Below are 60,948 nucleotides of genomic sequence, written 5' to 3'. Positions count from 1 at the left end.
GTTCTTATCTGGTCGTCGTTATAAGTCCTGACAAGCCCTTGGCTCATCCATTAGTCAGTGCCTCAGAGGTCTACCTATATCAGCGTACCGTGTTGTAGGGTATATAACCTTTTCCATATTGTATAGAATTTCATTTGAATTAAATATTTTTCTTTTATGCTGTATGATTTTTCATTTGTATTAAATTTTTACCATTATATTATATAATTTTTCAATTAAGCGGTCGCGGTAGTTCAGTGGTAGAGCGTTTGCTTTGTAACCGGGAGGTCCTGAGTTCGAGCGTCGCTCGTGCCAAGGCCGCGTTAAACATATGACGTTAAAATAGGTAGTGATTGCTCCTTCACCAAACGCTCGGCATTTAGAAGTCTCGGATATGACCTTAAAAACGGAGGTCCCGTGTCGCGGCAGGCTTTGGCACGATAAAGCATCCTCACTGTCACGGCCCTGAGCCTAGGTCTAAATTTGTGGAACTTCACCTGGTGACGTCTCAATATGGGTGAAAAATTCTTGATCAGTCAATCAATCAATCATTTGTATTTTGTTTTGCATAATGATTTTCTTTCAGATGTGTGGTTGAAGAGAAGAAGACTTAACACTATGATGAAATATTTGCAGGTCTTAAAATATCTGTTTAAAAAGCACAATTTTATTTCAACCTAGACTATTCAGTTATTGCTAGAAACACATGCCTATGCTTCACATATTACAGTCCTATTTTAAAGAACAGCAACTTGTTTGTTTCTCTAAAAATAACGAATTTATTGTAGAATTAAATATTTTCTGTATTTATTATGTTATATTAAATGAAATAACAGAAAACATGATCAGGATATCTACATTGATATACACATACATAACTGTAATGTAATGAGAGAGAGAGAGAGAGAGAGAGAGAGAGAGAGAGAGTCAGTAAAACGTGTAAAGTGAGGACAAATTTTAACCAATGGACAGAAGTCGTGAGAATAGAATTGCACTACAAAAAAATTGTCCTCACAATTGCGTCCTCATAAATGTGATCTACAGCATGTGAAAGATGTAGATACAAAATATTAGGTTAGTAGGGACAAGTGGTGTGAGGACATGTCCTTACTAATATTCTCTCTCAAATACCTTTTTTCATAATTCGAAAGAGAGAATTAGATAAACTTTTGTAGGTGTCCCTATAGCTATACCTACCATAGTACTTGTTTGCCTTTAGAATAATATATGTATTCTCTTCTACACATTGTGAGGACGTCCTCAGTAGGTTTGGTTGGCGAGAGAGAGAGAGAGAGAGGGAGATTCTAACAACATCCCTTTGGTACAACAAAATACTTTTCAATTCATATGGAAAACATGCCGGTATCATCACAGACAAATAACTGTACATGTTTTGACTATATCACATTTGAGATCACTATAATGAGGACATTAAAATTCTCCAAATATTGATAATATTTTAAAAATATTTATTGCAAACTTCACTCACAATATATCGAGCTGATTTTTAAAAATCCATTACATTTCGTACCCGCGTGCACCTTTCACAAGATGTGAGAAGTTCCACAAAATTTTACGGACGATATTCAAAACTACTGAAAAGGTCAAATACGAGTATTGTCGTTATTGACTTCCATTGTACAAAAGCCTACCAGGGAGTAACAATGACATTCAAAATTGACGGATATTAGACTTTCTGAAAAGAGTAAATACTACTGATTTTAAATTAAGTAGTTAATGAATTGATAAACAACAAAGAGAATTATCCACTATTAAAGTCCGTCAGAATATATTTCCAACAACATCACAAACCAAAATAATATACACATAGTTTTATAATGAAAAGAATGTGCACAATTCATATTGTATTCAGAAACCAACTTGGCATCCCATCTTCATCATAGTCTTGTTCCAAATACCGTTTGTTCTTGTAATTAAACATGGATGCACTAAATTTGGTCTGCGTTGGTTGCTCGACTTCTTCAATAACTTCTGAACTTGTTGTTGGGGCTAATAGTGGTCTAGTTTCATCAGTTGTGGCCCATGTCTGAGTTTCACCGCTCGCAAAAATTCCATAAAAGACCACTCCCGCCATATGAATGGAAGCAGCAATAGTGAACAATAACTGCCATGACTCAAGGTTCTGTTGAAAAGAAATGTCTTCTCTGAAATTATACTCTGTCACAAATAAGCTCCTTGATTTGTAATAAACGTATGTACTGTATATTTGTAAGCTTAACAACACCCATGGCATCGTCGAAGCGCTTGCTTGTGAAACACGTACTAGTATACTGACAGTACCTGTATGAAAGGTGGGAAAAGTCTGAAGATATTTAAAGGAAGATTACGAATAAATATGATAATTCATTAAAAGAAATTTGCTTTGGTACTGTCGATAAATGTTTCAACAGTGATGCACTGCCCTGCAGTAAATAATTCAATGGGGATTCAGTGTGAGTAATAAACGTTACACTTCAGAAATTTAATTTGCATTCGTGACCTTACCTCTCGTCTTAACTTTCCTGCGACGAAAGTACTAAGAATGGCGCCTAGTGAGCCGAGTCTCGACAGGCCCGTTAGAATGCTGACATACTGTGGAGCGAGATCTAGTGGGTTCACCTGGTAACCAGAAATAGCTAACCCACTGAAACCCACACCTACACAGAGTGTCACCAGGGCAATTTCGCTCATATCCACAAATCGCAATGCAAGCAAGCAGACAGCCTCTATTCCGAACCCTGCAACGAATGAAAAATGTTATTTGCGTATATATATCCTATAGTATCCTGTTTGAATAGTAGTGTCTGAAAACGGTGTCTGACATTTCATGTGACACTATGGACAGAAGATGATGCTTCCTTCAGGACTATAAATTGAATCGATACAGGCGTACTCTCACAGAGGCCTAAATGAACAAGAGGCCCATGGGTCACATCGCTCACCTGAGTCACCTTAACTCACATTTAAAGATTTTTCCTGTATATTCGCATGTAAAACTTTTATCCCTATTGTGGCCCCAACCTACTCCCGGGAGCCGTGGTTTTTCCCCCCAAATTGAATCTGGAATATGTCAGGAAACTTTCATGTAAATCTCAGCTTTTCTGGCTTAGTGGTTCTTGAGAAGAAGATTTTAAATGATTTTCCCTATATATTTGTATGTACAACTTTGATCCCCTATTGTGGCCCCATCCAACCCCCGGAGGCCATGATGTTAACAAACTTGAATTTTCACTATGTCAGGAAGTTTTCGGGTAAATTTCAGCTCTTCTGACCCAGTGGTTCTTGAGAAGAAGATTTTTAAATGAACCCACGATATTTTTGCATTTTTGTGATTATCTCCCCTTTGAAGGGGGCATGGCCATTCATTTGAACAAACTTGAAAGCCGTTCACCCAAGAATGCTTTTGGCCAAGTTTGGTTTTGGAGAAGAAGTCGAAAATGTAAAAAGTTTACAGACAGACGGACAACAGGCGATCAGAAAAGCTCACTTCAGCTGATAAAAATATATGAATTGGTTTTTTCCCTTTGCGACATACATTTGGCCTTGTGGTAGTTAAAGAAGGAGATCTAGGGATAACCACACCGGAGAAAATCGTAATGTGTGAAAGTATAAGATATATAAAATAATCTTAAGGTAATGAATAATTTGAAAACTTATTCTGGAGAAAATTACAAACTTATTGTAAAATCATAAACTTTCTGCAAAATTCGAATTCATACAGATGGGCAGTGTACTGCTTTGAATCAGATTAGAAAATATAACCGATGGTTATCTACGTATTTGTAATGTACTTCCTTTTTAATTGTTGTGAAGAAAAAATTCTTTCGACCCAAAATATATATGGTGACGTGCAATGAGCAAATTGCTGTTCCCGAGTTTCAATGCACAATACACAATAATTCTGTATAAGTATTTTGAAAAATATTTTCAGGAGGGAAATGATATTCCAATAAAATTTTAGTTAGGACATTTATAGGGGTCAGTCACTTTGGGAGAAATGAACGATTAAAAGGTATCTAGATTTTGATCCACAACCTGATTAAAACATTTGGGAGGTCATTATGTAAGGTAGGGTTTCGCTGTACTTGGTACTTTCTTCTTAGAACCCTTTCTAACCACCTCATGCTAACGGTATATTCATAGCACTAAACGTAGTAGTACAAAATATTTCAAGAGCATTTGGAGACTACAAAAACTATCTAAATCCGCTCCTCGAAATATACTTCCCAGATTCTCAGAACATCTATCAGTCTTTAGTAGGTCAAAATGAGCTATCTTCTCATAAATGTTTCGTCAAGATGGAGCTTTTTCTGGTGGAATGATTCATAAAACACACACATGTATATATAATTTCTATGATTTTTCTACATTCTAGTAGCCCTGGTACCAACAAATACAAAACAACAGATCAAACCAAAAACAAGACAACAGATCAAACCAAACACAAGACAACAGATCAAACCAAATACAAAACAACAGATCAAACCAAACACAAGACAACAGATCAAACCAAACACAAGACAACAGATCAAACCAAACACAAGACAACAGATCACACCAAATACAAGACAACAGATCAAACAAAACAGAAGACAACAGATCAAACCAAACACAAGACAACAGATCACACCAAATACAAGACAACAGATCAAACCAAATACAAAACAACAGATCAAACCCAATACAAAACAACAGATCAAACCCAATACAAGCCAACAGATCAAACCAAATACAAAACAACAGATCAAACCCAATACAAGACAACAGATCAAACCAAATACAAAACAACAGATTAAACCAAACACAAGACAACAGATCAAACTAAATACAAAACAACAGATCAAACCCAATACAAAACAACATATCAAACCAAATACAAAACAACAAATCAAACCAAATACAAGACAACAGATTAAACCAAATACAAAACAACAGATTAAACCAAATACAAGACAACAGATCAAACCAAATACAAAACAACAGATTAAACCAAATACAAGACAACAGATCAAACCAAATACAAGACAACAGATTAAACCAAATACAAAACAACAGATCAAACCAAACACAAGACAACAGATCAAACCAAATACAAAACAACAGATCAAACCCAATACAAAACAACAGATCAAACCAAATACAAGACAACAGATCAAACCAAACACAAGACAACAGATCAAACCAAATACAAAACAACAGATCAAACCAAATACAAGACAACAGATTAAACCAAACACAAGACAACATATCAAACCCAATACAAGACAACAGATCAAACCAAACACAAGACAACAGATCAAACCAAATACAAAACAAAAGATCAAACCAAACACAAGACAACAGATCAAACCCAATACAAGACAACAGAGTCTGTTCTGCATATGACCAGTTTTTATATCGAGGCAGGCTACTGACAAACAGGTTGATGTTACATGGGTTTCAACAGTCTGATTTGTTTAATACTGATTGTTAGGCCACTCCTGGCACACTTATTTTGACTACGGATAACTCCGTTTACCTGTTAAAGATTTAGGGCTCATGGCGGATGTGACCGGTCGACAGGGGATGCTAACATCTCCTAGACACCTGATCCCACCTCTGGTATATCCAGGGGTCAGTGTTTGCCCCCCCCCCCCCAACTTCCTTTTTTTGTATTGCTTATAGGAGTTATGAGATTGATCACTGTTCGTTATCGTCACCTTTCATGATTTAACTGCAGTTAGAGCAAATAAGTATTGAATATCTTACCCATGCACTGTGCCAGTTTTCTTCCATGAGTGGTTGAAAGTACCTGATGCTTTATTAACTTATCGACAAGAATGCCTCCTGATATTGTTACTATGGTCATGAAAACCTCTGGCAGGGCTGATGTGAATCCAATCTGTCAAATCATAAAAGAAAGTATATATATATATATATATATATATATATATATATATCTGCGGAACTGCAGCTCTCTGAGAAGAAGAAAGGGATAAATCAAAGAGCCATAGATCCACTCTTTAAAAAAACCTTCAACTTACAGTGCAAGATTAGGCCATATATCGCTGTATCCTTGGAACATCACCTCAAAATTTTAATACAAAAATATATCTTCCCACTGCACTTCCGTGAAGATAACCTTTCAAACATTCATTAAAGCCTCACGTGAACCTAAAACTATTAGCTTTAAAGTAATTCCACCCACCTGTAATGTCATCAGATTTTGCAAAATGAATGATTTATTTAGATTTATTCTCGCATTTTAAAAAGTGTGATGACCTAGATATCTTATTTGATAATTTGTTAGTTTTAAGTCTAATAAATGGAAATAAATACACTTTTAAAACTTGAATCAGATAAGACAGTCCTGTTGATTATTGTATAATATATCGTTTTCAATTCTACCAGAATTTTTATAATGTTATTTTGACAGTTCATGTAGATGCACTTCCTTTCTTAGAATAAATGTAAAGCAAGAGTAAGTATTAAACTATTTGAATTGATATTCTATTCGTCCATTGGGTTGATCCATAAAGCGCGAAGAGATAGTGCTGACATAGTTATCCTCACACGAGGACGAGAGGATGATCATCGGTGCACAAAACTCGTCTTGCACTCAGTAAGATGCCTTAATTAGCACTGCAGAAAAAAGCAGGAAGTCAAAAGGACAAAGGAAAGTAAACAAAGTAGACCAATTCATGAAACAAAGCATTAACAGCCTAGAAAGTCAAATGATCATCAGGACTACCTGCATTGATCATGTCTTGGAGAGGAGAATAAAGAATCACAAAAGTTTAACTGAACAAAGAATTCAGATTACTGTCGTGTCATGTCCAAGTGAAGTGATGGATTATTCTGCCATGAAGGGTGCGTACAAAAGGTAGAAAAATACGATTGACACACAGTCCCGTAAAACAGAAATATTATAAAAGTATATTAGCACGTAAAACTAGTAAACAGGTTTAAAAGTTAGAAATAAAATATGGTTATGATGTTGTGGACATGATCAAACAGGTAGTTGGAGCTCAAAATTTGTTAAAGGTTTAGCCCATATTCACTCTTGTTTATACCTTGCGAATCAAATGACGTCAGTCTGTGCATCCTGAATAGTTTCATTTGATTTCTCTGGACATCTGACCAATACAGGTCATGACCAATAACCACTATTGTCATGACCTCGCATTGGTGTTTGCTGTCATTGAAATGTGTAGCTACTGGTAAATCCTTCTTGGTTTTGACAGTGGACCGTTGGTTGTTGTCCCGTTTGCGGAGGTCTGTTATTTCTCCTACATAGTGTGACTGGTCGACATGGAATGCTTACTCCTCCTAAGCACCTGATCCCACCTCTGGAGTGTCCAGGGGTCCATGTTTGCCCAACTATCTATTTTGTATTGCTTATAGGAGTTATGAGATTGATCAATGTTCGTTATCTTCACCTTTCATATTGTTTCTGGTAGACATCGCAGCTGATAAGATAAGTGCAGTTATTAGTTTTACAGGAAAAATGTTCCCAATATTTTGTAACCGTGACCAGTAACAGTACTGCTAAAGTTCAGTGTCTGAGCTATATTTGCATAATTGACATCTGACGTCTGAGCATGTTTTGAACTCTCCATTGGGTAAAGGGTTACCCAGTCTTGTCCTCACTAACATGCCCTTAAAGTTTCTGGGAGCGTCTAAATGATACCATAGAGGGTTTCTTGAAGACATCAGCCATTCATTTGTTGGAATACATAATGGACAATTGTTTTCTCAGAACACTGTTGGGGTAATCAAGGGCGGGATGGAAAGTTATGACTAGTGGAATCGTTACATTTTGAGGTTTTTCTTTGTATTAAAGGAGGGACTATTGGTCATACCTGGACATCTAATCAGTTGCAGATTGTACCTTGCAAGCATCATATCCCCTCTTCGTCAGATGAGTTTTAAGGATTTGTCCTAGCTTTTGGAATGTAGTAAGAGTAGAGCATATACAGTAGATTCGTGTGGCTAAACCCAAACCGGATGGGGAAGAAATTGCCAAATCCTTTCAGAACCAAATTTGACCCGAGATAACCTCAACAAAGAAGAAAAATCAGCACTGCAAACATTAAAAGACCGAGAAAATATTGTCATTAAAAAGACAAAGGTTCGACTGTTGTTTTGGACAAAGATAAGTTCTTAATTACAGAGGGCTCATCGACAGCTACATGTATGAGACGAACGCTTTTCATCAGAGAAATATTCCGAACATTGCCTACCGTGAATCGTACTTTCACTTAGCTACTGTCTAAATCACTCAGTGCTAAAAGCATAATGCATATCCATGTTCCGAATTTCCTTTAGGATCATCTTCCTCGCTCACATCCCGTGGGGATCCGGGTTGGAATAGGTCCTCAGTACCCCCTTGCTTGTCGTAAGAGGCGACTAAATGGGGCGGTCCTTCGGATGAGATCGCAAAAAGCGAGGTCCCGTGTCACAGCTGGTGTGGCACGATAAAGATCCCTCCCTTCTCAATGACTATAAGCGCCGAGCATAGGCCTAAATTTTGCAGCCCTTCACCGGCAGTGGTGACGTCTCCATATGAGTGAAATATTCTCGAGAGGGACGTTAAACAATATTCAATCAATCAATCCTCGCTCACCATTCTCATTTTTATTTTGTTTATATACGAGGGCAAGTCAATAAGTAACCAACCTAACTTATTTCCGGTTGAGATCCACTTCTTCTTTTTCGATGTAATTGTCCTCTAGTGTGATGCATTTAGACCAACGGTGTTCAAGTACCATCAGCCCAGATCTGAAAAAAGTCAGGGTCCTTTCCATTGACCCACTCCTCAACTGCCGTCACGACTTCTTCGTCAGACCAGAAATGACGTCCACGGATATCTTTTTCCAAGTTTGAGAATAGGAAGAAGTCGCTAGGAGCTAGGTCAGGCGAATAGACAGGATGTGGTATTAATTCATACCCATTTTCGCTCTACAGCATCCATTGCAACTTTGCAAGTGTGGACTCTCGCATTGTCCTGTTGCAGCAAAACACCTTTAGAGAGTTTACCTCGTCGTTTTTTACGGATGCCGGTTCTCAGCTGTTCTATCAAGTTTGCATAGTACACTCCAGTTATTGTACTTCTCTTGGGTAAAAAGTCCAACATAATAACGCCTTTTGCGTCCCAAAATACTGGGGCCACCACCTTGCCAGCAGATGGTTGCGTCTTAAACTTCTTTGGGCCCAGGGACCCATGCCCTACCCACTGACGACGCTGAGCTTTATTCTCTGGCTCATAATAATGAACCCAAGTCTCATCTACAGTCACCAGATGCAAAAGAAAATCATCTTTTGACCTAAATCGCTTCAACAAGGCGCTGCATACTGATGCTCTGGTTGCCATTTGCTCATCGCTAAGGGATTTGGGGACCCAATGGGCTGTTAGCTTGCGCTACCTAAACGATCATGTAATATTGTTGAAACGCTACCATGTGAAATGCCTAATGCCTGCGCTATTTCTTCCACCTGAATTCGCCTATCATAGTATACCAGATCCCGAACTTTCTTACACATTTCTTCGTCGGTGGTATCCAGACCTGGCTTCATCTTCTAAAGACGTTCTACCGCGTTTGAATTCCCCTACCCAGAATTCAACCTGAGCATGGGATGATGCAGAAGACCTAATTCGCCGTGTATCTCCTTGTCTGTTTTACCTTTTAAATACAAGTACCGAATTATAGCACGGTACTCAACTTTAGATGAAAAGCATGCCTTTGCATCACTTACCCATGTTTGACGTTCAATATCTTATTAAAGAATGACTCGATACGCGTGCAATTTTGTACCCAGGTATAAAACATGTATTGAAACAAGGCATGAAAATCGTGACCGTCTCGGTCAATCGGAAATGGGATAGGCTGGTTACTTATGGACTCGCCCTCATATACAACCTATATATATAGAGAGAGAGAGAGAGAGAGAGAGAGAGAGAGAGAGAGAGATTGCAATTATGTTTTACGGTGTGCATGGTGTGGCCGTTGAGACTAGCAAAGACCCTTACCATTTTACAACACAACGTTAGATATTTGATACGTCGATTTATCTAATGTGGGGAATATAAATCAGTTGGTGTAAACAGTGTATTTGACGTCATATAATTACAATTTGTAGTGATATCAAGGCAAAATAAATATTTGATGTTTAATTTGCCGTAGGAACGTTTGCATTGATATGTGATTTAAGTTACATGTGATTTAAATTACTCAGAGAACATATTCCGACTCACCGTTGCAATATCCTTTCTGAAGGCATCTTTAAAATACTGCGGGATTTGTGTAATCATCATGGAGAAGATCCAGTTTCGACAAAAGCTTCCAAACATGATGGCCCAAACAGGTAGTGAACGTAAAATTTTACCCCAAGGAATTTTTCGAGCCTAGAAAAAGGTAAATAATGTCATAATTATTGTAATTCAACATATCCATATACAAAATTATTTCAAAGAATGAATAAATATTAATTTTTCATCATTAACTTTTTTAGTTACACATTACCACTCCGTATGACCCTTTAAAGACTTTAGCACCCTCTTTTCCAAATAAATCCGCTTCCGATTTGTGTAAGCTTGGATGAAGATCGGGAGTGTCGTAAATTGCACATATCCAAATGATGGACCAAATAAACCCGAGTCCACCTGCAGGTACAACATAATAGTTATCTCACTATTACATTACTGACTAAGTCGGATCATAAATGGGGTGGAATATATTTGAATATTTACATTTCCAATGTTTCTTGCCTTTGATATCTTTACCAATTATAATGATATTCATTTACTCATGAATCGATGCAGTTGTGAACAATGCGTGTGTGAATCTTGATAAATATAGAAGTCTATTTTAACGGCTGGGAATTCCGACAAAGAAATGAAAGTAGAATGAAAATACGGGTACATACAAACAGGAGTAAAATTATTGTACATCAGAGCATGTGTAACAAAAGAACCAGGCTCTCTTATTTTTCCTGTATGTAACACAGATAACTCCAAAAATTCAATCATGTCTTGTCCGTTATCAAAACTTTCTATTGTTAAATTTTGAGTGAAAAAATCGACAAATAAACACACACACACACACACACAGAGAGAGAGAGAGAGAGAGAGAGAGAGAGAGAGAGAGAGAGAGAGAGAGAGGGATGGAGACATAACCTCAGTGGAAGGAGTATAATGGTTATATTTACCGTAGAGAAAGAAGCTTGTGTTCCAGGAAATCCAACACGCCGTCACGCCAGTAATCACCATGGCCAAGGCTGGACTCAGATACGCCCCTAGTGGAGAAAGTTTCTATGATTTCTGACATAATTCGAACTCAGAAATTGTTTCCAGACAATGAGGAAACCTATATACATGTATGTAATCACGTGCTTGTCTTGTAAATACATTTCACTCATTTAGAGATGTCATCAGCCATAGATGAAGTGTCACTTTTGAACTAATCTAAGCGCTCTTAGCCATTAGCAGTGAGGTTTCTTTGTCGCACTAACGTCTTCCGTGATATGGAGCCTCGGTTTTTAAGGTCCGACAGCAACTTCAAATGCCGAACACTTGACAAAGGAACAGCCCACACCTTTTAAAATGAATTAGGTCTAGAGTAACCGGTTTTCACCCCCCCCAAAACCCAAAACAAAAACAAACAACAAGACCCCCTCCCCCCCCCCAACAGAAACACACAAACAAAACACCCCCCCCCCCCAAAAAAAAAAAAAAAACAACCCACAGGACCTCCGACAACGAAACGAGCGCTCTATCGATTTACCAGTATTCCATCTCGGGAATGGGTATGCACATGTGGTCATACATGCAACTACACAAATATGAGAGTTGTCTCGGAAATTTCCGATCTACATAAAAGCTAAAGCTATATATATAAAACATTTCTGCAGTATGTCTAGAGCATCTAGGGTATAATTATACAGTTAATTAGAGGGTATAATTAAACAGTTAAATAATGCTTGGTAATCATTCACGGTATCGTAGCATAGAATATTTCCTATGTATTATTTCACCTCGAAAATAAAAATGTACATGATTAGAGGAGGCTTTGAAATTTTTACCTGGAGAGAAAAAGACCCCCTCCCCCAATAAAACAATTACCAAAAAAAAAAAAAAAAAAAAACACCCCAAAAAAAACCCAAACCAGCCCAGTATATACAGATTTTGCCCTTGAAGGACAACAATGTTTCCTCTTCACATTGCAGCCATCCGGTTTTGTTTCGGATATCAGAATGTATTGATACACGTATTCACGAAGAATTACCTTCGTCACTATATTGCAATGTCATATTTGGACAATTAATGTTATATAGTTTATGGTTCGAATAAGTCTAACTAACATATTTTTAGACAAACTTCAATTATCTAAACAGTATGCTATTATATAGTAGAATATTTGTCTTCTCTCAAAGAAAAAAATAATAATAATAAAATCAAAACAATGGCTAAAATCTAATGTTTGAATTAATGAAGGAGAATACATAAATGCCAAAGATCTCAAGAGATATTGCTTGTACTAGAGATACTTTGAGGGGGAAAATGCTTGAGTTTTTCAACAACAAGAGGACATGCTACATGAAGATTTTAAAAAAAGAGAACTTTCAGAAAGTCTGTTAAACATATGAAGCTTTATGAATTTTCTAATGGTTTATTAGGGAGGAAACATATATTAGTAATATACCAAATACAGTAACGTCACACCACAGGGTATTGTTCGCAACTTTTTCATCTCATAGAAGTAGTAGTTATGGTTTCATTAATCAATTAAGAGCATTAATTGATAAAAAAAATGATTTAACATTCTTCTTTGGATGATTATATTATCAATTGAAAAATTGTATCATCGCAATTTGACGTTGTTTTCCGTCCAATGTTTCGGTTGATCATCCGATATATAAGCTACATTTTCATATTACGTTTACCTGCATACACAAAGGTGACCATTCGACTTTTCTCAGACTTGGGAGCCCAAGCAGATATAACGCCATTCATCGCCGGAACAGACCAACCCTGTCAGGAGATAATCAAACTTTTTATCCATGTGATTAAACATTTAAAAGTTTTCTCCGGAAAATGTCTCCCAAACTTTGCATATGCATGAGTGCATAATTATAATTGAAAATATAAATTCCAAACTCTTAATACCTCTACTAGACCTTGTAGAAAACGAATGACAAAAACAGGAATCGGATTATCTATATACCGGATCGGGAACGGCAGCACAATCATTAAGACGCTGCTGATCATGATGGACAGTCCGCATACTCTGCAATGTATTTGACCCTTATTCATTATATGTATACAGTTTTCAATTATTTAATCATAATATACCACTGTATAGGTGAGCAACACGATCAATGCACTCGTGTACGCCGTTGGCAGGCCAATGAGAAATTTCCTTACCTAGCATACATTTACCAAAAAATTATCATTTCAATGTAATATACATATCGATAAAATCACAAACCTTTTGATTCGACATAAAAAGTTCAAAGTATAAAATGATAATACACGTATAAAGAATAAATACCGAAATTGTTGGCATTTTGGGGGATTGTAATGCAAATAAGTGGATAATTTAGTCTAACATGCAGACATACATATATATTACTTCTACAACGATGATCCATTGTAGGTAATGCTTCTAATAAATAACGTTAAACATCAGATAAGATGTCGAGCACGATATAAAAAGTATTGTATGTCACAAATATACCGAATTGTAACACACAAAATTTTATTTCATCAAAGTGGTACAAAAATGTACAGTGAATGAAGACTGTCGAGTTTCATTACTCCGCTTCCCATTTCAAAGACATGTAGTTCTCTGGATATCTTTCATGACTTCATGCTAATTTTACAGGTCTAGATCAAAACCCAAAAATTATTATATAAAGTTTTATTTGCTTTCATATCTCCAATGCTGAGCCCCGGGCGAAGGAAGATCAACCTTTCATGTGCGACTCGGTAGGAGTTCGTACCCACGACTTTCGGATCACAATGTGAGCGCTCTACCGATTTATCTACATGAACATGTCTCACAATTTCATCTCATTCATCAGATGAAGATATTGGGCTCATGGCGGGTGTGACCGATCGACAGGGGCTGCTTACTCCTCCTAGGCACCTGATCTACCTCTGGCGTGTCCAGGGGTCTATGCCCAACTCTCTATTTTGCATTGCTTATAGGAGTTATGAGATTGATTACTGTTCTTTATTTTCACCTTTCATGAATATTCATCCATTCTAGCAACTAGACAAACATGAAGGTAGTCTTTACAAAAACCCAAATCGCAGACATTCCGATCTACACAAAATCGGTAATTTACGCAACATTAATTGATGATAAAGTTAATATTCTTCCGTGAAAATTCCTACCTCTAAAACTGTTTGAATTCGATTAGTGTTTTTACCAAATCTTATAAATCAATGTTTACCAAAAGGACAATTTGTGGAAGATTAGGATATCTTGGGGGAAAATTGATTAAGGGTACTGAGACAAAAGCGCGAATGATGTTTAATTTTGCTAATTTTCTCTCCAGGGGGCAAATATTGAAAAACACGAATCACATGGCATTTTGGTAAAATATTCATCTTCATTTTATTTTCATAACCTAAATATAAGAAATAAATTTCACTTTTGAAATTACATGAGAACCGCAACGCTTCAAGTCGGCGTACTTTTCATGAAGCGGGAGTACGTCAGCGTGAATCCTAATGCATTTTACTACAATGGCATGGATGATACTGGTATGTTTAGTCATTGAGCTGTACCTTCTAGGTGAAAAACGAGTTGCCAAGTATCCCCCAGGTAACTGCATGATGAATGATCCGAAAAAATAAGCTGTCTGAAAGTATTGTGACTCTGCCACACTCCATCCAGTGACCAAAAAGTCCCGAGAGGTTCCGTTCCCATTGCACTGAAATGAAAATTTTCTGTCAATAATCAGTCTGATTGAAAACAAACTTCTGAAATCTATGCATAAGACACAGACTTTGAATTACTGATTGAAGGTGTGATACTTCAATTAGATTTGCCACAAAGTATCCCTGGGTAAAGAAATACAAGTTCGATCAAAAGAGGGGCCACACAACGCAGGCTACTTGTGCTAAACTGGAGGTCAGTTTTGCAAAACGAATAATATTGATTGGTTGAATATTGTTTAACGCTCGAGAATATTTCACTCACATGGAAAGGTCACCACTGTCAGTGAAGGGCTGCAAAATTTAGGCCTAAGCTCGGCGCTTATGGCCATTGAGCAGGGAGGGATCTTTCTCGTGCCACACCTGCTGTGACACGGAACCTCGGTCTTTGCGGTCTCATCCAAAAGACCGACCCATTAAGTCGCCTCTTACGACAAGCAAGGGGGTACTGAGGACCTATTCTAACCCGGATCCCCAAGTGATGGAATAATATTGAGACAAGACCGTGATACACGTTAAATTGCGTAAAGGGCTATTAATACAGGATGGCATGCGGATCAAAAGACATACCGGTATCTGGTATAAAATTAGAAATTTCAAGTCCTATTTCTTTATCTATATTCCATCTCATTTCATTTCTCCCGTTAGTCTGTGCGCTAATGTTGCCATAGACAGTTGACGCACCTCCGCCCTCTTCAATCAAGCGTAAGCACGTATGGTTTCGCTCTGAACGTGGGCGCATAAAGTGCCTGTAGTAGCCAGACTATATATATGTTGTTCCCACCTCAACATTGCAAAACGAGAGAGAGAGAGAGAGAGAGAGAGAGAGAGAGTTCCGTATTTGGTGAATATTGTACTTCTTGTTCTTCTGTAGCTAAAGCATCGTTTTGACCTGAAGTATCAATATCATATAATATCCATGTCCCCCAAACGAAGTTTGGGAACATATCATATTTTTTTTTACTGTGTTTCTTCATAAGACGCTATAGATCTTTTATGTCCTTTCGAGAATTTTTCAAACATACTGAGAGGTCACCGGCTGTGGTGAAGTACCATAGACCTACATGTATGCTTAGTGGTCAAGGCCGTAGCAGTGAGGGTTATTTAACATGCCAACGCCTGCCGCGACCTCCGCCTTTAATTAAGGTCATATTCGAAAAACCCGTAATTCTCACTTCTCAGTTCCAGGCGTAATTCTCACTTCTCAGTGCCAGGCGTTTTGCGAAGTAGCAATCAATACCTATATTACGTCTTAAATTTTGTCTGGGGTGTTCTCGGAAACTACTAAAAGCATTCAGATGAAACTCTTCAGGATGACAGATTAGTATCTGTAGATGTGCAGTACGAATGTCATTTTGTCTGAACATGCATGCACGTGCATTGGATTTGCGGTACACTAACTCTGGAATCAGTCAAACTTTTTTGTTTGTCTATGAAATTATTTGAAAGTTAAGTCATGGGTTCATATTGGGTCTCTTAATTGATTGGCATGGTAAAAATTACCAACCTGAACACGTATGCACCTGTGTTTCGTTTCGAATGCATAATACTAAAACGTTAAGAACTCTGCTCTGAATGATTCATAGCACAGGTATATAATTGTCAAAATGGCCTATATTTTTCAAACTGCTATGTGAGTTATTTCTTTCTGATTACAGAGGGCGTGCAGCATATTGCGGTCCTCAGTTGACGGTGTCATATAAGGAATAAATAGAAAATTTACAATTTTTGATGGCAATCAATTGCCAGGTAAGGAATTTTTTAAAGAATTAAGTGTAGTGACTTAAAAATAGTATAACTTATAACTGGACAAAATATTTTAGTCACTGATTACATTTATATGTGTCCCTTGTGTGGTTTTCTCGTAAGCAATGTATGGTCATGATGCAACAAAGCATGTTTACAAATACTAACTAGTCCTCGATTTCTTTAGATCAGAATCATGATGTTCTCAGTAAAGCTGCAATTCTTCATTATTAATTTTTATCAATATATTCGACAACCAAAACACACACACACAAAAACCATGCAATAATATATGCCTAAAAACACATATACAACCAAAGTCACCAACGTATACATGTACATGATCAATTTATCGTTTCACAAAACTACTTGTTGCTAAATGTACACCAGGTGCCAATACACAAAGCATGTTAATTATCTCGAATTGGTATCTCTAGTGTAATATTTTTGTTAAAAAATTTCGCGTGTGATTCAATCTGTTGAAAGTTAGATTTTGTGTAAATCAACTTGCACTTCTTCTTGCACTTCAGTTACTCAAATGAGCACAAAAACAATCATCAGGCTCGTAGCAACAATGGGTCTGCCCCTTTTATTACATACAAAGTTGGCTATTTTTACGTGCAGAGATAGATCTATATAGATACATGTAGGACCCCCCCCCCCCTCTTTAAAAAAACAGCATTGTCGTGAATGGTAGTGGAATGTAAAATTTAACCGATGAATGGAACTGAAAGATCAACTCTTGCCGCATTCCTTCTCGAGCTTTGGATTTAAAAAAAAATTGCTTGTCAAGAATTTTCAAGCCATATCATGAAGTCAACTTCACCCCCCCCCCACCCCCACCCCCACCCCCTTTATAACGATGCTACATGTACGTGCCTGATAGTATCACATGCTTTCATTGTGCTTATAATTCTAGGTGTCTGTTTATTTTAAAACAGATTACTATTGAAATCACCGGTATTAATTGCATAATTTGAACAAAAATAAACGTCAAATACACCTATAACACCCCCCTTCTCTACAATTTGACGAGGTGCATATTTTAAAAAAGTGTTCTCCAGAAAATCTTAAGAAATTAAACCTTGTTTTTGTCATAGATATATTACAGCCTGTTAAAACTCAGCATAATAATGAATTTGGTAACGTAAGCTTGACTATACACTATTTGTTAGTACTAATTTATTAATCTCAGCGAGATTCGTCGAGGCTGGATATTTGGACTGACGCCTCTTCCGAATCTCAGACCAGTGTCACATAAAGTGATTCGGGAAATGTTGCCTGAACTTCGGCCGCTTGTTGCAATTAAAATGGGTTAAATTGAATTTCTTGTCCGCTTCAACTTTTCGCCTTAGACATCCTATTAACTCCCTATCACAATGAAACATGCATTTCTTACCTTTAAAAGGTGTAAATCCCACAGAATTTCAAGTTGGCTATTTTCGAAGCCATTGCAAACGGCCACCATTTCATATTTTACCTTCTCAACACTGAAGAGTTCCGATAGTTTAGGACGCCTTCAAATAGATTGATTAAATGTTACACAGTTTTCTTTTTATTGCTTTTAATTTTTATGCTTAAATGCTTTGTACAAAGTAATTGTCAACCAGTAAGTTCTGTATTTTCAATCATAGTACAAATTGTCATGAAGTAGTATATCGGAACTCTCCAGTGTTGAGAAGGTAAAATATGAAATGGTGGCCGTTTGCAATGGCTTCGAAAATAGCCAACTTGAATTACTGTGGGATTTACTCCTTGTAAAGGTAAGAAATGCATGTTTCTTTGTGATAGGGAGTTAATAGGATGTCTAAGGCGAAAAGTTGAAGCGGACAAGAAATTCAATTTAACCCATTTTAATCGCAACAAGCGGCCGAAGTTCAGGCAACATTTCCCGAATCACTTTATGTGACACTGGTCTGAGATTCGGAAGAGGCGTCAGTCCAAATATCCAGCCTCGACGAATCTCGTTGAGATTACTAATTTATGTGAAGCTTAGGACCGCTATCGTAAGCACGCCCCCAACTTCCGGTGTAAGGGGAGTAGAGTAACTACAAAAAATGTAGGCCATTACTTATCATCTCCTGCATGTATGCGTGCTAAATTTTGATTGGACGATTTGAAAATCATTACTTGCACACGCGCGTAACTATCCGTGTTCAATGGTTGTTTCCCTTTGTTGAATATCGCTGCGTTATATTGCCTAAAGGATAATTAAGCACGAAGTGTCATGCAACCATCTGAACTGCAAGGAAACATAAAATTAGTAAGTCTATGAGTATTTCATAATACCCACCCATGTGTTCAATACAATACCGAACGTAACTCCATCACAGAAGAGCTAATGCATCGGAAATTGCGTATTCTGATTGGCTAATGAACGAGAAAAATGGAATGATGTTTACATCATACGCGCATACTATAAGAACCTAGAATGAAAGATGATTGGTCGTGCTGAAGTACACAAGCATGCGCGTGTATTGTTTAGGGAACTCCTATTTTGGACTCGCTCTTATTTCAAATACAAATGTAAACACTGTAACTTGAATTTATATCAAGACTTGTAAAATACACTGTATCGGTATGGTCAAATTACTCACAAGAAAGCACCTGCACGTATTCCCCTTGATCTAGGGTGGGGATTCAAGAGGGACAAAAAGCGCCGGCATATACCATACTTTATGAAACGCTAATTTACTATGCTTCATGGAGTACAGTTCATGCCGGTGTGAATCGTAGCAGTTCATATCCTTATTTTTTCAATAATAAGTTAAATGTACAGTCGCTGTGGTTGCGGGTGATTGTTGATATTACAGAGTGCAGATTCCCAGGAACTTCATTTAATCAACGATTCGTCACCTAGATCTATATATGCATATCTTTTAGATGAAAACAAAATTCAAGCAGGTGTGATAAAATAAAGAAAAACTATCTGTGTTAAAGGATAGATTAATTCCCCTTCGGGTCATGCACTATTTGTCGAAACCTTGGATGAAAGGTGAAGATAACGAACAGTGATCAATCTCATAACTCCTATAAGCAATATAAAATAGAGAGTTGGGCAAACACGTACCCCTGGATAAAGCAGAGGTGGATACTATTTTGGCATGGTATACTAAAAAATGTAACATTAAATAGTGTCTGTGCATCTGTTTGTCAATCAGTTAAATGTTTCTAGATAAGAAAATGCGGACATGTGTTACATACATCATCTGTGTGTTAGATTTTACGAAAAGATTGTTACATGTGAAATACATACAAAGAACACTGACTTATGCGCTGAGTTTCAGAGGTCGTTTACTATCAACAAATGCATTTCATACTACGTGTAGTAATTTATGTTTTTATTGATTTTGTTTATAGTAGGAGAGGGTTCTTCTGTGGATAAGCTCCTCGAGATCCAGCAGGAGTTGCTTGAGCCGATGAAGAGATCCAGCAGGAGTTGCTTGAGCTGATGAAGAGATCCAGCAGGAGTTGCTTGAGCTGATGAAGAGATCCAGCAGGAGTTGCTTGAGCTGATGAAGAGATCCAGCAGGAGTTGCTTGAGCTGATGAAGAGATCCAGCAGGAGTTGCTGGAGCCGATGAAGAGATCCAGCAGGAGTTGCTTGAGCTGATGAAGAGATCCAGCAGGAGTTGCTTGAGCCGATGAAGCAAGATCCCACAGTCAAGCATAGGCTCTTAGAGACACTGCGAGAAGTTGTTTCCTTTAAAAAACAGAAACTTGAATTTCTCATGGAAAATGCTATTAGTTTTTATATCATGCACAGCATATGGCCATAGATATGTTACTAAATACTGGTCAATGTATTATTCTGTCCTTTTATTTATGGCTTAGAGATGAAGTTCTAGAAGGCCTCAGCATTATATAAAGAGTTGAACAAGTTTCTGACGTTGCAGTGAATTATCACGATCTGGTTGGATGTCCTGCACCACCATGATCTCTTTCTCATGGTCTGATTTACTGTACTCGGGTGTTTTCCTGCTAATGCACAACTTATGCTTATGACCCTCTTGTGCAAACACCTGGAAAAAAAATGGACCCCATATAATCAACATGATACAGTATTTATACACAGACACTTGGAACTCCACTCCTTTAATTCAATCCCACCCAATATAACGCTGTGTAACTTTATTCCAATATAACGCTGTGTAACTTTATCCCAATATCATGCTGCGTAAATTTAGAGTTGAAAGAGTGATAATATACATATAATTCACGGGTACCTGTATGTTTATACAGAGTTTACAATGGGAGTACGGGTTCAGAATACAGAGTTTATAATTATACCAGTAATGTATGGAAGGGAATTGCCATGTTACCATGTTGAATTACCATGAAATTTCATGTTAATTATAATTTATTCCAGTAACGTATGGAAGGAAATTTCCATCATAATTCTATGCATCCTTCTTGTATTCTTAATTTTAACTTTGATTTTACTATATGACATTTTAAATTCAATTTACATTCTTAAGTCTAAATTTTATTTTGCTACATGACATCCGTAATTTCGTGTCACATTATTATATTTAAAATTTGCATTTGCTTCAAAAATTGTCTTGTTTTTTCCTTACATCTTTGTTTATAATACATATGACATCTTTAATTCCATCTCGGCTTATTGTGTTCTTGTATTTGTTACATTTTAAAGTCTAATTTAGATTTTACAACCTGACATTCTCAATTTTATGAGATTCAATCTGTAGGAAGCTTTCTTTGTTAATCCTATTAGGCTTCAACGCCAGAGGGCATTGCATTCGCATAGCATAAGAACTGCTCCCGAGACTGAAAGTTGGACGACTTATGGAGAACTCGTACCCAGAGTATTTACTATAAAAACAAAGAAGTTTTTCTCTAGAAGAATCGTGCCCTAATGTTGATTGGGTGCTTCCTATGGAGACGTAGCACCCGGATACGACTTCTTCCATTTTCGCAAGCCATGTGTCTGATTTGTTTACTTTCATTAGAGTAAGCGAATCGGACACTTGGGCTGCGAAGATGGACTTCTCTAGGAGAACTCGTACCCAAATTCTGGGAACCAGGTCTCCTGGGTACTCATTTCTCCAGGGGCCTGTTTCTCAGAAAGGCGAACGACCACTGGTAAGCTTAGTCCGGATTAAATCAGGCAAACTAAAGTTACACAGAAAGGCAGATATTTATTCAAGACCACATCTTAGTTTAAATCTACGCCTGCTTATGGGTCAGCAGAAGTTCTTAGTGTGTACAATTTCGGGGTTTTTTGGGCACTTGTTTTCGTCCGTTTCTTTCTTTTACGCCTTTCCATCTTTTCATTTTTTGATCATCAACGTCCCTGGTCCGTGATACATGACTGATACATAGTTTATTTGTATGAAAATGAAGACAAAAATAACACGATGAATCAATATGTGTTGGTCTCTACATACATGTATACCATGATATGTAAAAATATATATATATATAATACAAGTAGGTAAATGGAGATGTATTCAGAACAAGCATTCTGAGAGTATTGCATGGCAATACATAGTCCCCTACCGGTTGCAAAAATTACTGTACCACAACAATATTCAAAGTTCATTAAGTAGGTTATGGTAAAAGCGAACTGGGGAACCAGGATAGGAATGGTTGGAAATCAACTACTATTCGAGTAGAGACTAGACCAGGAAAAAAGACAAATTTATAATTAGGTTTAGGTCTTTAACCAAGTCAATAAATTGTGAAATGTAGGTGATCATGAATAATTTAGCTATATTGTTGTATTACTAAGTTTTAATGAGTCTAGTATTCTTATGTACAGAGATAAGAAACTAGGATGTAAACTAACAATTAATGCTAATTTTCTAACTCCAAGGGCCATAAATTAATGGAAAATCAACGGAACGAGATGAAATTCGAACTTAATCTGTAACTTGTTATGGCAAAGCAATGTACCGAATATTAAATAAATATCTGCAAGCACAACCAAAAAAAGTCTGGAAAACTGATAATTAATGCTATATATTTTAAGTCCAAGGGCCATAACTAAGTGAAAAATCAACGGACCGAAACGAAATTCGAACTTGATCTGTAACTTGTTATGGCAAAGCAACATACCAAATATAAAATGAATATCTGCAAGAACAGAGAAAAAAGTGCGGAAAACCGGACTGACGGACGGAGCGCAAACCTAAAGTCCCCCTCGACTTCGTCGGTAGGGGACTGATAAAACGCGCGGATCTAGATTTAATCATTGGGGGATGCTATAGTTCTCCCTCTCTTTCCCTCCCCACATCATTTAGAATCGAATTAAAACATCGGGTATCATGTATGTTTACATTTGTTCGTGGCACGTACCTTTTTTTTTTTTTTTCAAAAAAAGGGGGGTACACTGTAACCCTTTTTTTTTTTTAAAAAAACCCCCTAATATTCTTGCATTTTCACTCTCACTTTACCAATGTCGTTAAAAAAATAAAAGGAGAGAGAGTTCTTTATTTTTGCACCAATTCCTATCCATAATTTTCTTTCGGTTTACTTTGCAATTGATACACGTCTCTTTACTGCCGCGGTGGTCTAGAGGTAGAGCGTACGCCCCGCATGCGGAAGGTCGGCCGCGATAGACAGAAGTCGTGAAAACAGGTAGTGACAGTTCTATTGCCAAACACTCGGCATCAGGTGTGAATGTCACGGGTCCTCGGAGATGACCTTAAAAACGGATGTCCCATGTCATAGTATAGGTGTGGTATGCTAAAGACTCAATGGTCGTAAGTGCCGAGCATAGACCTAAATTTGAAGCCCTTCACCGGTATTGGTGACGTTTTCATATGAGTGAAAAATCCTCGAGAGAAACGTTAAACACACAATATTTCAATCAATACACCTCTTCTTGGTTTAGTACATGTAGCCTTAATTATAGACGCTAATAGAAATCGTGCCATGCCCCTCCCTCTTTTATTATTCCTTCTCCCCTCTATTTATGGGGCCTTTACTGTGTACTATTGTATATCTTTAGGGGGCTATATCTACTTATTGCACTAAATGGGTGCTTGACATCCCCTTCTATGGATGGGGGCTAGTACATGTATATGGGCTATACAGACACTGTTGCAGCTGTTAGTACTTCATTATTAGTATACTTATTAGTACTGTTACTAATAAGTACTGTTAGTACTAATACTTGCTGTTGCAGCAATTATTAGTACTTGAATTTGATAATTGATTTGGTTCAGCATTCCCCATACTTACTTTTCATGGGGGAAGTGAGTTCTTGATGAAATCTATATGAATTTAGTTTTCATTGAACTTTGGGTCTTTCTCCCGACTATAGTTATGGATATCATTTCAGTTTGATGTGTCACGGTACATATGTACACATCTACATGTAACTATCAACTAGAGTGTTGGGATCAATTAATACATTTATTTGAATACTTATTCTAGAATATAGAAAGAGTTACAAAAGAAATAGACTTATCAATTCTAAACATTTCCTGATCGCCATCACTAAGCGCACGGTACTGGTGTCACTTTACGTTACACTTGTAACGTCATAAATTGTGGCAAAGCAACGTCACATTTTAAACAAATTCATTATCTCCAAGCTGTAATATCATAACTAAAGCACATGCATGATTTAATGTTTAAAAATTGAAAATAAATCTTTGTACGTGTATAGTGTACATTCATAAAAATTATGAATTCTTAGAAATACTCCAAAGTATACGTACTGTATTCATTTCACCGTGCCTACAACAGTAGGCATGTCGTATGAAATAAGGGTACCCGTTTCGGTAGGTTTCGTTTTGCTTCGGTAGATTTCGTTTCCTTTCGATTTCGTTTCGCATTTTACAGGTAACCATCCCATGAAATAAGGCTTGCAATTCTTATGAATATGACCTCTGAGAAATTTGAACACAGTAAAAAAAATCAGTTTTGGTTTTTTCTAGGATATATATAGACTTGCTCAAGTCTCTATGTTTAATAATCATTGCTCTCTTTAATACTTTTTATTAATACCAAACACGGAAGGGGGAGGGGGGGGGGTTTAAAAACTCCCGTACGTTTCTGTCATCGATCTACATCGATCACGCTCTGAAGATAGTGGAAAAAAAAAAAAAACAACAACCAGCGCATAGAAAGTATATGTAGTTTTGCGCTTTATAAATGAATAACAATAATAACCACGGTGAGTTGAAGTGAGAGTTAAAAACTTCCAAATAATATTACATTTTAACGTTTTAATGTTCACTTTCATTTGTGAATAAACAGTAGAAAAGGTATACAGAGTGTTATTTATACTCGTATGTTTTACTTGCGAATCGGTTAGTTTCAATATATATCATATTTAGTTTTGAAGGGGTGGTCTCGTGAAAACCGTGTGACTTTAGATTTTTTTGTCAGATGTTGAACTTTTGATCTAATGATATTGTTATTCATATGCGGAAATCTTTATTTGTATTCGATAATCTTGATATCTATATGCGGACGGAAATTTTGATTTATATGTGAGAAATCTTGATATTCATATGCGATTTTTTTTTATATTACTCTACGAGAGAGAGAGAGAGAGAGAGAGAGAGAGGCTTCCTCTACTCTTCTGGAGTACCAACGCATGTGGGCGAAATATTCCAGGGGCAATCGCTCACACCCGCCAGAGATCAGCTGGGTCCTAAATACAACAGTGAGGTTGTTCAACACGCCACTGATACTCTAACAAGATTTTGACATTCAATTCATTTAATATGTGACTTATGTATATATCTTTCATTCATTGGAAGGGGGGGGGGGGTACATAAGATCTAACACGCTATATATATCCACCGTTCTGGTGCTTGTGCTCACATCCACCTCCTAGGGAATACTACAGACTGGTGCATGTTGGAAACTGTAGGAGGGTCCACAGTTTGCTCTGTACTTGCTCTTTAAACCAGGTAGCACGCAGGAGACAGGTGAGATGCGCAGAGATCTCTCCCCCCTTAGAACGTGACCACCCGTTCAGGTCCAGGCACCTATGTCCACATAGGGCCCCCTGTGTTGCCCCTACGTTGGTAGTCAAACTGGCCGCCTCCCCAGTTCCCCACAAAAAATTGCACGCGACCCTTTCCGCCATATATGTAAATTTGCACCCTGTTTCTGATTACGATTAATAAATATTCAAATTTGTATCACTCTTGTTAATCCAGCTAGCTAAGCTGCCTATGGGGGTTTACAGGGCAGCCACCCAAGCTTCGACATAGCTACTGGGTTTATTCAGCATATTAGGGCAAGGTCAACTATTCAATTCAGGCCAAATGTCTCACGACTGGTAGTGCTGTATATTCATTAAAGTTTAAATTTAGCAGAGTAGCTCCTCTAGTTAAATTTAAGACATCCGAGGTCAGGTCATGGTCAATGAAGCTAATTCTTTTATCAATTTTTGAAATTATGCATTTCACCTACAATCAATAATGACTAAATCCATGCGTACATCTAGCATGTGTACATCAACATTATCAAATACGAATCAAATATTATGGAATATAAATCGAGATTTATATAATTATCGAATATAAATAACAAGGTTACCAAATGTAAATAAATAACAAGATTATCGAATATAAATCAAAATTTTCGCATATAAATATTAAGATTATCGAATATAATTAAAATTTTCTCATATATGAATAACAAGATTATCGAATATGATTAAAGAGTTTCGTATATAAATCAAGATTTGTATAATATTGCAACGTTTTACACACCGTAAGTGTATCTGTTCAATGCTGAATTTTTATATGCATACATACAGTACATCGTCGCAAACCACGGTTATTGTTTCATTCTATTTCACAAACGTTTGTGAAATAGAATGAAACAATAACCCGTGGTTTGCGACGATGACATACAGTAGTACATGCAACAAAATGTAGTCTGTACAATTGTCATTTGATAAAGTCAATTAAAGTATATGTACCAGATCTAGAGCAAAATATATCTATGAGATACACATGCTATAGCTTAAATACCTTGTATACTATTTTTAAAAATCATTTTAATTTAGATCATTTAAAAATAATAAAAGCAACATTTTACGTTTTAGCTAGACGTAGGTTGTGTACATTGACGTCGCGTCATTGCGCGACAAAATCACATGGGACATTTATTTGGACATTAAGTATCTTTTCGTTTTCCTAAATGGACGCGGGATAAAATGAAATGTTGTATATTCTATATAGTAAATTTTATGTACTTTCTGTAAGTTATATTCATTAAAATATTCGCGTTGGAATAATGCTTAGAAATAAGACATAAAATGGTAGAATTGTTTAAAAAGCGCGGTATTTGTAGAATAAGGACATTTCACTGGACACCGATAAAATCAATCTACTTCATGGATATACTCAGAATTTTATAATACTGGTATACATTGTGCTCTACGATACATGTACATTATAAATGTAACAAGGATAGTCAACTTCCCCCTGTATTAGGCGTGCTACTGGTCATGATGATTTGCATTTGCAGTCTATCTACAAACACGGGACACCACTGACAGGCACTGTCTTTGCCATTTTTAAGGTCGCTATATCAATTCTATGAACTAAATGTTTAAAGTAATTGGTTAATGGTTTTTAGATAAGGACGTCACAATCATACACCAATTCTTACGTTATTTGGGACAAAATCAATCATTTTATTAATCTGTGGATAAAGTGTATGCGTATTTCATGTAACGCGGGACAACGAAAAATGACGACATCTGCGTGTATTTATTGCTAATGAAATGCGTGTAAATTATATTTTATATAAGCTATTATCATTATTTATATATTTTCCTTGCCATTGATGCATAAGACTTTAATAATCCATAAAATATACAACTGTGTAAACATAGCGGAAACATTTTCTAATGCACGTATGAAAGTAACACCAGTACCGTGCGCGACGTGCATGTAAAAGGAGAAATGAGGATACCGACCGAGTTTCGTGATATCAGACTTAGTATTCAAATGCTGAGTAGTCAAGGCGATGTGGAAAAGTGAGTGGAAGTAGTCTAAATAATATTTAAGGTAGCTCACTACACTAAAGCTTATACTCTGTATGACACCATGTCACAAGATGGCGATTTAAATGTTTTGTGAAATTATTTGTATTGATCAGCTTGTTTGTCCATCATCGTAGCTCAGTGGTTAAAGCATTGGGCTAGTGAACCACAGATATCGAGTTCAAATCTCCCAGAGTTTTTTATCCAAATTTGTATATATACATTTTTGCCTTTTTGGCATATATACTAATTGTATATCATTATATCTTTTATAATTAGGTCAATTCGTACTGATTTGAGAAACTATTTCTGGGTGTAGTGAGCCACCTTAAAGATAGATCTGCACATTTGTACGGTTACCTGTGTAACTTCTACAGGTGGGTCGTCTGATGTCATTTTTCACTATTTCAATGCATTCCTTTGCCAGCTTAGTTCCACATCTGCGAGGTCCTGTCGGGGATTGCACCGATCGCGAAAAAACCGTTGGGGAGACTTTCTTATTTTTGTTTCTGATTTTCGCTTCCAATAAAATATGTATTGCTACTGTTATTTTTAGATTGTTGCCATAGCAATTGCAGAACTATGACAACCTCGGCCCGCTCGTAAACTTACGGCATTTTTTTTTTTTACTAACTTCAAACTTCCGATTTTTTGTGAATTATCAAAATCGTACCACAAAAACGTACGCCAATCTGACGTCTGCGACTGACCGTTAGTTTATCCCGGGTATATCATCCTCAGCAGGCCAGGGAACATATACTTTCCTAAATGGCCGAACGGTCTATCTATCTAATATATCTATATGTATCTATCTAATGTTTTATAATAAGAAAAAAAATAATAGTTTATGTACAATAAAAAATACATTTTGATTTTTAATACTTTAAATGTACACAATGAAAATAATGCCAATAAATGTACTTAGTTGTCAATCTTTGATTAATTTGATTAATATATTACCTGGCCAAAAGGTCCCTCCTCTTGATTCTTACTTGATTTGATTATATGGACCATCACCATAGAAAATACAGATCGATAACCAATTGATATTAATAGTCCCAGAAATCCAAGAACAACAATAAAAATGCGCCTGAGAAAAGCCATTTCATCCGAGCAGATCAGCGAGATCAGCGAGTCTTCATATCACAGTTTCGCTTTAGGATATATATACATCTTCCTCATTCTCAGTTTAAAATAGGCTAAAGGAGTAATGGGGAAACCCGTGCTTGTGGATGACAATTTACGGAAAACTCTCAAGTACGCGGTCTCCCAGTGATTTTTTAAAAAGGAAATTAATTTTGAAAATACTCGAGGGTAAGAAGTGCGATCGACGATTTACGCCGGTGTAACATTGAATAGTGACCTCGTTCAAAACTATATATTGTTACACTGGCATACTTCATGGAGCACTTAAGAGCTACATGACAAATATGCCGGCCTAAATCGTCACACTTCATACATGTACCTTCGTGTATTTTCAAAAATGACTTTCTAATATTTACATTCTATTCTCAGCCGTACCAGGCGTGTTCGGAAATTATTGAGACTCTCGAAGTTTTTCACTATATAACTGGCGTTGTTATATGAAATTTGGCACAGATATATAAAGAAACATTTAATAAAATACCTCTAAAAGAAATTTTTGAAATGATTTTGCCAGTTAAATAATTACATGTTCCTTGTGTAACTATTATATATGCAAGATATACGTGACACCTGGAATGTTTGTCAGTAACAAATATATTTTTTCAAAGACTCTTTTAAATTTTAGAAGTGGTAGAATGTCTTCATTTTGGATTGCCCTGATTGCCCTAAAACTTTGTATATTGTATATTCTGCTTAGTCATGGAATTGCGCAGAATTAGACGTTTTCATGATATGAAACTTTTATTGATAAATAATATTATAAATATATATTCATCTTTTTGTATATCAATATATCATATTTTATTATAAAACTCATAATCTAGTAAAGGTTTAGCCCGTATTCATCCTGGTAAATTCCGTAGGGTTATTGATACCACGAGGTTCGAATTACTTCAACCTGTGCATCTAGAATTTTTCCTTCTGCTTTATTTCGGTATCTGACCAACTTTGATCATGGTCAATAACCGCTACTGTCATGTTCTCCCATCGGTGATTATTACCATTGAGATGTGTAACTACTGGTAAATCTTTCTTGGTTCTGACAGAGGACCGGTGGTTGTTGATCCATTTCCGAAGGTTGTTGTTTCCCTATCGTACTGTTTCTGGCAGACATCGCATGTGATGAGATAGATGCAGTTATTAGTTTTGCAAGAAAAGTTTCACAATATCTTATAGCTGCGACAGGACTGCTAAAACTTTCAGTGTCGAGCTGCTAAAACCCCCAGTGTCTGAGTTAATTTGCATAATTGATATCTGAGGTCAGAGTTTGCCGGTTTGAAACCTCCATTAAATAAAGGGTTATCATGTCCTTCAGATATTAACTACGTAACGTCGGGTACGAGTTAATTTTACTATCTATTAACGTAATATAGTTAACTCGTTCCACTCGAGATTAATTACTACTTCGTACATGAGTCAGGAGGCCAAAGTCAGAATTGTGCAAGTCGATGCCATCTGCGTGTTAGAATGGTCCAACACGTGAAAATTGGTAGTCCAGATATACAGAAATAGGAATCCACTTGTTGGACATTCTGGATATGAATAGTGTCGCTGCCATGACAGTTTTCAAAATGGCCGCCGGGTTTTATACTTCTTGTCATATCTCAGCTTCTAATTGGGATAAAATTAAAATTCTAGCGTCAATTCCTATGTATTTGATGATGACTAAGTCGATTTTAGCATTATCAGAAACCTTAGTTTACAACCCCACCCCCCCACCCCCACTTTTTCATATTGGGGGGGGGGGGGTAGTCGAATTACTTAGTGTGCTTGATACAAATTGTTTTCGCTGCTGATTTCATGTTACAAATGCCCAATTGGTTTTTAGCTCACCTGAGCTGAAAGATCAAGTTAGCTTTTCTGATCGCCTGTTGTCCGTTGTCTGTCTGTGTGGTCCATCTGTAAACTTTTTACATTTTCGACTTCTTCTCCAGGACCACTGGACCAATTTCAACCAAACTTGGCAAAAAGCATCCTTTGGTAAAGGACTTTCGAGTTCGTTCAAAGGAAGGGCCATGCCTCCTTCGAAGGGAATATAATTACAAAAAATGAAAAAATAGGGTGGGATCAATTTAACAAATCTTCTCAAGAACCACTGGGCCAGACGAGCTGAAATTTACATGGAAGTTTCCTGATATAGTGCAGATTCAAGTTTGTTAAAAGCATGGCCCCAACCCCCTGGGAGGAGAGGAAGAACCACAATATGAGATCAAAGTTTTACATACAAATATATAGAGAAAATCTTCTCAAGAACCATTAGGTCAGAGAAGTTTAAATTTACACAAAAGTTTCCTGAAATAATGCAGATTCAAGTTTGTAAAAGTCATGGCCTCCGGGAGTAGGTTGAGACTACAATAGGTATCAAAGTTTGACATGCAAATATAATGGGGAAATCTGTAAATATGTGGCAAGGTGACTCATGTGATTGATGTGTCGCATGGACCTCTTGTAAATAATGTGTCTAGGAATAAGGAAGTCTTATTCAAGTGGTGTGTGTGTGCGTACTTGTGTGTGTGTTGTGTTTGTTGGATGCAGAAGTTCAGCTGGGGTTTTTTTTTTTTTTTTTTACACATTTTTTAACAGCAAGAATGACAGAGGAATCAATTCCTATATTGAAAACCTTTTGTCAGAAGCTGAAGAGATGCAAGTCCTGTTTGATGAGTTTGAAGCTTCCTCAGAGAATGCCACTTTCTCCTACAGGAGGACCTACATGAAATTTATCTCCATCCTCTTGAGATTCATGCACGCTCTACGTGAGGGAGACTTTGACCTGTTCTTAACATCATTTGCTGAAATGCTGTCTTGGTTTCAGCATTTGATCATTTCCACTACTTACGTTGGGGAGTAGTCTTCCTCGCTGATATGCGCATGTTGCCCTTGACTGTTCCAAAGGTGTACAGAGGTTTTCTTGCAGGAGACTTTATCACAAAAGAAACATAACAGAAGTCCAATGAGATATCTGATGACCAGGGTGTTGAACAAGTGAACAAGACCGGCAAGGTAGCTGGATGACTTGTGGGGATTAATAAAAATCCAGACACAGCACGTGGTATATGGTGCCTAACATTCAACGAGATAGCTCAGCTGACCAGAAACACCAAGACCATGTACAAGGTAGCTGACGATGAAGACGACAATGATGGTGAACATGAATGTGCACACGAATATTTTGGTCCCAAAAGAATGATGGAAGACCAAGAGTATGTGCGAAAGCTTATCAATCTGTTTAACCCGTTTGATCGTACTTCCCCAGAACTAGTTACGAATACCACAGGAGATATCGCCAGTGAAGTAGTAACGAATGACATTGCATGCTGAAGCCAGTGGGAAGCAGATTGTGTCGGGGTTTGTTGAGACGAGGCTGATCAAGAAGACTACAGGTTTTCATGACAGAATCAAGTCAAAGAACCCGCAAACGTTTGGCAGTATGTACACTGTTTAAGTCAATGTTGGAAAGAAAAAAAATCTGTTGCACTAAAGACAGACAGTAAACTTCTTGAACGTGTGGTCACAACTATGAAAGCAGGGAGATATGTTGACCTTATCAAAATGTTGGAGCAAGAACTTTGTGCAGTTCCACTTTCATTGGCAATGCCTGATGGTACACTGCGCCTACCCCACAACAAAGCTGACCTCGGTAAGATTCTCCAGTAAGGCTTAACACAATGATGTGCCCAGACCAATGCCAACACACACTGCCATGCATGGAATGGCCATGATGCAAGGTGAAGATAACGAACAGTGATCAATCTCATAACTCCTACAAGCAATACAAAATAGATAGTTGGGCAAACACGGATCCCTGGACACACCAGAGGTGGGATCAGGTGCCTAGGAGGAGTAAACATCCAGACATTAGAGAACAGGATGAACGCTAGAACTCTCGGCGAATGGGTTGATGCTGTTGCTGACCATGTCAGTCATATGTTCTCAAGCCATTGTTCCTTGGTTGATATTGCCTTTGACCATTACACGAAGAAAACAATCAAATCAACAGTTCGCAGTCAGAGGGTGTGGGGAAAGAAGGAAGTCAGACGAGACATGCATACAAGAAACCAGTCCATGGGGCAGTGGGAGAGATTCATCTCCTCAGATGAAAACAAAGCTAGCTTGGCAAACTTTCTATGCACAAAGTTAGCGCACAAGTTCCAGAATCAACAAGGACCCCCTGAGCATGAAGAAGCTGATATGAGAATTCTTCTTCATGCCAAGGATGCAAGTGGGCAGGGATACTCGCAAACATTTGTGGTGAGTCGAGACACTGATACCCTCATTTTTATTCTTGCTTATCAGCCGCTGCTCAGTCTCTTTAGGTGGATAAAAGCTGGAACGCCTAAGAAGCAACACTTTGTTCACTCCATCAACATTACATATTCGCAAAAGGCAACACTTATGGTATTTAATGCTACAACAGTACAAGCCAATTTGTTGGAGTTAGGAAGCGCTCTGCATGGTCTGTCTTCCAGAATTACTCTCAGCTTTTGCAGAATCTAGGCAGGGAATATTTTCCAGATGACAATGTGCTTGCTGATGCAGAGTCTTATGTCTGCAAGGTATATGCTTCCAATAGCCAAGCCTATTCCATCCAGGACGTCAGGCGTGATCTGTTCCTTGGCTTGACCAAAACAATTGAGAATCTGCCTCCAACTCGTGATGCTCTGATCCTTCTCATTAGGCAGGTACATTATCAGACCCTTATGTGGAGAAGAGCCTTGCAAAATGAATCACATCTGCCGCCTGCACCTGAGGATAGTGGGTAGGAACTGAGGAGAAAGAAGGCATTGAGGTGCTTCAGCCATGACTGATGACTGGCAGGCTAATTGCTCCAATGTGTTTGGAACTTACAACATGCCGTGTGTCTTGTGCAGCTTGACGTTGCAAATGTACACAGAATGGAATTGAATGCACTCAAGCATGCGGATGCAAAGGCCATTGCATAAATCTTTTTACTATTGAAAATCAGTAGACAACGATGAGCTCTGTTTGCAGTTTCCATGTAAGGTTTGTGCAAGGCTGTCTTTTATGTTATGAAGAATCTGACACAAATAACGCACTGACATAGATTGAATCCATTACCTTTATAAATTAATTAAAATTACTGTATCAGTAATAATCCTGACAACATAGTTAAACTAAGAAATGTATCGGTTTTGCCAAATTTGTTCTATAAATGTCGCATTGATGTGTACATGTACACATTTGACAAACAAATAATAATTGTTTGTGAAGATAAATACAGATAGTACACATTGTTTTAGTTCTTTTATAGCACAATTTGTGATGATATGGGTTTAAAGCTAACCAAAAGAAGATTGCTGCTGTAGAGTACTCTTTGTCTTCAGTTTTGCCTGTTTTTCCTTAGTTTTAAAAAAATAAAATCGACGATAACAAATTTTTGTGATCCAATGCAAATATTAAACGCATAAATGATTTCCTCGTGTTGGATTATGGTATAATTGATGTAAAGATCAATCAATTCTAGTCATGGCAACCTATGATAGGGTTAAAACAAATTCCGGTGGCTGCCATCTTGAAAACTGTCATGGCGCATTCTATACAGATTCAGAATGTCCAACAAGTGAATCCGGACTCCTGGATGTCTGGACACTTTTAAAAAACCAGTTGGACTATTCTAACATGAAATTGGCATCGGACCCCCCTTTTATGATAGCTACATATTTTGGCCTCCTGACTACATTGTGGATCAGCTCTTTGATGAATATGACATATCCTAATTCGTTCCGGCAAACTCAAAAACATGTAAATACGATTGTAGATTAGTGTAGTTGTAGTGCTATGTGCCATTACATGTAGTTTTTGTTGTTTTGTAATTATTCTCTATCAATATTGGGCACATTATGCAATTCTTTTCGTTTGTCGTGAAGGAAGAGCAGGTCGTCCCGTAATCTGAGTTTCCTCTGGCTCTTACCCCTGCTTTTATATTGTGACATGTGCGGGGAAGAGTCAGCGGACTTCATGTTGAAACGTGGGAATTCAGCAACACCAGCTGGTGTCGCTCCTTTACATACCTCTTACAACTTTATTTCGCGGATCTATCTTCCAAGACGCGAGGATTCAGTTATCGAGAGAATATTCTACAAATAGATCATGATTAATACAATGCTATCGCCCTAACACCGACAAAGGAAGCATCACTTGAATTAGGTCACAACATCGCCATTCGATTTCTTTGCGCATGACGTCGGCACATATATACACAAAATTCCATCGTTTAAACGGCGATAGCATCGTATGAATTCACACTTTTCAATATGGAGTTCGCTCTGACTCTTCCCCGCACTTGTCACAATAAAAAAGCGGAGGTAAGTCAGAGCATAGGCCTCAATGTGAAGCCCTTCACCGGTCTTGGTGACGTCTTCATATGAGTGATAAATTCTCTCGAGATGGATTGATTGTATCTTGTTTAACGTCTCGCTCTAGAATTTTTCACTCATATGAAGACGTCACCAAGACCAATGAAGGGCTTCAAATTTAGGCCTATGCTCGGAACAGTGAGGGTTTTTTAGCGTGTCACACCTACTGTGACACGGGGCATCCGTTTTTAAGGTAATCTCCGAGGACCCGTGACATTCACACCCGATGCCGAGCGTTTGGCGATGGAACTGTCACTACCTGTTTTAACGACTTAGGTCTGTCAACAAGATACAATCAATCAAAGGCCGAAAGCGCCGAGCATAGGCCTAGATTTTACAGCCCTTCACCGGTAATGGTGACGTCCCCATGCAAGGTGAAGATAACGAACAGTGATCAATCTCATAACTCTTATAAGCAATACAAAATAGAGAGTTGGGTAAACACGGACCCCTAGACACACCAAAGGTGGGATCAGGTGCCTAGGAGGACTAAGCATCCCCTGTCGACCGGTCACACCCGCTGTGAGCCCTATATCTTGATCAGGTAAACGGAGTTATCCGTAGTCAAAATCAGTGTGCCACGAACGGTCTAACAATCGGTGAAAGACGTCAGACAGCATCTGACTCAATGATATGTTGTATTGGCAAACTAGATCGTTATTACGACCATAAATCCTGACTTAAAACGAGACTGTTGAAACCCTTGTACTATCAACTTGTTTGTCAGTAGCTTGCCTCGATTTAAAAACTGGCCATACGGAGAGGAAGCTCTTGCGTATCGAATCAGTTGATATATAAACACCATATGCAAATCGTGGCCAAACGTCATTTGGATACAAGATCATTATAACGACGATAGAATTTGCGAAATGCTGACTTTAAACGAGACTGCCTCAAATAGTTTCATTTACATTATCAACATAACAAGAAAACTGTCAGTATTTACACGCAAATGGTCACTTAAGGAAAGTCCGACAACATTGCTGCAATCTTTATGAGTGTTTTTCAGCCAGAAAGATCTCGCAGAAGGAGAAGTCCACTTTGAAACTTTAATGTGCTTCATTTGTCGCCGTCGCAAACGGTCTTCCGTCGGAAGGTGAACTTGAACTACCAGTTTGACATCCTCTCCCAGCAGCTGCACCAACAGGTAGAAAGGAAGATGTGTTTTACCGGCAGTGTCATTAAGGCGTCGGTGCCATCCTTCTAGGTCGTTCTTTGTGCGGATAGCTTGATTGAAAAGACTCCACTGGGAGACTCCAGCTGCCAGCATTCCATCTCATAAATTCAGGTTGAAGAGATGTACTCGCACAGCTCGATCAGACCTAGCGTGGTGGCTGATCTTGAGGCGGTCGAAAAGATGGGGGATGATATCTGCTGGGAGATATGGCACGGTCATGATATTCTTACAGAAATCGTATGTCCCCTTCCTTTCCATGTAGCTTGTCTGGAGTCTGATGTTTTGGATCTTCCTCCAAACAACCTGATCCCAGTGGAACGAGCACACGGGCATGTGTGCGTCTGGGGGAAAAGACGAATAAGCTTACCACAAGGCCATTTCATAGTCCATTACAACCTCTTGCAGGGCAACGGTTAGAAGGAGGTCTTTGACGGCTCGAAATACACCATTGTAATCTGAAGTCTTCTTTCCGGACATCAAACTGAACAGGAATGGAACCTGGAATTCTATTAAGGAATTCATACAAAAGGTGATTTACGAAAACATTTTGTATATAGGTATGACATAAATTGTTGCCATTTGTTATGAAAAGTCGTTGAATTTGATAAATGCATGGATTGACAGTAGTTGATTGAATGGTTCCATCACGATCTTGAAGGTTAACATTTACGTACCACGACTTACCACATCCTTAAAACAAATAAACATGATATGAATTATTAATGACATTAAGGAAATATATGTATATAATTCAGAAATTTGTAATGCGTCTTAGGTTGTAGTCTATGTATTTCTTACTAGCTCGTCTCAACGATCACATACACCGCAATACATACAATTCGCTCTTAAATATACAACAGATGCACGCTATTCCCATTAAATGAAGAACACATGGTGGAAAATTGCATAGATGAATCAGTATACCCACGATTTCTAGTTGAGCATCTGTCGGAAAGATCAGATGTCTTCGTTCCCCAACCATGACGTCACCCTGAAGAAAGCCATCATGGACCTGGTTTACAGAATCATCCGAGATTTCAAAATCAAGGGAAGTTGGATCTTTGAGGCGAGTAGTCTGCAAAAATAGATTATAAAATTTTAACTTTAATTGAGATTAGATAGCAATATTAATGATAAAATTCCAACGAAACTGGAGAATTTATTATGAGGAATATTTTTATTTATTGAAACAAATAAACCAAATTATCTACATCTTGATATCACTAAATAAATATGCAATTCAAGACAAAATCAAATGCCTCTGGTCATTCTGTTGAGGGAATGATAGTATGATGTCCTGATTGACCCGATTACATATATTTCTAAACTATCGAATTATGAAGTGCATTAACCAAACTTTTTTGACTTAAATACTCGATATCAATATTTTCTAGAAGAATTATGAATAAAATAAAATGCATCTTTAAATTTGTTTATGTGACCCCCCCTCCCCCCAAAATGATAGGGTATAATGACCTGATTTTTGGGCCCATTGAAAGTTGAATATGACCTGATTTTTTAATATAATGACCTGACGACTTGATATGATGAAACATTCGATTTAAAGCATTTTCTCCGGTCCTTTCTCAACTTCATACTGCTTTTCTAAATCTGCTTTCTCATTATATACAAAACCCAGCTCTTTAAAGACCACATATAAATTTGACTAACTAAATAACTTTACAAACCATGATTTTTATACGCCCGCATAAAAATGCATTCCGTCTCACAAATCCTAGCGGAGTAGACGTACTCGCCGAGCTCGACCAGACCTGGCGTGGTGGCTGATTCCTGGAGCCGGTCGAAAAGGTGGAGATGATATCTGCTGGGAAATAGGGCAGACAGGGCCATGATCTTCGTACAGAAATCGTATGTCCCAGTTTACTTTCAGAAGGTCGGTGGTCTCTTCCCCGGGTACATTGTATCTGGGTTCTCTCTTCCACCAATAAAAACTGGGTGCCACCATATAACTGAAAAATTGTTGAGTGTGGCGGAAAACATCACTCACTCACTCACTCACTCAATCAATCAATCGCATGTCCCCTTCATTTCCATGTAGCTTGTCTAGATCCCAATCTTTTGGATCTTCTTCCAAACGACCTGTTCCCGGTGGAACGAGCACACGGGTATGTGTGCGTCTTGGAAAACGGACGAATAAGCTTACCACATGGCCATTTCATAGTCCATTACAACCTCTTGCAGGGCAACGGTTAGAAGGAGGTCTTTGACGGCTCGGAATACACCATTCTAGTCTGACGTCTTCTTTCCGGACATCAAACTGAACAGGAATGGAACCTGGAATTATATTAAGGAATTCATACAAAAGGTGATTTACGGAAACATTTTGTGTAATTGTAATTAAAAGATTTATGTAGCGCCCTATCAACATTAGTTCTCTAAAGCGCTTAACAAATGTGAAAGAAAAGATAATATAAAATCGATGTGCACATACATGTGAATAAAATATTCATAGTGTCAGAATTAAAATGCATTATTATTATTATTAATATATAGCGCCTAATGTAATGATATGATTACCCTGATAACATATAAAACATTTTAAAACAACCCTTAGGAATATTTAAATACATAGAAAGGACATAGGTATAATAACAAACTACAGGGTTTTTGCTTTTTGTTTTTTAACAGCACTGTTAGAGCTGTATGTAAGAGCACTAAGTATATAAATATAATCACAAATTAAAAGCAAATCTTAAAAAATGTGTTTTGAGGTCCACTTTAAAACTAGACAGTGAAGTACATTGCTATGACATAAATTGTTACCATTTGTTATGAAAAGTTGTTGAATTTGATAAATGCGTGGATTGATAGTAGTTGATATAATGGTTCTTTCATGATCTTGAAGGTTAACATTTACGTACCACGACATTGCACTTCTTTAAAACAAATAAAGATCATATGAATCATTGATATCATTCAGGAAATATATAGCCTTTGGCACTCTGTTTTTTTAAAAGATCTTACAAGTTGATTGTTATTTCGGATTTCCAATATTTCGGCTTGAGCATCACTGAAGAGACATTATATGTCGAAACGGGCATCTGGTGCTTCAAAAGTAGTACCGTACATAAGTTTTACATTACGACCCCTGGGTCGAGGCCTCTGCTGGTGGACTGCTAGTCTCCGAGGGTCTCTACAGCCTAGTAGCTACCCTGATGCATAGCTCTGACCCTTAGACGAATTTGAATTCCAGTCTTTGGCACTCTGTTTTTTATGCCCCCGAGATCGAAGATCGGGAGGCATATTGTTTTTGTCATGTCTGTCATTCTGTCTGAAACTTTAACCTTGCTAATAACTTTTGAACAGGAAGTGGTAGGGGTTTAATATTTATGCCCCCTTCAAAGAAGAGTGGCATATTGGTTTGCACCTGTCGGTCGGTCGGTCGGTAGACCACATGTTGTCCGCTCAATATCTTGAGAACCATTCACTTGATGTTAATGATATTTCATAGGTAGGTTGGTTATGAGTAAATGAGGACCCCTATTGTTTTTCAGGTCCAAAGGTCAAGGGTCAATCTACTCTGGACATAGGAATATAATGTCCGCTCAATACCTTGAGAACCCTTTGCTTGAAAGACATCAAACTTGGCACACTGTTACATCCTAAGGAGTAGATGATCCCTATTGATTTTGAGGTCATATGGTCAAAGGTCAAACTGGGCATAGGAATATACTGACCATTTAATGTGTAGAGAACCCTTTGCTTGACAGACATCAGACTTGGTACACTGGTACATCATCTGGAGAAGATGACCCCTATTGATTTTGAGGTCACATGGTCAAAGGTCAAACTGGACATAGGAATATACTGTCTGTTCAATATCTTGAGAACCCTTTGCTTGACAGACATCAAACTTGGTACACTGGTACATCTTCAGGAGGTGATGACCCCTAATGATTTTTAGGTTACATGGTCAATCCACTCTTGAATAGGAAGATATTGTCTGCTCAATATTTTGAATTGATGATACTACTCTCAATTAAATGATGTGTGTGTATAACCCTTTTCAATTTTGCACCATGGGGGGGGGGGGGGGGGGGGGCATATGTGTTTTACAAGCATCTCTTGTTCACATGACTATTCCTTGTGACAAGACCTTTCCGTGGGTACCAAAATATTTGACCATGTGACCTTGACTTTGGAGTTTAACCTACTTTTTATACGCCCATCATTAGGCGGGACGTATTATGTTATGGCGCTGTCTGGCTGGCTAGCTGTCCGTCCGTCCCGGGTCATGTTTTCCGAACTTTTTTCTGTAACGGGTGCATGTACAACTTTGAAATTTGGTCACAATATCTCCATCAAGAATTGTAAGTATGAGTTTGCATTTCAGCTGGATTGATCCATCCTTGACCTACTTTAGGGCTATAGGTAGGTCAAACAGTTTTCCGGACTTTTTTTCGATACAGATATTGCCCTGAAATTTACATATAAGCTTCCTTTCAGAGGAATACAAGTACAGTTTGCATTTCAGCTGGATTGGTCCATCCTTGACCTACTTTTCAGCTAAAAATAGATCAAACAGTTTTCTGACCTTTTTCATTATGGATACAGATATTGCCCTGATATTCAATCAAAGGCTTCCTCTCGAAGGAATACAAGTTCAGTTTGCATTTCAGATGGATAATCCTTGACCTACGTTTTGGAATAAAATAGGTCAAACAGTTTTCCTGGCTTTTTTCATTACGGATACAGATATTGCCCTGATATTTAATCAAAGGCTTCCTCTCATAGGAATACAAGTTCAGTTTGCATTTCAACTGGATTGGTCCATCGTTGACCTACTTTTGGACTAAACATAGGTCAGACAGTTTTCCGGGCTTTTTTCATGATGAATACAGATATTGCCCTGATATTCAATCAAAGGCTTCCTCTCGGAGGAAGGCAAGTACATTTAGCATTTCAGCTGGATTGGCACACTATGAACTACAGTACTTTAGAGGTAGAAGTAGGTCAAACAGTTTTCCAGAATTTTTTTCGTAGGTATTGCTCTGAAATTTAGTCATAACCTCCCTTTCAGAGAAATACATAATTAGTTCACATTTCAACTTAATTGGTGCACCGTGATCTATTTTAGGGCTAAAAGTTGATCAAATGGTTTCCTGGACTTTTTATCATCATAGATAGATATTGCACCGACATTTTGTCACAACCTCTCTCTCAGAGAAATATATAATCAGTTCACATGTCAGATGGTTTGGTGCACCATGACACAATTTAAGACTTTTCTATTCAGAATGTGTGTAGTATCAATTTAGAGTGCACGATATGCTTCCAGGTTGAATTTCACTGTCTGACGGGCGTATATTGTACCGTTTGTTGAATTTCACTGTCTGACGGGCGTATATTGTACCGTTTGTTGAATTTCACTGTCCGACGGGCGTATATTGTACCGTTTGTTGAATTTCACTGTCCGACGGGCGTATATTGTACCGTTTGTTGAATTTCACTGTCTGACGGACGTATATTGTACCGTTTGCGGTACTCTGGTTTGCAAACTGTAACCTCGCTGATAACCTTTGGAAAGCAGGTGCTGGAGCTTTGATACTTCATATGAGTATTCCTTGTGACAAGACATTTCCGTGGGTACTAAACATTTTGACCTTGGCATTTGAACTTCTTTGAAAAAAAATGACATTGTTCATAAATTCTAAATTAGAGCTTTCATCATGCACATGAGCAGTTCTTTCTACTGGCCATCTTTGGAATTGGCCATTATCGGGGGCATTTGTGTTTCACAAACACATCTTGTTTTTTGGGGGGTTTTTTGGTTTTGTTTTTTTCTTACAAGTTTATTTTAATTTCGGATTTCCAATATTTCAGCTTGAGCATCACTGAAGAGACATTATTTGTCGAAATGCGCATCTGGTGCATCAACATTGGTACGGTACATAAGTTTTACATTGCGATCCCTGGGCCGAGACCTCTACTGGTGGACTGTTAGTCCCCGAGGGTCTCTACAGCTCAGTAGCTAAGTACTTAGTTACTAGCTTGAAGATACGGATGTATATTTAATGGCCTACATTTTTGCAGTAACCCCCCTTATACCGGAAGTTAGGGCGCGCTTACGATTGCGGCCCTAAGCTTCACCTAAATAGCACTAACAAATAGTGCATTGTTAAGCTTACGTTACCAAATTCTTTATTATGTTGAGTTTTAATAGGTTGGAATACATCTATGACAAAAACAAGGTTTAATTTCGTAGATTTTCTGATGAAAACTTTTTGAAATATGCACTTTGTCAAATTGTAGAGTTGCGGAAGGGGGAGGGCACAATGTCAAATCCCTTTCCCTACAAATGAAATTGTGTTTCTACGACTGCAACTTTTTGCACTGAAATTCTTACTACAGTTTGTCGAGAAGGAACATGATCAACTGCTTTTCCAACCAAATTTACAATCTTCTTGGATAACTTCACCAACAGCACCGGATAAAACACCAAAACTTGTGAGGTTCATTACACATTTCTGAGCCTCTAATGTGTAATGCCCTGAAACATCAAAGAGGTGAACACTGTTGTCTACATTTGTATAAATTGCTCAAAATAATCAACACTTTCTTCGAATTCTTTAATTTTTGCATTTTTTTCTTCCAATTTTCCCCAGTTTAATTAATTGATCAAAAGCTCTTGTTCCTTTTTCAGACATTTTTTCACAAGCATCACTGAGTATTTTCAGATGTTTATTTTTGTCTTGTTCTTGTTTTACAATTTTCTGAAGGGTTGTTATTTTCTTTCCTTGCTTTTCCATTTCAGTTTCATTTTTTAAAATGATTTTTCTTAATTTCACAACTTCTCTTTGAAGACCTGTTTTCTCTAAACTTAAATTGTAATTGGAGTCTTTAAGCATTTTCACCTTTTTTTTTTTTTTTTTTTTTTTTTTTTTTTTTTTTAAATCTAATCCTTGCAGTTTTCTTGAGCGTTGTCTGAGCTTTTCATGTCTGTCTTTATTGCTGTTTCTGTTTGTTTTAGATTGCTCTGTTTTTGAATTATCGGTTTTCTTCTTTGCACACATGTCCCAGGATCAGTTGTGAAAATCTCACGAAGAACTTGTGGCATATCCCTTCAGATTTGTGTGGTTTTTCTTTTACCAGTTTATACACTCGGGAAATGACACTAGCTCTGTTTAGAGATTTTTGACAAAGTGTTTGCAATCACTGAAATAAGTCCTCAATTTTCAATTCCTTTCTGGTATTTTACAACTTGGCATATTGGAAAGAGTAGGTCCTGGAATTGATCCACTTTTCAAGTTTTCCACGTTTAATCCAAGGCGTTCCATGGTACCTTAAGGTTATCAGTCAAGACCGTTCGGTATTTTGTTGGATCAACGAGTGGGAACATCTTTCAGTATGCTTCAGGAAAATCAAAGATGCTTCATCTCTTGTTGGGTTTCTCAATATTAAGAATGGCAATGAAATGATCATAAAATGTTTCAATGTATTCATTCTCCTGACAAATATAATCTAACAACAGTTCTTGTAAAATATCTCTAACTTTAATCAATCTTCTTTTCGATCCCTTTCAAACATCAGGTCATCTAATAAAGTGTGTAACTTCACTTTTCTCAATGTATTGGTAACAAAGCGGGACATATACATTTTTCTGGGAGAAATAAAGTTTATCTTACCCGTGATCATTGATTGTTTTTAAGTCTGACAACATTCATCTTGTCTGTAGCTGTGTTTATACTTAAAATTATAAAGTTGATAATAAAAAAATCTATAATAGCCTTTTAAGTTTTAATTTGTCATCCCACATCCACCCCCGCTGGGTCTATGGTTGTTTTGTGTCTGACAAGGCACAAATACACTTAAGACAAAGATGTTTTGAGCTTGCTATTACAAATTCATTATATGTTTTTACATGTACCGTGTGAATATACAAACCTTTATTCTTGTATATTATCAAAATTCGAATTTCCTCTGTTTACTGAAGACGAGTTACGTCTCTTGCCAAACCGCACCACCTACATACTCAGCCGTTTTTCTCAGAAAGTACCACATGGATTGTTAAATTTTAAACAGCATTCAATTGATGAATAAAAATGCTTTAAGAATGCGTGTATATATAAAAATGGAAATCTGTCTAATACTATTATTTCTCACTTGAAGTAATTTTTACCTACAATTTCCCCTCTAGTTATCCGGCTATTCCTGCGAAAATGTGTTCGATTTCTCTCGGTTTTGTTCATTAACTGTCTTTTGTGACCATTGTCTCCTAAATGTTTGATGAAGTGAGTAGCGTATAATTGATGTGAAATTCTAATTGACAGGTCCGATATCTTCTACACTAGTCTGAATTTCGCTGCTGTCATAGGCGAGAAACCACTCGGTGAATTGGACCGGTAAATGTCCTAGTAAAAATAAACATGTGAAATCGAGAGAACGATATTTCTGTTATTTTAAGAACCTGTAGCTTGAACTTTGATATGCCAGTAGGTAAAACATTAATGTATGCAAGGAGACCGTCAAATTACGCATACCGCGCCTAGTTTAAGCATTTATAGGCATTTGAAGCTAGTGGGTAGTTTTTTTTAACTGGGTCAGAGTTAGACCCCTTTCTATGATAGGTGAAGATAACGAACAGTGATCAATCTCATAACTCTTAATATGTATACGGTGTGACCGTTGGACCGAGCGAAGCATGTACGTAACTCCGTGTCCCGAGTGGTAGTCATAATTCCGTTAAGTACGGTAGATTATGATTCATTTAAAAATATAAATTTTGAATGAAATTTCCTAGCGCTAAACACCCAGTAACATCTCAATATTAAAGGAGTTTATATGGGGACAACAGTTTTACATGATCCGCCTATTCATTAAACGCGGGAAATAAAACGCAAGGCGACGTAAACTGTGAACTGTGACGTCACATTTAGCCTCGGCTTTTTTCTCTTTTTCAAAGCAAACAATTATAAACAACAATAATACATTCCGTATGCAATGAAAAAGGCTGTTAAAACTAAACAAAATTAACCAATAAATTAAAAATGGTAAAAAAGTAACCGTAATTTTATCGTATATTCTTATTCAAAGAAACTCATGAACTCGTTCATTTATTTAGTCGTATTACGGTTTTATATGTATTTATTTGCTATAACCTGTTACAATGATAATTATACATTCACTTTGAAGAACTTCAGTGTTTAAATTACGAATTGCACGTTAGAGTCTTCTATTATTGGCATTCAAAATAAAACACGAATAACTGTTGAAACAGGTAATGAAAAAATAAATGGCGGCGCCCATATGGATCACGAAAATTTCAGTGAACGTATACAGAGATTATCTCTTTTTCTTTTGCTGATTTTGACTTTTTTTCTTTTACATACGTGTTACCTTTAGAGCCTTGCTTCGCGGACGTATAAGCAATACAAAGTAGATAGTTGGGCAAACACGGACCCCTGGACACACCAGGGGTGGGATCGGGTGCCTCTAGGAGTAGGCATCCCCTGTCGACCGGTCACACCCGCCGTGAGCCCTATCTCCTGATCAGGTAACTGGAGTTATCCGTAGTCAAAATCAGTGTGCCAAGAACGGCTTAACAATCGGTATGAAACATGTCAGACAGCATTTGACTATATTTATGTTATCGCAGAGTTCGGGTCCAAAACGGGCTTAGCCCCTGTAACTTTAACATATATGAAGAAACTAAATAAAAAAACTATTAAGCAACAAAAAATATCTTGTCTTACGACTACCCTTTTAGACTTTTGTATTTTGCATGGTTTTCTGGCGGATTTACTCTTAAGGAAGTTAGCTCCTGAGTTTTTTAGTACAACTGCGCAGGATGCTACAACTAAGTATTCACTAGTTCAATACTGATCCCATTGGTGCAAATATATTACACGTCTATTGCTGAACCCTATCCAGTTGAATTTTTTTGTGTCAATTCAAATTTTGAAAGGGTTTGACAGGGACTATATTTTGTGGCGGAAGGTTCACTAATCAAAAAGTTCTAATTCTGCACGGTATTTCAGTTTCTGTTTTATCCAATTTATCGTCTATTTTTATACCCCTATACGTGTATTCAGTTTTATAATTTGATACAGGTAGTTGAGACTTGGAACTAGTTCAAATGTTGTAATTTATTAACTTGGTTGATATATTTTTCCAAACAGAACACCGATTCTTAAAAAAAGTTTTAATTAATTTACTCGAAATTTTGTATAAAAATTCAGTATTTTCGCCAATAATTCAAAATTGTTATCTCCAATCCCCACTTTTTAAAGTTGCATTTTAAACTGGAAGACCAAACCTTGAAAATTATGTAAAATTTTGGAAATTGACATTACTCCTAATATGTTCTTTTAAACTTCAATTTTGATATCATGAAGTTTTTTCGTATATCAAGTGCAAATCATATTTCCTTAGCATGTTAATTTCTTTTTTCATCTGTAGTGGTAGAGGACATGATTATGTATCTATTTTATGTAATGATTGATTTGTGTTGCTTCTGTTGTGTTGACACTAACAGAATCAAAGTACTTAAAGTACTCGTGGGAGTTGAACATTGTGGAAATTCAGTTAGAAAAGATAGTACTGGAAGGGTAGGGGGATAAATGACTGAATACTATCATGATTTTAGATACAAATCAACTGTTCTTGTTTTTCAAAGCGTTACAACAGCAAACATGGATAATGGAAGGCCCATGGGCCACAACGCTCCTCGAGTAACTGAAGTCGTGTTGTTGTTTTCTAGAATTTCACCCCTTTATATTCTCATGAAAAATGTGACCACATATTATGGCCCAAACATTCAAATCAATATGGTTATCAATGCCTTGCAGTTATGAAGAAGTTTTTCCCCTGTATATATACATTCAAGTTTAATCCTAGTTATAGCTAATTCTAAGGATTCATTACTTGAAAAGGTAGTCCAATATGCTAAACTGTCACCTGAGTATACTACAGTCCTGTAGAGGATCAATGGAATGGTAAATAATTGTATAATAACTCAATATAAATGAAATGCAAAAAAATTAAAAATTGTCGGGCATCGGAAATGCACAAGCCGAGTTGCGCAAGGAATGGGCATAGAGGGAACCGGCAGAAAAGTTTTCAAGAATTATCAAGCAGGGAGCAAAATTTTGCGTACATAAATTTCAGTCGACTTAAATCCTTTGTGACCTTGACCTTTAACCCTTGACCAAAATCAATAGGCTTCTTTGTCTCATCAAGGGCGATAATCCATCTAAGTTTAATTCAGATCCTATAATTTGTTAAAAAATTATAGTGCAGAAAACAAAATTTTCTCCAAATTTCAGTCTATTTATAGCCACTGTGACTTTGACCTTGTGACCCCGGAATCGATAGGCTTCTTGTCTTACTTAATCGATCTAAGTTTGATTGAGATCCTATAATTCGTTCAAGAGCTATGGTGCGGAAAACAAAATTTTCTCCAAATTCCAGTCTATTTATAGCCAGTGACCTTGACCTAGTGACTCCAGAATCGATAGGCTTCCTCATCTTACTGACAGTGACAATCCGTCTAAGTTTGAATGAGATCCTATAATTTGCTCAAGAGCTATGGTGCGGAAATGAAATGTTGATGCGTGCCCGCCTAAAGGCACTTCATCAGATCATAAGCCGAGTTCGACTTCATCGCAACTCCGCTAAAAATGAAACACTAGTCAAAGTCAAATAATGTTATTTATTGCCAAGGTATTTGGGATATTATACTGTGGCTCAAACAGGGGGTGAATGAACCTGACAGTATGGAAAGCATATAGTGGAATCAGACTTGTGATGCTGGAAATCTATAGTGATTAATAAACTATACATGTACAAGATCCATAACTATTTTTTTTTCAGTTTGTGAGGGAGAATCCTCATGTCTCTTTCATCTGTAGACAAATAAACAATGTGTTTTGACCAGAGCAATTTCCAATCCTTTTTGCAGCATAAATTCAACATTGTGGCAACTGGGTTAAACTTTGATAGTGAAGTAATACATGGCAGCACCTTATCCCATGCTCTTAAAATTTCTGTTTGACACACACTCATGACATCCACTCAAACATTACAGAGTGCAGCAAAATTCCATTGTAATAGGGGATTCAAAATGGATAACTGGTACAAAATATGGTACATACTATTCAAAAAGGATAATGAATTTGACATATTGATGTCTTGGAAAAGGAAATTCTGACATCGGGGCTCTAAGCGTTTTCAAACATTGTCATTTGATAAAAGTGTTCTACATTTTTAAAAATAGAGATTAATATGTCTTTACATACATAGGTCAGAAAGTTTCCATTATTCCTAGCCGAGACATACCATGTATGCGCAAAAAAATTCATAAACAAATATCACACTACTCACGTAGAAAATGTGGACCTTACCGTCATCAAGCGCAGCGAAACACGCCATTTCGAGATTATAGTCGACGAAAGCTCGGTGACAGTAATGAATAAGGTACACTCATTTTGTATCTATTTTGTGACTTTCTTTATTAAAAGGAACAGTTCTCTAATGTGTAACGTGCAATTACTACGTAATTCAATAACTTGAAGCATGAAGAAGTTTCACTTTGCCACCGGATATAAGAAATTTTATTTCGTATTCCGATCCCAATCGAAAGTTGTTGACTGGGAATGACGTGTTTTAATTCAATCTACATGTAACATCAAGCATTTTTTATATCACATTAAAAAAAACCCAAATATATACACATACACAATGTTGTAGAGTTATTTCTTGTAAATTTTCTGAGGTTTCGCACCATATTCGATATTTCGCGCCACGGTGTCAATAGGGCTTTAGCCTGGTAAATAGGGCTTGTGTGCAGTTGTCGTTCGTTTCCCTATCAATGTTTATAGGTGACGCTGCGCTACAAACGACAATTTTCAACCTTATCTTTTATTTTTCTATGTATATCAGTATCAATTTGATCGAAATCTTGTATTCAAATTGATTTGAATACAATATCATTGCATTTATTTACATGTCAATTATCAAAATTAGATTAATTCAGAAAAGTTACATGGATTATTTAATGGCGGATGTTTATAAAAGTTTATGTTGATTTACCTAGGAGTAAATCAGCTGACACAGAACCCCCGCTGACGACCACTATACAAATCAATACAAATTACTGCGCAGAAAAGTGCGTGATGACCCAGGGAGATTGAACATAGTTCAACTCCCAAAAATCAAATTTAATTGAATAAATTTTAAGTGCAAAAAGGTCATGTGTAGAACACTATAGCTCAATAACAAGCGTTGCGACCCCAGTTTTTCCTCTTAATTTCCTAATTCTCCTTCAATATAGAAATCAAAAATACACTTCCCAAAAAATTTACATTACTCCAAATGTCAGGTGCGAACCTCTTTAAAACAAATGAAAATCCACACAAACAACAACTATTTGTCAAACTATACACTCTTTGATGTGTCCTCGGCATGTTTGGTATGTTGACTGATTCATGATTTCCCTCCAAATTTTGTTTTTCACTTTAAATGATCAAAATCTACAGTCTTATATGTTTAAAAGGTTTCAAAAAAAAATTAAAAAAAAAATTAAGGTTATTCATCATGACAGAGGCTCATTATGGAGAGTTTATTATTTGTTTTGAAAACAAAGATTGGGGTGTGTTATTGTTTACGGGGTTTTCAAAATAAATGGATATTGATCCAAGTATATCTTATATATCACATATCAAGTATACTATAGGTTAAATGTGTCATTTAAAAGTTAAAATTTGTGACTGTACAAAATGAAGATGCTTTAAATTACAAAATTAACGTTTCACTGGTTTGTTTGTTTACATAAAAAGACCCGAGTCTTTGTTTACATAACACAGAATCAAAGCTAAAATATTGCTCTTATCCTTGCATTTAGACGGTCCAAATTTTGGTTGTCAACATTAAATGAGCTATATTCTTAATTTTTTAACATCAAAAAAGAAAAACATTCTTTCGAAAAACGTGAACCAGTCCCTTTAACGGAATACTTAAGCAGATATTAGTAAAATTTCAGCGTTTACAGAGTTTACACCGGTACCGTTGATTTAATACTCGATGCATTGTTTGGTTAAATTGAAAGGTCACTAGATTTGACCTCCGTATGCGGTTTCCTTGTGTAGCGATATTGTTATGGATCATAATTACCATTGATTTATACAGCAGCAGAATTTACTTACAAAGGCAATAAAACAATTGATAATATTTATTTACAATTGATAATTGAAATAAAATTGTAACAATAGCAAAATACTAACTTTTGGTAGTTGAACAATAAATTCGAACAAAATTTACACACACAGAAATAGTAATTCTAAAATCCTAGTGCCCAGTATAGGATGGCCAGGAACAGGCAAAAATACAAGAACCTGATCATCTTTTAAAAAACACATCTTGTTTTATTCTGCTGCTAAATATATATGTATTAAAATTAATGAGACGAAAGGACAATAAAAATCTACGAGAATTAGAAAAAACGAGATTTCTGTAGAGACTGTAACTGCTAACTTTCACCAAGGATTTCATTTTTTTTTCAGAAGGAAGCTGTGTAGCAAATTCACTTGTCTGTATTGCTCATAAAGAGTTGGGATGAAAAATCGCTAACAGAGTGAATTGCTCTAAGAAGATGATTTGTTGTACAGCCATGCCATAGTTCCATGTCATCATTCATATCTTCGTCTGCATGATTTGCCATTATCATTTCTACATTTCTATTGATCAAGATCAATTAACACATGTATCAATATCGAATATTTACACGGGTGACATGATAGATGTTTTTGAAGACAATGATCCTTTCCTTTCTCTTGCTTCTATCTTAAATCTCTGCTTTGCAATCAATCAAAAAGGATCGGTTCAGCTGCTATATTTACAGCTGATTATTTTTGGGGGGTATTTAATCAATCATTTTACATGCTAATCTAAACAATGACAGCATGTGGATTTAGATTTGCTTCCTATTGTTTGTCTTTTTCATAGGTTGATGGATTGATTGTGGTTTAAGGCTGTATTTGTAATATTTTAGCCATTTTATGGCGATTAACTAAATAAAATATGATCGGTTTTGAAGAGTGTTGGAGCAGCATAGAAATTAAACAGAGTACATACACAGTATACATATAGCATTAGTATCTTTGTGCCATTTTGCATCGTTCGACCCGTGTGGATCCGGTTAGAATAGGTTCTCAGTACCCCTTGATTGCCGTAAGAGGCGACTAAATGGGGCGGTCCTTCGGATGAGACTGCAAAAACCGAGGTCTCATGTCACAGCAGGTGTGGCACGATAAAGATCCTTCCCTGGTCAAAGGCCATAAGCACCAAACATAGGACTAAATTTTGCAGCCCTTCACCGGCAATGGTGACGTCTCCATATGAGCGAACTATTATCGAGAGGGACGTTAAACAATATTCATTTATTCATCGTTCGGCACCTCGTTTCAGTACTTTGATGGTTTTCAGAGACAAAACAAACACCAAAAACTAAAAATAGCGATGAATTTCTCGGGACTACGTTTACACCTTGGGCGAAAAAAAATCTCTATAAAAATTATAGACTCTGAATATTTTGAGTTTATATTTCACCCTTTCCTTGCTGCTTTCAGAACTGGGTATGGATGTCAGTCCACCTTACTTAGGATCATGGAAGACTGGAAGAGAGCCTTGGATGAGGATAAGTATGTAGCCGCCATTCTTATGGATCTCTCCAAGGTTCTCGACTGTCTTCCCCATGATTTGCTTCTCGTAAAACTTAAACACTACGGTCTTGGAAATGAAATCTTTTAAAGTCTTCTGGAAAGTTATCTCAGTGAGAGATATCAATATGTGAAGGTCGGGGAGTTTTCTAGTTCATTTCAACCAGTTTTCAAAGGTGTCCCTCAGGGCTCGATACTTGGACCAAAACTGTTTAATATCCTTATAAATGATATCTTTGGCTTTGTCTCTGACGCTTCCATTTATAATTATGCTGATGACAACACTGTTTCTTACTCTCATGAAAAATCAAATATACTAAAGATCACCTTGGAAAATGATAGCTGATCCCTTTTAAACTGGTTCAGTTGCAACAAAATGAAGGCAAACCCTGACAAAGTCCAGGCAATGTCAGTAGGAAAGAGGAGCAAAGATTTAGAATTAACTTTTGACTTTGGAGAAACTACTCTATGCAGTGAATCGGAGGTTAAACTATTAGGGGTGACCAGAGATTTTCAGTTAAACTTCAACTCCCATATTGCTGACATCAGTAGGATAGCAGCTAGGCAATTAAATGTTTGAAAAGAATAGTACACAATCTTTGTCGTTTAAATAAGCTCACCATTTACCATTCCTTTATTTCAACAAATTTTAATTACTGCCCCCTTACATGGCACTTCTGCTCTAAAAGGAATACCATAAATATGGAAAAACTTCAGAAAAGGGCCCTTCGTTTCATATATAATGATTATGTATCTACATATGATGAATTGCTTCAAAAATCTCTTCTTCCAACCTTAAAAGTAAGGCGTATGCACACACTGGCTATAGAAACCTATAAATTTGTAAACAAACCCAGCCCCGCGCTCTGTTTCTTCATGACATCGTTGCACTTAAAGATCATTCTTACAGTTTTAGATACACAAACACTGCCATTGTGCCCAGTACAGGACAATCAGGTATGGGCTGCAATTTTTTAGGTACAGTGCTCCTAAGATCTGAAACTTTTTGCCAAAGGAAGCTATAGGCATCTTACCACCTTAAATCAATTTAAAAGTTTTATTTCCACTTGGTTTGGCCCCACATGTAATTGTAAATCATGCAGATCTTAGGTCCAATGTACGTAGCTTTATATGTTGCTTCTGCTCTATTTATCTATACAGCTTTTATGTGGTGTGTTTGCATGGCTCATTAGAGTCTTTCTTTTCTAGTTTATTATTTATTTATTTATAGTTAATTCTGCCAGCAACATTTTGAAATATTTAAACGATTAATTTACTACCATTTTTTATTTTAATTATATTCAAATTATTTTCAAAATTCTTATACTATTTATCCAGCTTTTTATTTGAAATAGCTTGCACTATTCTCAATATTAGCAAAAAAAATTAGCTTGAATTTTAATGATGATTTTTATATACATCTACTCTTGCTTGTAGTATTTTATTTCTTCCTCTAAATCTTATGCTTTCGTATCTGTGTATTCTTGCATGAAATGTTTTGTTTTTATTTCGTATTCTTTTGTTAGTCTGTGATATGTCTGTGTATATGTGTACATGCATGCTATGTGTCTTTGGTCTTTGATATATGTGATAGTTAGTTAAAAAGCTCTACAAAATTTACTTTACTTTACTTAACATTAGAACGAATTTACGCATAAATTTCACAATGTATACTCTTTGTTGCAAGATAAATTGATTCTGAGAGCATAATTTTATAATCTCTCTTAAAATAAAATGGTGGAAAATTCAACAAAAATTTAACGTTTATATCGGCATCTCGGGACTATAGTCCCAGACTGCTTTTACACCGTTCCGCATTTGATAACGACCAATCAGATTGCACCACCTCAGAACTCAATCTTCCGGTTTACAATAACAACACCCGGCTAAATCAGTCAGGCGTAACCATTGAGTTTACATTCAGAGAAGTTGTTTCGCTACTTCGGCGAAGGAAAGTTATCATCATAATGCTGGTACTCGGTGTCCTCTCTCTGATTCTGATAGTCCCTGGGTTGCTAGGTGATGACAAGCCTAAAGGACCGAAAGTAACAGACAAAGTAAGTCAGCACATTATAGCACATGTGCGAACACCCGGCACACAGCACATACATTCAGCCATCAATGTGATCAGGTAGTGCTGTACTACAATGAACACCACATATTTTACTTAGGTCCGGTCGTTTGAAGGGCGATGAATGATTATAACCATTTTTTTACCATTTTTTTTTTAATAGGACTACACGTTAACGTTTTGTATTGTTACATAGATCTACTAGATTTAGTTAGGCCTAGACTCGACACAGAATAACGCGGAAGTCACATGAACTAGTACTGAGGCAGTCTTCTCTTTCATTTAAATAATTTTCTTTTACTCCATATTTTTTTGTAAAACAAAATGTTTTTATTTTTGCAGGTTTTCTTTGATATTTCAATAGGAGGAGAAGATGCAGGAAGGGTAGTGATAGGACTTTTTGGAAAAACTGTCCCCAAAACTGTAAAAAACTTTAAAACTTTAGCTGAAGGAACAGAGGTAACAGGCATTCTTTATTTGTAAGTTCACACATGGGATATTAAACCTTCTTTTCAATCAAAAAGATTACTGGTCTTATATGCATTATACAGGAGCGAGATGGCCAGAAGCTTACATATAAAGGCAGCAAGTTCCATCGAGTCATTAAAGATTTCATGATCCAGGGAGGAGACTTCACCAGGGGGGATGGAACAGGAGGTACAAACATTCCATATAATCAAAGTTTATAGCATTGAATTCTTTTGAGAATGTAGAATTACTAAAAAAAAAATCTCAAATACACCAAGGGTGGAAATTACAGCCTACCCTGAGACATTCTATTTCTCAGGTGGGCAGGGGAAAAAAATTATTTGATAGCCCGGCATTTAGGCTAATTCTAACAGCCAGTGTACAACAAATGTCACAGATAGGCTTAGAGGCCCACATCAAAATTTAGTCATCCACAAATTATTACATTTATTATTTGAAAAACCATAGTGTATTTTCATGTTTTGTTGTGCTTTTACGACATGCAACCGGAAACAAACAGTTGGGACCTAGTGGCATTTAAAGAGTGTCACGGTAAATACAATAAGACAAAAAGACAACAGAATTTCTTGGTATCATAGTAGACTGACCACGACACATTACACAACACCCCCATGCACACGGCAAGCATGTTTTACTTCTGCGTTTTCTAGCCATGGTTGGTCTTCCATGATTCCAAGAACTTCCATTGTCTTTTTGTGTTATTGTAATCACCATGATACTCTTTTCTGTCTGTATTTTTTGCTTCTTGGTTTCACCGAGTCCATTTATAAATCGCCACATTGTCAGTAATTCAGAATCACCTAAATGCTTTGCTGCGGAGAAGTGCTTCTAAGTTATCTATGTAGCACTTTGCAGATCATGAACTTTTTCTTAAGAAAAAAACAACCAAAATGATCGGACTAAATTTGAAAAAACAAATATTTGTAAATTTTCTAATCGCTACGTGGGCAACTTAAACCCTAATTCTAATTTGCCCCCTTGGAAATTTAGTCGCAAATGGCAAGTGGGTGACTGTTAATTTCAAACCCTGTCATTGAGTTTCCAATCCTATATATATACTTTTTATAAAGTTTTCTGAAATAATTTAGTTTGATAGTTTTGAAAATGAATGTAACAATACATATTTGTATAGGAAACTGTTTATTTTGATTTGTATTGCTTCAACCAATGAGATTCGGTGTATCATTATGCATAAAGGATTAAAAAACAAAATTACAAGAAATAGCAAGTCATACTTGATTCACTTCTAGAGAAAAAATGTAAGTTAGAATCGTTAATGAATGTGCACTTCAGTACATGCATTAGATAAAGTAATGTGCCATTTTTCCATTTCAATGATGGTACAGGGCGCATGACCTTCGCAATCACTGGGTATGATATGTACAAGCAACGAAATAATATGATATAATAAGAATTCTCTGTATTTGATCACTCCCTGAATACTTATCACTTACGTAGTTTGTGTATCAGTCGAATTTGTGTGATGAAACTGCATATGAGAAACTTACTGGACACATTCACAGTGTTTGAAATTGGTTGAAAATTTAGTATAGACCATGGATAAATGCAAAAATGAGATGACATAGACCTCCTCAAATTGGTATATACCGCAACATTGCATAAAAATAACACCTATTTGAAACATTGTTATTTACTTCTGATGTACTTTATATAAAGCATATTTTCTTTCTATTTATATAACAATACCTTCCCTTTCCTCATAGCATTTATGATTATCAGACGTTGACTGACCAGGGTCCTTTGGGGTAACTTTATATTTTCCTTCAATCCCGACAGAGCGCCTTTCACATACTTCAACTTCACATACATTTTTAAAAATTATTCTTTCGTTTTTAAAACAAAGACTACTTGTTTGTGCTTACAGAAGATAGTTCGACTAAACTTTTTAAATGGGAATATCATTTATTAATATATCACAAGAGAGAATAACGGTCAGCATAGGTGAGAATATACTTGCAATCAACACACAAGCTGGTTAAATGTTAGTTATGATTGAATTGACATTTTTAGGTCACCTGAGTAAACTCACATGATTTATTGTAATTGAGTTGTCATCGTGCTACGTGTGTTGTGCGTTAACAATTGAATATTTTTAACTTCTTGATAACTACTGTTCCAATTCTTTTCAAATTTGTTATGAAGGATCTTTGGGACAAGGGGGGTATAAATTGTAAATTTCAGGACTCCTGCACCCCTGGGGACTTAGGGGCAGTTCAAAAACTGCCCAAATTGACCAATTTTGAAAAACCTCAACAACTGCACATGTGTAAGAAAAGCTAAATGCATAGTGATGTTTGAACAGGAAGGCCTCTAACAAAATTGTAAATTTCACAATCCCCAGGGTAGGGGTTTTGACCCCAGGGTGGGACCAAACTTAGTATATGGTATTTATGTGTAAATCACTTGAATAACATCTTCTTTAGTGCTATTGATTCTAAATTGAAACTAAATTTATATTTAGAAAGAGCATGTAGTCCTTTACCAAAATTCTAAATTTGATGATCCCAGGGGTAGGAGTTTTGGTATCAGGGTGAGGCCAAAGTGGTCAGTTATTGTGTGAACAATAGAAATTTTGAACTTGACAACAACCATTCTTATTCTTTTCAAATTTGGTATGAAGTATCTTTGGGACAAGTGGGACAGAAATTGTAAATTTCAGAACTATGCATCCCCAGGGCCTTAGGGGCGGGACAAAAACTGTCAAAAATTTACCAATTTTTAAAAGTCTTCTCTACACTTGCATATCTTTAAGAAAAACTAAATGCATAGTGATATAGAGCAGGAAGGCCTCTCCCAAAATTGTAACTTTCAGGCAAAATGTTTGTATGAATGGGCATTGAGTCCTCTGGTACCAGATTGTGAAACCCCTGGCAGGGTTCAGGTTTGAGGGATGGGCTAGATTGGTCATATAAATCATGTATTGAAAATGCAATAGAAAATCTTCTTTGCTGCTGAACAAACTGTTTTGTATGATCATAAAGCAATGTGAAATTTAAGAACCCCTGGGTTCAGGTCTAAGGGTGGAGCTAAGTTGATCATATTTTGAAAATGCAATATATTTTAGAAAATCTTTATTCCTGGACTTCAAGCAGGCACACTATTTGCATTATTATCATGAACAATGAGCTCTCTTTGAAATCTAAAAATACATTTGTCCTTTAAGAACTCAAATAGAAATCGCTTTTCACTGTGATTTGATGAAACTGGCTCACCTATGAAAGAATTTCTTTGATAGTTATACCATTGTTATCTAGTACAAAGTATAAAAAGGAGAAGTATGAAAAGAACACAATGATTTCTAAAGCCCCAAAATTGTGCATACTCTGGTGACCAATAAGGCTCATGGGCCTCTTGTTTCAATTGGGTTCAATGATCTGGTAATTAATTATTGTTGGATTCAAAACGAGAATACACTGTCTCATTTATGTTTATTTTTGGGAAGTCTTTTCAGTAAAATTGGTTATCATTTGCTATTTTCTTCATGAAGATAAAAGCCGAAACTTTTTAAATCAACATGAGAACATTTGCTCTATGATAGATATATTTCTATTGATCTACTAATTATAATGTAGAGGTCATGTGGTGTTACCATTTTGGGTCAAAGTTTAGAATTGTATTCATCTATGGAGTTAATTGGACTCGGTTGAGCATTGTAACCCATGAACCTCTTTTTGAATTTGTCAGGAAGAAGCATATATGGTGAAAAGTTTGCTGATGAGAACTTTAAGTTGAAACACTATGGTGCTGGTTGGCTTTCAATGGCCAATGCTGGTAAGGACACCAATGGATCTCAGTTTTTCATCACAGTCAAGAAAACCGAGTGGCTAGATGGTAGACATGTTGTATTTGGCAAAATCTTGGAGGGCATGGTAAGTTTTCTGGTCAAATTTTAGAATTCTTTTGCAGAATTTCAAGATTTAATGAAATAAATGGCAATATTTTTGTGATATTTTTCAGGATGTTGTAAGGAAAATTGAAAAAAATCCAACAGCGTCGGGTGACAAGCCAAAAAAAGAGGTTGTGATTAAGGATTGTGGATCTCTTACTGTAGATTCACCTTTTGCTGTAGAGAAATCAAGTGCTGATTAAATTTTATATTTTTGTTTGTATCTTGTGTTTTTATTTTTCAGATATTGTTTTAAGGTGGCTCACTACACCTTGAAAGAGTTTTCTCAAATCTGCACGATATGATTTTAAATTATTTATGAAAGATATGATGATATTTAATAAGTACATATGTCAAAAAGGCAGAAAATATGCAATTTTGGGGAAAAAACATGATATTCGAATATTTACTAAATAGATATAAACAAAAGACTGGCAGATATGAACTTGAGATCTGCGGGACACTAACCCGATACTTTGTCCACTGATCCACAATGATGGATGAACAAATCGATTGATATACATGTTAATAACTTAATAAAACATTTTAATCATCATTAAGTACCAATGAAATGTTGCATATTGTAGTGGGAAAGTAGTGGTGGGAATGACACATCTTTAAGGAGGTATGCTACACCTGAGAAATTTGAAAAGTGAAGGATATGTACAACAATATTTTGAAGTTGAAAATTTTCATATTTACTTCTTTTTGTGAAAAAATACAGTTTTAGTAGAAGGTAATCTGAAAAAGAATTAAAAACCCTTGCTGAACTTGAACCTGCGACCTACAGTTCAGAAGTTGGTATTCAAACCTACTGAGCTACTCGGCTTGAGATTTAAAAAGAAGTCAAATATTGCTGATATTGATTTTTTCATCCTGTGTTAAAAGAAAATCAGCCATTATGACATGTAAAGTATCTCCTTAAGTTTACACCTTTAAGCAGTTCTATTGTGAAAGTTACATCATTAACAAGATCATTAACCTAGATTATAATGATTTCTGTAATGTATAGAACATGCAGCATATGATGTAGATGCAGTTGTCCATGTGACAGGATGTGTCCCCAAGAATTTGGTAGCATCGACCAGTGACAGGGCTATTGAAACTGTGTTTGCTCATCAGTCATCACAACATGTTTTAAAGCCCCAAATGGGCAAAGGATTTTCCAATTTGGTTAGCACCACCATGTCTTTTAAAATTTCTGGGACATCTGAAAACAGCCATTGAAGACCTCAGCCATTCTTGGGTTAGTATAAAGAATGAGAGTACTTCAGAATTTTGTTTAGGTTTTTCAAGACAGGATGGTATGTTGTAACCATCTGAACTCTTTGTCACCTACCAATTTTTCTTTATATTGTAGTAGAGATTGTCTGTTGTGTTTTGACATCTCATCAATAGCTGTTTGCATTTTTGGGTCTTCATAGCCTCTCTTGCACAGATCAGTGGCGGATTTGGGGGAGGGGGCAGCAGCTGGTGCACCCCCACCCCCCTAAAATTTTCAAAATTAAGGCAAATCATGGTCTCTTAGGGAAATGTAAACGGTAAAACAAGCAATAATTTCTTCCACTCTCAGAGAAATAAATGACAAAATCTTTTGATTTATTGAATTCCTTTTATTGGGAGAACTTGCATTTTTTTTCCGAATATCCTTAAAATTTGCGTCATTTTATTAATTTCACCGTATTAAAAATGACAGATAATAGTAAAATTGACTACTTAGGAGACATATTTCTGGCCCTCTAAAATCTGTGAAATCCGGGGGCTTCGTCCCCTGGGCCCCCACTAGGACTTTGCCCTGGATCCACTGGGGGCTCAAGGCAGCCCCCAAACCCTCTGCCTTATAAACTTTCGCCCCCCTAACCGCAATTTCTGGATTCGCCCCTGCAGATGGGTGCACTGTTCTTGATAGAGTGGAGCAGCCTTTAGGTACTTCTTCGAACATATGGGGAAGATGGCAGCTTTGACAGTATGAAATATAGATGGGAGTCGGTGGGTTTGGCGTGCAGACATTTCCATCAACGATCTTAGGTGTGGTGTCTAGAAAAATGTTACTGGGTGTGGAATGTCAACTGTGAAGAATAAAATGCATTGCTTAGTTCAGTGAAGCTGTCAAGAACTCAGTGACTTCATACCCATTTTATCTCAATGTTGTCAATGAATTGTAATCAACTCTGAGGCTTTATTGGTGCCTGCATTAGTAGCTTACATTCAAATTGTTGGCTTGAGGAGCCATTTCAGTGCCCATGGTTGTTCCATTTATTTGTAGGTGAAGTTATTGAGGTTGAGACCATGTTATCTATATATAGTCTTCGAAAATTTCTTTTCAAAAACCATGGGCTATCATTAGTGATATGTTGATGGAGCTAACGTTAGAGCGAGGGCAGTTACAAGTATATTCCCCCACTACCAGGGAAGTGGGTTCCACCCCAAGTAATTTTAGAGGTCCAATTGAAACTATGGACTAACATTTATTATTTTA

The 60,948-nt window shown here is 36.8% G+C and overlaps 2 protein-coding genes across 3 annotated transcripts; one reads left to right on the top strand and one right to left on the bottom strand.

Moving 5' to 3' along the window:
* Window positions 1–757: 757 nt before the first annotated feature.
* LOC125650364 (vesicular glutamate transporter 1-like) lies at window positions 758–28,868 on the bottom strand. 2 transcript variants are annotated; one of them, XM_048878597.2, is made up of 10 exons: window positions 28,592–28,868; window positions 14,753–14,898; window positions 13,124–13,244; window positions 12,901–12,988; window positions 11,167–11,253; window positions 10,482–10,621; window positions 10,214–10,363; window positions 5,728–5,860; window positions 2,485–2,717; window positions 758–2,122 (listed from the first exon to the last, which is right to left on the bottom strand). In XM_048878597.2, the coding sequence occupies exons 1-10, from the start codon at window positions 28,733–28,735 to the stop codon at window positions 1,838–1,840; spliced, it is 1,527 nt and encodes a 508-aa protein (XP_048734554.2). In that variant the 5' UTR covers window positions 28,736–28,868; the 3' UTR covers window positions 758–1,837. The 2 variants fall into 2 exon arrangements, with proteins under 2 accessions (XP_048734554.2, XP_048734555.2); XM_048878598.2 differs by lacking the exon at window positions 28,592–28,868 and adding an exon at window positions 19,905–20,350.
* A 20,821-nt stretch (window positions 28,869–49,689) lies between these two features.
* Window positions 49,690–58,692, top strand: LOC125651688 (peptidyl-prolyl cis-trans isomerase B-like). The gene is made up of 5 exons (XM_048880395.2): window positions 49,690–54,059; window positions 54,416–54,532; window positions 54,625–54,730; window positions 58,268–58,452; window positions 58,541–58,692. The coding sequence occupies exons 1-5, from the start codon at window positions 53,970–53,972 to the stop codon at window positions 58,670–58,672; spliced, it is 630 nt and encodes a 209-aa protein (XP_048736352.2). The 5' UTR covers window positions 49,690–53,969; the 3' UTR covers window positions 58,673–58,692.
* The last annotated feature ends 2,256 nt before the right edge of the window (window positions 58,693–60,948 follow it).

Source organism: Ostrea edulis, chromosome 5 (assembly GCF_947568905.1).
Source record: "Ostrea edulis chromosome 5, xbOstEdul1.1, whole genome shotgun sequence".
In the NCBI taxonomy this organism is placed as follows: Eukaryota; Metazoa; Mollusca; class Bivalvia; order Ostreida; family Ostreidae; genus Ostrea; species Ostrea edulis.
This window is presented reverse-complemented; position numbering and strand designations above follow the sequence as displayed.

Bases quoted from the DNA above. Each gene is read 5' to 3' on its own strand.
- LOC125650364 (XM_048878597.2), bottom strand. From the start codon at position 28,735: ATGGCTTTTCTCAGGCGCATTTTTATTGTTGTTCTTGGATTTCTGGGA. The intron at 14,899-28,591 runs GTAATATATTAA...TTTTCATTTCAG, and splicing joins AGGAGGGACCTTTTGGCCAG to TGCAATGGGAACGGAACCTC. The intron at 10,622-11,166 runs GTAAATATAACC...TTGTACCTGCAG, and splicing joins CACAAGCTTCTTTCTCTACG to GTGGACTCGGGTTTATTTGG.
- LOC125651688 (XM_048880395.2), top strand. From the start codon at position 53,970: ATGCTGGTACTCGGTGTCCTCTCTCTGATTCTGATAGTCCCTGGGTTG. The intron at 54,731-58,267 runs GTACAAACATTC...TGAATTTGTCAG, and splicing joins CAGGGGGGATGGAACAGGAG to GAAGAAGCATATATGGTGAA. The intron at 58,453-58,540 runs GTAAGTTTTCTG...GATATTTTTCAG, and splicing joins GCAAAATCTTGGAGGGCATG to GATGTTGTAAGGAAAATTGA.